The 71731-nt window shown below is 43.0% G+C and overlaps 4 protein-coding genes across 4 annotated transcripts in view; all 4 read right to left on the reverse strand.

Annotated features, from left to right (window-relative positions):
* Positions 1–22563: 22563 nt before the first annotated feature.
* On the reverse strand, positions 22564–24768 carry LOC120715312 (sterile alpha motif domain-containing protein 3-like). Its single transcript, XM_040002229.1, has 5 exons — positions 24639–24768; positions 24467–24554; positions 23409–23570; positions 23088–23297; positions 22564–22621 (listed from the first exon to the last, which is right to left on the reverse strand). Exons 1-5 carry the CDS (start codon positions 24680–24682, stop codon positions 22571–22573), a joined length of 555 nt encoding a protein of 184 aa, XP_039858163.1. The 5' UTR covers positions 24683–24768; the 3' UTR covers positions 22564–22570.
* Positions 24769–42541: 17773 nt separating this feature from the next.
* Positions 42542–57940, reverse strand: LOC120715313. Its single transcript, XM_040002230.1, has 4 exons — positions 56485–57940; positions 50408–52908; positions 46537–46678; positions 42542–45765 (listed from the first exon to the last, which is right to left on the reverse strand). Exons 1-4 carry the CDS (start codon positions 57562–57564, stop codon positions 44155–44157), a joined length of 5334 nt encoding a protein of 1777 aa, XP_039858164.1. The 5' UTR covers positions 57565–57940; the 3' UTR covers positions 42542–44154.
* A 3346-nt stretch (positions 57941–61286) lies between these two features.
* On the reverse strand, positions 61287–63443 carry LOC120715314. Its single transcript, XM_040002231.1, has 2 exons — positions 62732–63443; positions 61287–62072 (listed from the first exon to the last, which is right to left on the reverse strand). Exons 1-2 carry the CDS (start codon positions 62801–62803, stop codon positions 61287–61289), a joined length of 858 nt encoding a protein of 285 aa, XP_039858165.1. The 5' UTR covers positions 62804–63443.
* Positions 63444–70077: 6634 nt separating this feature from the next.
* Positions 70078–71731, reverse strand: part of LOC120715315 — a 4217-nt gene continuing 2563 nt past the window's right edge. The window contains exons 2-3 of the mRNA XM_040002232.1: positions 70324–71731; positions 70078–70270 (exon numbers count right to left, since the gene is read on the reverse strand). The exon at positions 70324–71731 is cut by the window's right edge and continues 1198 nt beyond it. Coding sequence (XP_039858166.1) covers positions 70078–70270; positions 70324–71731 — 1601 coding nt within the window. The remainder of the gene's footprint in view (positions 70271–70323) is intronic.

Consider the following 71731-nt stretch of genomic DNA (forward strand, 5'->3'; position numbering starts at 1 on the left):
ATATATAGAAATCTTATAAAGTTTGTATCTGTTTTGTGTGAAACTTGTATGAAAAGCATACAAGAGTGAAAACAGATATAAGATCCCTTGAAGAATTATATAATGAAACTTGTATGTTTTGGATACTTACTAAAACAATACATGAAAGTAATGAGAAAGTGGCCACTTTCGTGAGTAAATCATATAAGTTTTTACTATATCTTTTCCATATGGGGAGATACATGAGTACCTATGATACGGTGATACTTTTGGTAAACAACCATTTGACTAACATGTGTGTCTCACCTGCTCTTGATCCATCTCTGTTCTGTCCTCATTCTCCTCTCTCTCCCTCTCTGTTCCTCTCTCTCCCTCTTTGTGCTGACAATCATCAAATATACAGTTGAAACCAGATATTTACTAGGGGTGCAACGATATTCGTATCGATATTGAACCGTTCGATACAGTGCTTTCGGTTCGGTACGCATATGTATCGAACAATACAAAATTTATAATTTATTTCATCAACTTTCCTTCTGACGATGCTGTCTGTGTTGAGCGCTCAGTGAATCTGCGTTCGACTACTCCGCCTAGGCTACACTGTCGAGCGCAGATCCACTGAGCGCTCAACACAGACAGCATCGTCAGAAGGAAGAGCGCAGGGCAAGCTAGCGAGACAGAAGTTAAGCTCTCCTTGCAACATGGCAAATTGAACCTCCCCCACCCTCATTCAGATGTGGCGTTTGGAATTATTTTGGTTTTCATGTGATATATGACCCTGAAGGTAAGCGCCTCATGGACTAAAGTAAAACAGTATGTTGGATGTGCCACGCAATGCTCAATTACATGGGTGGGAACTAGTGTGTTAGCGCAGTTAGCTCGTTAACGTGTTGGCCGTCTAGCCCCATGCACGGGGCGATCAGGGGTAGCTCGTTAACGGAGATTTGCCGTGTTGTGGCGTTAACGTCATTTCAACGAGATTAACCTGAAAGCACTAGTGGGAACACAACGAATATGACTGCACATTTACATCATCCTAGTGCAAAAACAACAAGCATGCATGCTACAAACTTTATCCGAGTCATTTAGACAGCCGTTAGCACATGATTCTCCTTATGGGGACCTGATATGTTTAATATGCTGCTGAGAATATAGCCCAGAAGAAGCGTATAGTATAGCTTTTATTTTGGAAAGAGCCATTTCTCTGTAATAAACTCTCTTTATGCATGATGCATGATTCCTCAATCAGATACAGGGCTCGCAATATCGCTAGCCCGACGTCCAGGGGCTAGCGATTTTTCCAGTCGGGCTACCAAAATCTATCTCTGCCCTGCCCGTCGGGCTATTGTAGGAAGGAAAAATATATGTCAATGCTTTTGCATTCTTTCAGAAATGTAGCTGGGTAATTATGTCATTGGCATCGGTGAGCCACTGTCAATATGTGACATATTGAAATCGCGTTTGAATTTGCGCTTGTTTTTTGCTTTCACTTTGCAATCGCTCGGACAGCACTGATTGGTGAGTGATGATAATTTGCGCACCAATTCCTCTGACATCGTCTTATTAATCGTTAGCTCACTACACAAACATGACAAGTGAAATCTCCCGCAGCAAGCTTAAACATGTGAGAGGTTGATCGCGCAGAGAATCGCTGAGCGTTATGTGAGTGCGTGTGTAAAAGCAGCAGGATACAGTGGGGCAAAAAAGTATTTAGTCAGCCACCGATTGTGCAAGTTCCCCCACCTAAAATGATGACAGAGGTCAGTAATTTGCACCAGAGGTACACTTCAACTGTGAGAGACAGAATGTGAAAAAAAAATCCATGAATCCACATGGTAGGATTTGTAAAGAATTTATTCGTAAATCAGGGTGGAAAATAAGTATTTGGTCAATAACAAAAATACAACTCAATACTTTGTAACATAACCTTTGTTGGCAATAACAGAGGTCAAACGTTTACTATAGGTCTTTACCAGGTTTGCACACACAGTAGCTGGTATTTTGGCCCATTCCTCCATGCAGATCTTCTCGAGAGCAGTGATGTTTTGGGGCTGTCGCCGAGCAACACGGACTTTCAACTCCCGCCACAGATTTTCTATGGGGTTGAGGTCTGGAGACTGGCTAGGCCACTCCAGGACTTTCAAATGCTTCTTACGGAGCCACTCCTTTGTTGCCCGGGCGGTGTGTTTTGGATCATTGTCATGTTGGAAGACCCAGCCTCGTTTCATCTTCAAAGTTCTCACTGATGGAAGGAGGTTTTGGCTCAAAATCTCACGATACATGACCCCATTCATTCTGTCCTTAACACGGATCAGTCGTCCTGTCCCCTTGGCAGAAAAACAGCCCCATAGCATGATGTTTCCACCCCCATGCTTCACAGTAGGTATGGTGTTCTTGGGATGCAACTCAGTATTCTTCGTCCTCCAAACACGACGAGTTGAGTTTATACCAAAAAGTTCTACTTTGGTTTCATCTGACCACATGACATTCTCCCAATCCTCTGCTGTATCATCCATGTGCTCTCTGGCAAACTTCAGACGGGCCTGGACATGCACTGGCTTCAGCAGCGGAACACGTCTGGCACTGCGGGATTTGATTCCCTGCCGTTGTAGTGTGTTACTGATGGTGACCTTTGTTACTTTGGTCCCAGCTCTCTGCAGGTCATTCACCAGGTCCCCCCGTGTGGTTCTGGGATCTTTGCTCACCGTTCTCATGATCATTTTGACCCCACGGGATGAGATCTTGCGTGGAGCCCCAGATCGAGGGAGATTTGTATGTCTTCCATTTTCTGATGATTGCTCCCACAGTTGATTTTTTCACACCAAGCTGCTTGCCTATTGTAGATTCACTCTTCCCAGTCTGGTGCAGGTCTACAATACTTTTCCTGGTGTCCTTCGAAAGCTCTTTGGTCTTGGCCATGGCGGAGTTTGGAGTCTGACTGTTTGAGGCTGTGGACAGGTGTCTTTTATACAGATGATGAGTTCAAACAGGTGCCATTCATACAGGTAACGAGTGGGGGACAGAAAAGCTTCTTACAGAAGACGTTACAGGTCTGTGAGAGCCAGAGATTTTCCTTGTTTGAGGTGACCAAATACTTATTTTCCACCCTAATTTACGAATAAATTCTTTACAAATCCTACCATGTGAATTCATGGATTTTTTTTTCACATTCTGTCTCTCACAGTTGAAGTGTACCTCTGGTGCAAATTACTGACCTCTGTCATCATTTTAAGTGGGGGAACTTGCACAATCGGTGGCTGACTAAATACTTTTTTGCCCCACTGTATATATTTCAGTTCTGCTGAGCCAAATAAGACAGGTCAGGGTGAAGAAGTGACAGCCAAAGAAAAGCTTACCACAAAACGGAAAAGTTATGACAAATCAGACTATAAGGCAAAAAGAAAGTGCAGCTTTATGGTTTCATGGACAAAATAATTTCTGTGGCTGCAATATGATGAGCTATATAACCAGGGCTGCACATAAGTGGTCCGCAGGTGCGCATTCGCTGTCAAAATAAAAAACACGCACAAGGGTTAGGGTTAAATTTAAAAACTGTACTTTTGAGTTAAAATATATATTTATAATTTTAATAAATGACAAATTAAAAAGACATGAACATTTTTTTGTATCGAAAAAATATCGAACCGTGACACCAAAGTATCGAACCGAACCGAACCGTGAATTTTGTGTATCGTTGCACCCCTAATATTTACATACTCTTCAGATAAAAACACTTTTTTCATTGTAACATCAAATCAGACTAAATGGTAATTTTTTTTTAGATTGATAAATATAAAAAACATATTTGTTAACTTTAAGAGTAAAGAGAGAAACAGTCTGTATTTCTTAGTTGCAAATGGCACCAAATTGTATTCAAAATTGAGCCACACTTATGGAGCTCCACAATTCTTTTCCTGGTGTTTTGGTTGACATCTCTTGATTTTCCCATTTTAAAGAAACAGGCTCTGTGTTTTGCCTTATATGCATCCACAGGTGTGCCACCAATTTACTCACATGGACTTTACTAACCTATCAGAAGCTTCTTCAGCTCAGAATGGAATTGTCTGGAGTTTTCTTATTAATTAACAATAAACTTAGTGTACATGTACTCCTAAATTTGATGAAAGTGATGAAAAATAGACAGCTCTGTCTCTCTTTATTCTGACATTTAACTAATTCAAAAGATATTTCAATATTTATTTAACCAAAACAAAACAAGTTTACTCTAAATTGATGTTGTACAGTAAAAAAATGCTGTGTTTTCCATAAAGTGTATGTAAATATCTGGTTTCAACTGTGAATATACTGCTGTATATTGAAATTCCTCATTTTGCATAGAAATATACTGAACAACATACAAAGCATAATATATAAAATACTACCAGAGTTTTTTCTTTGAAAGAAGCCCCTTATGTCCATTCTTGTATATCAGTGCATTACTGAAACCGATTTATTTAGCCGTGCAGGGTAACAACTGAATATATGAAATAAACACACATGTAAGCTAAGACTCTCTAAAGAAACAGCATTGTTGTTGTTCGGCTTTTCATTTCGCCGTTTGTTGATTCACTCGAAGAGCAAGTAATGTAATATGGGTCAAGTGATCAGTTTGATATCAATCTTTCGTGATACACCGTCATATTTACATTATTTGTACAGTACGAATGATTTGCTGTGGTACCTGGTCGAACTTGAGTTCTCCTCTGTCTGCCTGGCTGAGTTTCTCTAACAGCGCACTTGCAGGCAGCAGCTGCCCCGCCCCGCTTAGTGTCTGAGCTCGGATCATACCAATATTAGGGGGGATTTACGCACAGTCATAAATTCCCACAGTGTGCACTATGTGCTTCGAATATTGTTTGTAGTTTTTGTTTTATACAGTGTCAGCCAGGCATCTAACTATGAAAAAATTACACTCCAAAAGACCCCGGGCTTCTGAAAAAACAACCCGGGCTTAAGCCCAGGAAGCCGCCCCCCCCCCCCCCCGCTCCGCCACTGGTTTGCACATCTTTAATATTCAGCTCTGCACAGGAGCTGAAGCAGGATGCAGCCTGTTGCTTTTACAATATAATACTTGTAATAAAAGTACAGTAACAGTAATTAGTGACTGAGTAGCCCGGGGCGTTTCTCTTGATTTCTTTAGTAAATGCATTCACCTGCACAGATTAGCTAAACGAACCCTGACATCTTAGCTAGCTAAGTCCTGAGACCTAGCTAAGGACGGTAGTTACGGAGTAGCTTGCAAACACATTTAACTTACCGAAACAGTGCAGCGGGGCCTCGGGTCCTTCTGTCGGGTAGTCCAGTTTACTGAAGAACACCTGAGGCGGTCAGGTTAAAACACTCGGTCGTGTTTTCGAAGCGTAAACGCTGGCCCTCCTCTCAGAGCCTAAGCTCTATCTGCTATTCTCGAACAGAGATACGCAAGTTTCTCCGTGACTGCAGCTGTCACTACAGTCATTGGTGGGACGTGACAACAGCGCCACCTGCAGGAAGATTTTCTCTCTGTCTGATAGCACGTGTTCTGAGACCTGACATTTTTTCGTGTGATTCTGAGACCTGACATTTTTTCAAGTGAGTCTGAGACCTGACATTTTTTCATGTGAGTCTGAGACCTGACATTTTTTCATGTGAGTCTGAGACCTGAAATTTTTTCATGTGAGACTGAGACCTGATAACTTTTTTCCTGAGACCTGACGATGTCCTAAAATGTACACCGTAGGTAAGTAAGTAATCAGTGCAGAACAACAAAAACTCATCATGAGTTCATTTTTATTCATTCATTACTTTAAATGTTAAATGTATTACTGTTGTTGGTTGATGTGGAGTTCATTAGAAAAATATTGTGACTCAAATTATCCTTTTGGCTTGTAAAACATTTTAAAATGGTGCAAAATTCTGTCACAACTGCTCAAAACAGTTATGGAAATACTTTTTCTTTCACAATTTTCTGTTGTTATTGCCTGAAACACATACTTGAAATGTTGAAAACTCATTTTGGCTCCATTTGAAAGAATGGGTAATAACATCAGCATTGTAGGCTTCTATATTTTTTGTGAGTTATTTATTTTTTAAGAGTTACAATTTAGAATTATCTTAATTAATTGGCAATCTGTACTCGGAAGTCATTGATTGGTGTTGCAGCAAACAAGACTGAAACAGAAATTTGCTGAATGGAGTGACACTGCATCAAAAAAATGCCTGTTCACATGAAATCTAACTTTGTGAGGCAGGCTTTCAATAATTCTGCACCTGAAAAACAAGAGAGTCACAAATACCACAGACAGTGGACATCAGTTCTTGGATAAGTCTACAATCAAAGGAAACTTACATTGATGGGTTTGGCACCTAGTAGCCTTGGGCGATATTGGAAAGCCTGTTCTGGCAATCCAACTACAGTTAGGGTAGGGTTTGGGGTTCCTGTTTATTTCTATTTAAATGATTCTTGATTGAGACAAGTTATGCAGTGTACAGCAAAAAGGTGCAAGGAAAAAATAAATTTCTCTGAATGACCCTCTGCCCAAAAACTGATAAGATGAAATAAGAAATCCCACATTTGGTCAATTGTTTTATTGTAATAATTGTAGTATGATTATTGCAGAAGTAGTACCAACAATAATAAAATTAACAATAATAAAAATATATATGGATATTATAATTGTTCATAAACAAAGCAACAGTGTGAAGAGGTAGGTTAGGTTAGATGTTGCTACTTTAAGTGACTCCTCAACAAAATGGTTTAGATGCTTCTTGACTTGACAGCACTTAGAAGAAATCCTAGAAAGTAGGAGTAACTTTTAAAAAAAAGATTATACTGTAGAGTTTTGGAGGGGAAAATGAAGCCAAGATAAAGTTGTCACATAGGAAAAGTGGTGTGCCAGTTCAGTGACAGGATATGGACCTGCTGACAACACACTGGGGATCAAAGAGTAGAAATGATAGAAAGTATGAGGTAGAGTTTGACAGCAGGAAGTGAGAGACGGTTAATGGTGACTGCCTTGTTGAGTCCTCCCACTCAATAGTGGAACCCCACTGAATACATCACACAGAAGGTGGGAAGAGTGAGGCAAGTGACTGACATTTTGTTTTCCTTCGCAGTAATCCCGTGGACTGCATTTATCTTTACTGCGTTGCAACATATCATTACTGACAAATGAAAGAGGTAATTCAATAAACCGTTCAAGACATGTTTCCTTGATTGCTGATACTGCTGCGATACTTGGACATATCTAACAATGCATATTATTGGCAATAATGAGGAGCAGCATTCAAATAAAGTTGGAGGGGTGTGTAAAACTGACGACAGATCAACTAACATGAGAACTGTTCCATCATATATCTTAATGCATTCTCAATCATCCAGGTAATTGGACGTAGCTAGCCCACTGAATGAACAATGGGCTGTGAGGTCAGTTCCTTGATCATCAATATGTCATGACAATTTGCATTTGCAGTGGTGCTACTTTCAGTCATTATGCAAATGTTCTGTTTATAAGATTGGAAACCTGCAGTCAGCTGAGACTGAAGACGTCACCTGGATGATGATGAAACGTTTCTCCCACTGAAAACATCCAAATGAACAGAATCAACCTTCCATCATATACTACATGTAATGTTGTAATGAACCTTCTTAGTGGGGGCAGCAAAATGCACAATGTAAAATGCCTAGTTGTAGATTTTTGGTCAAGTACTGACCAGTAATAATAATCTTACCCCTGACAGATAATGAGCAAAGGAAAGTTATTGCTTCTAGTCACAAAACCAAAAGTCTCCTCACAGTCAAAAACGTCATTATGCCCAAAATAATTACTTAGTGTCAGTGTCAGTTTTTACCAAACATATTTTCCCCAATAGTTACTTATTTGAATAAATAAACGTTTGATTTTATATATTTTAGTTGCAGTTTAGTCAACATTATTCTACAATTTTTAAAAAAAAATTTTTTTTGGAGTAGCAGGGTTCAAAATTTTTGAAAAAAAAATTCAACAATGAAAAATGTAAAACTAAAAACCTTTTAAAATGTGACTGAGCTTTCCTTCCATGCATCCTGGCCTGTTTGATGGAAGGATGCTCATTTTTCACCTTCTTAACCACTTAGAGTGACGAGTAGGCTAAAGCCAAACCCAGCTGTCTCTGGCTCCTCACTTTATGGATGGAAGTTGACCATGTAACAGCATATCTTAATGTCTTCTTCTGTGGATTGTTCGTAAGAGTTCTGGGATAGGAAAAGTATATTAGCCACAAGCTTCATGCTTGTAATTTCCAGCAGAATGATAACTCCCACTTGAGGAGCAGGAGATGACAGAAAGCAGCTCACAGGTACTTCAGTATTTAACACCAATGCTGGATTTGTCATTTCACTTACTGTGATACATCAGACAGGGAAGAGTGATAGCAGAGCAGGCTAATGGTGCGTTGGCTTGCTTTCTGCCTCTCCATCACTGTCAGCGGTTTTCTGAAGCATCATATTTTAATATAGCAAATAATTAAATTGTGAAACTTGTGAAACAGCCGGCACATTATAGACCACTTTCTGCAAGTCTGGTGCATCGTCGCTGCAGTCTCTCCATCCTTGCTTGAATGATTACATCTTTTTTTCACATTGGTGCAGATAATTACCTGCAGAGTGGTTGATGCACAGATAGTGTTAGTGTAGCTACTGACTGTGTGTGTGTGGATGTGAATATGCACTCTTGGCAGTGAGCATTTAAAAGTATGTATAGGTAGGTTCAGAGTATTTGCATGGGTGCTCAAATCCCTCTATTTTTGCCGAGGCTCAACAGAAAATGTCAGCAAGATATTAGAGTGCTGTGCCGACCTTTCATTCATCTTTCTTTACAACTGTGTGTGTGTGATCTATGCTCTCTTAAGAGAAAATTCCTGCTGCACACATGTACAGGCTAGACAAATGCAATTTTGTCATTAAAAGCAAAGTACACAGAGAGTACAGAGAGTTGGGCTTCTAAAAGCAGCACTGCTGAGAAATATTAGAGATTCACAGCATTTCAGCAAACACAATATGTCTTTACAGATAGCTCATTGTTTATACACAGTATATGAAATGTAACCATCACCGCGACAGCAAAGTAACAAAGTGTTTGATTGGTAAATGATTTCTGGTCCTAAAAGCATTTTAATTTTATTCAACACTTAAAGATGCTATTACTTACATTTGACAGAGATTACTGATGCAATACAACTAGATTTGGTAAAATATTGTAACCTTCTGCTTTTTGGGAAATAAGCATTTACATGATAGCAGCTGTTTGAATGAGTGCAAATATAACTTAGTAGTTAACATTTTTGCTTTGCTTAAATGTTTTAAATTGTTTTTATTATTTCTGGATCCTGGTTGCAGCAATCCCGAGACCCTCCTCGGCCAAATAAGATATAAATTGTACTGTAGTCTGTTTGGATCTATTGCTACCTGATCACAGCAGACAACTGCATAAGAAACTCAATCACTGTGGTGTAAAAGGCCCTCAGTCAGGTTCTGCACACCTCAGACCAGCTTTGGCCCTTCATGAGTATTATCTGATCTATCGGTTTATTAAAGTAAACATCAAAGAATTTGTGTCTGTCTTTTACCTCAATGTCAAAACCATGGATGTTCACTGGTGGGATGGGTAGTGGTTTTCTCTGGAAGTCAACAACCATCTCCTTCATCGCTCTGATGTTAATGCACAGGTGAATAGGTCCACACCACTGAAGAAGTTAGCAATGACCTTCCTATACTCCAGATCGTTCCCCTCGGTTACAAATCCAACAGTAGCTGCATCATTGGACAACTTCTGGAGGTGGCAAATAATGATGTGGTAGCTGAAGTCTGACGTTCAGAAGATGAACGTAGCGAGCACTGTCCCCTGAGGGGACTGCTGCTGCATTTGAAGGTGTTTACTCCCAGTCTAGCTTTTTTGTACTTCACTGGAAACTGGCCCAGTGCATTCTGAAGGCAGAGAAAGCTGGAGGTCCCCAAAGACTACACTGAGTTCCAGACACAGGCTGACGCTTGTCTGCCAAACAAACATAGTTGGCAGACAAGGAGCAGAAGACCACAGCTGTAATAGATGTGGCAATCCCAGCAGATAGGAACATCAGGGAGAAGCATGAGGACATATTATTTATAATAAAAGACAATCAAAGCCACAAATCATTCTGCCGGTCAAACAATCAAGAGAAATACCAGAAAGCTAAACACAGTTTTGACTCCAGGCAGAGCAGAAAACTCTGCTTCATTCTTTCACAAAGAAACTCGTGTTTTGCATACAAATTGCCTTTATACTGAAGTTATCCTGACTACTTTGTATAAAAAAAACATTGAAGTTTGTTTTTTGTGTTTTGAACAATAAAATTACATTTAGTGAAATAATGAACTCTGCATCTAGACAGGAACCCAGCTTCTTGTATTTGTCTACTACGTCTGCACTCTGATATTTTACAAGGTCAAGTTCTGCCAAACGGTTCTTTAAGAATGAGCAATGTGCTTGTTTGTATCACTGTTATCATTTTAGAAACTAAGCGTTTTACAGTTTTTGTACTCCTTAGAAAAAATACCAAACTGTGTTTTTCTTTTCATTGTTATCATAAGTCACTGTAATGCTGCCATTTGATCTCTTTTAATAACTCCTGTTTTTTTTAATGCATACATATTCGGGGGTTGCGACAGCTACCTTTCCTTTTTTTTTCTTTCATTGTTTAAACTGTGATTTACTGAATTCAGCTGAAGAAAATTTCAAAGGGATTCTGCTTTGGAGTCGGGGATGTAGTCTGAATCACAAAACTGAGCACATATAACATCAGGCATGGTGGCTTAAAAATATGCCAGAGCCCAGTTTTAAAGATCCATTTCAGAGAAACTAAAGTTTCGTTTGTACTTTTTGTGTTTGTGTTAGTTTCAATGGGAATACCAGACTGGGAAACAGATGCAGTTTGGGGGTTATGTTGTTTGGTTTGAATAAACTTTGTAATCTTAGCCATTAGAAACATTTCTTCTTTATCACATTCATTTGGACTGCACTACTATCACATGACAAAATAACCATATTTTGATTTGATCCAATCAAAGTAACGCAGTAGGACACTTACTCCACACAGCTATTCTACACCTAAGTCTCCTAAGCTCTCAATCACTTGCTGTAAGTTTTCGGTAAATGGTGAAATAAACCAACCTGTTGGGTATCAGTATAAATATTTAGTTCCCATGTTGTGTTTTCAACTTCTTTTCTTTTACATGTGGAAACTTTCTTCTTTAAGCTGAGAAGAAAATGCAGAGTTGTATTGAAATTAAACCACCATGAATCTTAACACACCGAACCCTCTACAAGTCAACAAGGGAGACGGACAGGAACCAAAAATAATCAAATCAATAAGTGAATTACTCGTTTGGCAGTGTCTGTCGTTATCCAGTCCACTGTTGTAAAGACACAATTTGATTCTCTTATTAGCATCACGATAATTTCCCCTGCCTGAACATAAACTGTGCCACACTTTGTATTTTATTTCCTGTATGTTATGTTACGTTTTTCTTCCTTCATACAATTTCTGATGAGCAACAGATTAATATGAGTTTCATATATCTGCACTATATTGCTAAAAGTATTCATTCACCCATCCAAATCATTGTTCTGATGCTCCAAGCACTTCCACGGGTCACTCTGAGGGAGCTCAGTGAATTCCTCCGTGGTACCAGGATGACACCTAAGTGCTGCTTAATATTCCACAGGTGACTGTTAATGGTAGTATAAGTGGAACTGATTGGGAATAACAGCAACTCGTGACGTGATAGGCCACCTAAAATCACAGAGCAGGGTCAGCTGATGCTGAGGTCATCAACTCTCAGCTTTCAGTTCTTTAGATCAGTTCAAGAACGGAGAGCTTCAGAGGGCGTCCATGGCCCAGCAGCTCCAAACCTTACATCACCTAGGCCACTGCAGTGGTCACCAATGGACTCAAGACAAGTAGAGATGTGTTCTCTGCAGTGACGAATTACACTTCTCCATCTGGCCTTCTGATAAACAAGTGTTGGTTTGACGGTTGCCAAGCGAACGTACATATCTGACTGCATTATACCAGGTGTAAAGTTTGGACTTAGACTACTGGATTTAGGCTTAGTTCCTCCCATCATAATTCCTCCCATGTATTCAAGCTGAATGCAATTTATCTAACCTGACAAATTAATTTAGTAGGAGTATTTTAGTTCTGAGAACGGTGCCAAAATATTAAAAGCCTTTACTAATTAAAACTTGCACTATGTTAACGGACATCTTTGCACCACTTGACCAGTGACGTCATTTAGAACCAAAGTTAAGGCAGAAACACTATTATTCATGAGCCTATATCTGTACTGGGATGCACTCAAAACCAAGTTTGTTAAATGAAGAAAGCTGTCAACACAAGTGACTCTAAGACTCTAGACAAATTTCCAAATTAAAGCTTAAGTTATTTATATTGCTTCTTTCTCCACTGTTATGATGAAGAACGACAGGAGCAGTTTTCCAAACTGTAGATATTAAAATTATACATAGATTGAAAATATGAGTTATTTGCTGTGAAATAACTGCATCTGGAATGGGAATGTCAGAGATGGGAATAAGGCGAGTGTTTGTACATACAGTGTGCATTTGCATAAATGTTTTAAGACAAGCTCTGGTTGATTTGTGGATTTGATGCATATGAGCTTGTGGCTGTTCATGCGTGATGTGAAAAGTAGGTGAGTCGCTATGAGTAAAGCAGACGTGGTTGATTTTCTTCTTGTGTGAGTGGGTGGCTGGAAGTCTGCCTATGTATATGTGCATTTTAATTTTTCATTTCTCTTGGGAGTAAGATGAGTAGACTTCACCTGCTGCTACAGAACAAAGGTTAAAGCGGTTCAAAATAACTTCCATTTGGGACCATATAACAGGAGGATAGTCTTAAAATAAGTAACCTTCAAACAACGTGTTTCAGACCTGAGATCTCCACCAAGGCAGAGTATAAGACCCCAGTATAAGAACATATAAAACACAAGAAGCTGGAAAATGAACAGCAGAGACTTTGTTTTCTAGAAATGTAATTTAACATATATACTGTCCAGTCTACCGGTCTTTGCTGAAAGGTGGGCTGTTTGCAGAGGTGTACCAGAGGTACTGGTGTCAGTAGATAAAGAGCCACCATGCACAGGAAGTCTGCTACAAATGTTATATTCCCAATATCAAACCACTCCCGAATCACAGATAAAAAGCACAAAAAAGACTTTTGCCTAATGTTGGAATGTTTGTTACACTTTGCATTTCATTTGAAAATCAATATCTGACAGTCTGGAGGAAGAGTGGAGAGGCGCAGAATCCAGATGTTTAAAGTACAGCCTGAGGTTTATGCCGTCTGGTGATTTGGGACACCATGTCTTCTGCTGGTGTGGGTGGTTGGTCCACTCTGCTCCATCAAGTCCAAAACCTGTGGAACCAGGAGATCGAGTGCACCGTCCATCTGGTGACAACCTTCATGGAGATGCTGATTTCCTTTAGTACCTGTTTACCAAAACTACTATTAATGACTCACTGGCCATGTTAATAGTGAGCTTGATTAACCAGCCTGAACCTCATGGATAATCTATAGAGTTTGGTGGGTATTTTTAGTGCCATAAATTAGATAGAAGCCCAAAATACAGAGAAGTTTGATGCAGATGGACTAAAACTGCTCCACAAAGAGGGAGAAAAGACAATTTTGCGACTAATATAAAAACAAAAGGCTTTTGGATCCACTAGGAACCCACTAAGGTAACGTAAGAATCCTGTGAACACATCAAACACTTTCCTGAATCTTTCAGTGCTACTGTTTTGACTTCTAAGCATGTGTTGCCCGTGGCATTGAGAAGCAACAGTCCACCTCTAAATGGCAGATATATTTCAGGACATGAAGCGTCTGTGCTTTCTCAGAGCTCGATCATCTTTTTTTCTTTGGCAGGTGGTAAACATAAACTGTGTAAAGAAAACACGTCAGACACCTGTAATCCACTCCTAAATGTATAATATGCAGAATATGCCCACTCACTTTGCCTCACTGCTATTCTGAAACTAAATTCAATGATACCTGTGTGTGTGTGTCTGCTGTTTTCATCAGCCATCTTCATCATTTCTCTCTCAATGCAATAAAACTGGAATGTAATCAAACACATTCACCATAATCTCTTTGAAATTCCAAGCAGAACACTTTCTTTCTTTCATTTTTTTTTTTTTAATCCTTCACCGTCACAAAGCACTTCTTGAGCTGTCGTCCTGTCACGGCCCGTTAAAGCGGCCTCACAGGGAAGCTGCAGATGCCTCCTTTAATTCTGACTTGTCATCAGTTATCAGATCAGATCTCCGCTCTGATGAAGATTCAGGGCTCACTCCACATCTTGGTTAAAGGGTTTCCTTTTATTTGCATCAAAATTCAAAAGCAAAAACATGGAGCTAAGCCCAATCAGGCCCAGCAGGGCTAATTGCCTCTAAGAAAAAAGCAGTGGCAGTCTTGTTATTACTAATTTTTAGTTATGTAAAGTAGCCGGCCCTATCAATGATTTAAATTGACGCAAGACTAATGAGAATATGAGTACAAATAATGACGGGAGATTTCAAGCACTGCCGAGCAACATGTCAGAATTATCAGCTCGCAGTCACGGAGTGTAACTACATAATGCAAGAGTTGTATTTTGCTACAGTCTGGGGGGCTTTCTTTGGTGTTTCCTCCACTTCTTCACTCCTCTCATAGTTGTAGTTACTGCTTCCTTCTTCAGGCACATTTGACATATTTAAAAAAAATGTTTGTAAAGTCATTTAAAGTAAATCTTTTCTTTTTCTTTTCAACTTTTTTCACTTTAGCACATAAAATATTTCTTGCATTTTCTAATAGTACAAAAACACTTTGAAGGATTGTTTACTTTTAATGATCTCTTTTAATTGTTATAGTCAGTGTTGTAGCTGATTTTCAGCATGATTTGGTGCACCAGCCTATTGTAGGGACAACACATATAATCTAACATGCATGTGTTTGGGTCTTGAGAGGTGGTTGGAGTACCCAGAGTGCAGCGAGAACATACAGAATACACAAAGAAAGGCCAACACTAACCAGGGAGCTTAATGCTGCGAGGCAACGGTGCTGCTTGTATGTGCAGCCTGAAAGAACACATTGCATCGCTTTTTGTTTTTTACCTCCAAATTTTGCACATCTACTCTAACGGGGAAAAAATAAATCTCTTTCAGAATCTCATTCAACTTGTGAACATCTTAAATTTCTTTAATATGCAACACTTGAATGTCGTCGTAACATTGTAACAGACGCTAAAACATCTCCACCCATCTTTGAGCTCTTTAAGATCAGGGATTCATCACCGGCTCACCCTAATGGGCCCAGACACTGATTACAAGTCCCGCCTTAAAGAGAAAGCAATAACCCGTCCGACTCAATTTCCTCGCTCACGCTGTCAACTGCAAAAGGGCTCGTGCTCTTATCCAGTGAATATTTTATTTAAATATCTGATGACATATTCTACATCTCAGAATTAAAACCTGCACTCTACAACTGCTTGAATCACTAGAAAAGTGTAAGTGATGATTAAGAAATGTGGTTAAAAATGGTGTTTAGAAGTGACATAAATTTGATTTACACTCAATGAATACATCAAAGAGAGGATGTAGAGTGAGGAGCAAAGCATGATTTTTTTTTTGAAAAGGGTATCAGTGCAGTTATATGAAAGGTCATAGCGGTAGGGTTATTAATGATAATGTATATTTGATTTTAATACAACAGGGCTGGACAAAGGACTGACAGGAGGGCAGGGAGAAGAGAATGGTCGGCTAATTCATGTGACAGCTATACTTGACTTGGAAATATGGGTTACAAACACTTCAACTGGGCTCCTCCTCTCATCACCATCCTACAGTGTCCTCAATACCTCGATAAAGAGTTGACTGTACTTAACAGAGACATTTAGGGCACTTTTTAGTTTCGGAGCTAAAATGAATCATATTTCATTTTAAATGTCGAGACAGACCGAGGCATGAAACAGCTGTCAGACTGAGCTGACATTTCAAGTGTGACACTTTCTCCCAGTGGGAAATGGACCATAAAGCTAACTATAGTCTGACTTAAATACTGTTACCTTAGATGGAAGACAGGATGACAGACAGATGAGCACATGTGAGTGCTTAGAATTAGGACGATAGAGGGATCTGTGCTAGACTTGGATTCTTTAGGTTGGTAATTTTCATTACATTTTTTAGTTTTTAAGTAAAATTTGATGGAACAAGTATTTTTAGGTTATATTTAAGTTTGTTTTTTTTCAGCTCTAACAATGATTTAGATCATTTCATTATGAATCATAATCTTATAAACAAAGTGCATAAACAATAATAGCTAATATATGTAAATAGTTTCATTACAGAAGAAGAACATTATAAAAAGTAAAAAGAAGAACGTTCGGTAACGTGGCATCAGTGTGCAAAATAACCGTGAAACAGATTGAACAGTTAATTGGTTAAATCTTCCAATCCAACTTTATTTATAGCACTTTAAAACAACAAAGTAGACCAGAGTGCTTTCCAATAATAAAACAGATAAAAGTTTAAAACCATACACGAAGCAGACAAAGAAATAAATATAAATTTAAATTAATACATAAATGAAAATGATAAAAATAAATCAGTATATATATTAAATATTAAAACATGAGTAAGATAGACAATAAAATATGCAATAAATAACATTAACTAAATAAAAAAGATTAAGAGCAACAGCTGACTACAAACTGACTACAAACAGACTCTGGTGCTACTCCTAAAAAGCCTTTGAAAAAAAGTGCGTTTTTAAAAGTGATTTAAACATTTCAAGTGTTGGGTCAGCCTAATACGCAGGGGCAGTTTATTCCATAATTTGGGGGCCACAACAGCAAAAGCTCGGTCCCCCCGGTGTTTCAGTCTCAACATGGGGACAGCAAGGAGCGACTGGTCAGTTGAGACCTTCGTGTAGTGTATCGGTGCAGAAGGTCTGACAGGTAAGAAGGAGCCATTTAAAACTTTAAAAGCAAATAATAAAATTTTGAAATGAATTCTAAATTCAGGCAACCAGTGTAAAGAGGCCAGAGCAGGGCTAACGTGCTCACGTTTGCGTGTCCCTGTCAGCAGGCGAGCAGCAGCATTCTGGACCATTTGCAAGCGTCTTAAAGTTGCTTGACATAAACATAAGAAACACATTTGAAATAATAAATGTAAAAGTTCATCATCGTGTCCAGGACTGCCTCCCACACCTTCAGCATTGCATCCAGGATCCACACTCCAGTCTCACTTCCTGCCTTCTTGCTCAGGTCTGAAACTTATTTAAATGCTGTGCTTTGAATTTCCTTCTTTATTTACTCAGATTACTTCTCCACACTCTGCAGTTCAATTCAGCTACGGCTCTCCTGCTGCTCAGAGCAGCCAGCAACTTGCCTCCACATGCTTAAAATCTCAGAGCCCCACAGTAATTATGCATCTTTTGCTACAATAACTTATATATTTATTTATATATTTATTTATATATATATATATATATATATATATATATATTCATTTTTATTAATTTATTTAATTTTTATTTAATTTTTACTGCATATTTTTTTAATTTCTATGGAAACAAAATTATGCCCTTGGCGGTTCAAGTGGTACAAGAAGTCTTTTTTTTTTTTTTACTTTGAATCACACAAAACTCAAAATTCTATATTTAATGAAAAAGCCAAATTTAAGAAAAGTCATGAAACATAATGTGATGGGTTTTAATTTAACAGAGTTACAGGGTTTGGGCCCCCTTGGAGGCTCTAGTTTATGGCAGTTCCACATCTTTCATATAGCAGCAAGCAGGGACTGCAGTGGTGGGATTATAAGGATCGTTGTCATTTAATTTAATTTAATTTAATTTAATTTAATTTAATTTAATTTAACTCACGGTCTCCGAAAAGATGACTAGAACATGTTCTTCAGGTGGCCAACTTAAACCAAGGTTTAATTAGCTTCTTTGAGAAAGTATATGACTAGGATAACCATTTAAATAATCTTTAAATGATGATATAATTTATTAATTTGAAAATCCCAACACCTGGCCTGCTTGATGAACCCCAAAACGTTTGAGACAGAAGCTGAACTTTTTGGAAGGTCTGTGTCCCGTTACATCTGGACGAAAGCCAACACAGCATTTTAGAAAAACAGCATTGGTAGTGGCAGAGGCAGTGTGATGGGTGATTTTCTGCTTCAGGAGCTTCATGGCTTAAATAATGGAACCGTGATTTTTTGCTCTCTGCTAGGGAATCCTGAAGGAGAATGTCCAGCCTGAAGCTCAATCACAAGGACCTTCTACAGCACTGTCAGCTCTCTTAGAATAACTGCCTGTCTCCTCTTTGCTATTGAGATGGTGTTGAAGGAGCTGGACTATAAGTGCAACCTCTGTAAGGTTCAGATATCACCTCATGCTACCAGCTGTGACTGACTCCAGCCAAACACAAAACTAGTGAAAAAAACAGTCAGCAAAGATGAAGAGGAAAAAGGCCTCAGTGGCCTCTGCCTATAAAACCGTTCCTGTTTTGGTGGATTGCACTTATATATTGGCCACTAACATGCAGGCTATTAAAAACTTTGGGAGTGGAAATTATATTACTTCATATTAGTTGACAAAAGTCTAAAAACAATGTAAGTACGGTGAGAATAGTTTCAAATTATTTTCATGTTGCATTAATGTGTGCATCTGTACATTACCAGTCAGCTAGTAAGCCTTTCCTGGGATCCATTGGTGGTGGCTCCATCCTTTGGTGCTCCCTCTTCACTGCATTAAATGACTGCATGAGTGAAGCAACTGAATATTACTCTCGTGATTCTTTCTCCCCTATTTTCAGGAGTGCAACACTTACAGGCTTAAATTTAAGAGCTTCAGACTAACTCCTAATAAAAAACCCAAATTTCAGATTCACCTGACTGAACTGGCCACTGACATCATGTTGTGTCTCTGGGTCTACACAGATATAAAAGCTGAAATCTTCAAATAAGTTCAATCTGTAAACACGTCACATATCGACATCAGATAATCTTCTCAGACGATCGACCCCAGCCAAACCTCAGATCACCATTTTCCTTCCAAATGTCAGGATATAAAATGGCCTGATAATCTTATGGTGTGTCCCCAGCCTGAGAATAGACGAGCTGGCCTGTGGGTCAGTAAGACTGTTCTGTTACAGAAAGGTTTAAAGAAGTCCTCCTGCTGTGAGGACGCCTCTGCTAAAATGTGAGGATTTGAGATGTAAAGAAAGACAAAATATCAGTAAATCAACTCAAAAACAAACTTTGTGGAAAAGTCAACAACCTATGTTACCCTATTTCCTGTTCATTTCATGGAATTGCAAAGCATTTCTGCACCAAAGCATTTTTGCAATGCATAGATTGAGAAATAATGATGAGACCAGGTTTGGCCTTTCACAGGAACAATTTGTCAAGAGATTCAAGTCAGCAGTACAAAAAATGTTTTTATGGTATACACTTAATATCACAGAGAAGAGATGAATATATATGATACATAAGATATCCCCACTTCTGATTTGAAGTTTTATTAATCTCATACAATGCTTTATATTCCCTTTTATCCAATGTAAATTCACAAGATAAGGAAGCACAGCAAGTCTCTGCATTAACCCGCCACAGGAAAGCAACATGCCAGCGCACTTCTAGTGCCTGGATAAATGGGGAGGGTTGCATCAGGGGGGGCATCCAGTGGAAAATCTTCAACAAATCAAACATGTGGCAAGGCAAAGAGTAAGTGATGGAAATTCAAAAAGGAAATAGGAGGAAATATACAGTGGGGCAAAAAAGTATTTAGTCAGCCACCGATTGTGCAAGTTCCCCCACTTAAAATGATGACAGAGGTCAGTAATTTGCACCAGAGGTACACTTCAACTGTGAGAGACAGAATGTGAAAAAAAAAATCCATGAATTCACATGGTAGGATTTGTAAAGAATTTATTCGTAAATTAGGGTGGAAAATAAGTATTTGGTCACCTCAAACAAGGAAAATCGCTGGCTCTCACAGACCTGTAACGTCTTCTGTAAGAAGCTTTTCTGTCCCCCACTCGTTACCTGTATGAATGGCACCTGTTTGAACTCATCATCTGTATAAAAGACACCTGTCCACAGCCTCAAACAGTCAGACTCCAAACTCCGCCATGGCCAAGACCAAAGAGCTTTCGAAGGACACCAGGAAAAGTATTGTAGACCTGCACCAGACTGGGAAGAGTGAATCTACAATAGGCAAGCAGCTTGGTGTGAAAAAATCAACTGCACTCAGAAAAATAAAGGTGCCAACTGGAACCAAAAGTGGTTCTTTAGACTGATGCCATAGAAGAACCTTTTTTGGTGCCACAAAGAACCTTTCAAACAATGGTTCTTTGAAGAACCATTTCTTTCAGTGGTTCATTGAAGAACCTTTAAAGGTGCCCCAAAGAACCATCAAGAAATGGTTCTTTGGGGCACCTTTAAAGGTTTTTCAAAGAACCTTTTTTGAAAATGGTTCTTTGAAGAACTATTTTTAAAAAGGTCTTTCAGATGGTTCTTTAAAGACCCATCTTAAAGAACCCTTTTCTGAGTGGTTCTTTAAAGAACCATTTTAAATCTTTCAAAATAAAATGCATCTTAAATTGAATTAACTAGAGTAGGGTAAAATAAATACAAGCACATAGACATATATTAATGGTTTATTGGCACTTTGTATTACAGAAAAAGACAAAAAGGCATTTTAATGCTAAGCACAACACCACTACTAATAATAGCATAAGTCATTTAAACAGTAATAATTAAATATCTTTACTATAAATACATATAAATATTATACTATAGATAAAACAACAATTTTTACATTAGAAATAGCAATACTTTCATAACAGACAATTAAACAACACATTTTCATCAGCATGTTTGCATTTTCAGTAAAACTATTTCAAGAACAATCTTTTTATTTAAATTATCGATGAACTGCAGCCTTAAGTTATGTAAGTTAAGTTTAATGTGGGAGTCATGGTCCTTTGTTAGTCCACATTGGGACAATTTCAGTCTCTCACCTGCACTATGCTGGCAATCTAGGAGATATTTAATGCGTTTGCCACTCTTTGCACAGCTACTGGTACAGGTGTAGTCAGAGTTCCCAAGTTGAGAACAAATGCCTCCAAAAAGCAAAATGTCTTTTTTAGTTCACTTGGATAGGCAACATTGTAGACATGGTACAGGGAGAAGACAATACCCATCGCCAATGAAATGTCCATTTCCCCACTGTCCAGAATCATTTTTTGTCCGTCCATCTGGACATTGACCTCAGTTGAATCACTCAAGGGCTTGCCGTCACTGCTGCTGAGTACGATTGTAGGTATCGGGCTGTGTGGATCCTGAAACAGAAATTAAATTCTTGAAATGAGGAGTATAGTTTAAATAAGTATAAACAACAGCTGTCCCAATGAAAGTATAAAACTCCTGTAAAATACTGGATTTGTTCAAGACCCCCCCCTCACCATACCAAAAAATATATAAATTTACCTTATTTATGACGAAGAGATGAGAAGCATTTTCTTTGAAAATAGATGGCAGAAGAAGAACAGCTGTGTTAACCATCTGACCTGAAAAATAAAGAGAAATATGTAAATATTTTCTGGCCAATTTTGTTAATACAAAGCAGTAAAGGCCATATGAGTGCCTTCATCAGGAGTTGAATGTCTTGCAGAACATAAGCATTAGTGCAGTAAATGTATACCTAATTAACTTTTCAGTGTAATTCAGTGTAAATGTTAAGCATTTATACAAAACCCCCAAAATGTTGTTCAGTTCTGTAAGTTGCTAGCTTTAAATAATTTGAGTCCTAAAGAACTTGCAGAGCAAGTCTAGCTGCCATTCAACATTTTTTGGGATAAACATTGTGTGAATGACTGAAAATCTTCATAGAGATACATATAGCATCGAGGGTATATCAGTTAAATCTTAAAGTACATCATTGCAGAGACGAGACAGGAGAAATGTCAGTCTGTGGATATTGTAAGGCAGTGGTCCCCAACCTTTTTTGCGCCACGGACCGGTTTATGCCTGACAATATTTTCCATGGACCGGCCTTTAAGGTGTCGCAGATAAATACAACAAAATAAAACTAGTACCGATACCGAAAAAAAGAAAATTTATTCATAACACACGTGAAAAGACCCAGGAAAACCGAGTAAATGATAAAAACGATAACAAAATAACGCTGAAAACCGATAAAAACCCTGAAAAACTATACATTTCACACCTGAGCCTCAACTCTCGCGGCCCGGTACCAAACGACTCACAGACCCGGTACCGGTCCGAGGCCTGGGGGTTGGGGACCGCTGTTGTAAGGGACACTGTGTTTACTAATGTGCTGTATGTGAAACCTTAAAAAGTGGTATCTGAGATAGGAGTTAAAAATGTTTTTGCTCATTATTGCCAAGTGCCCTCACCTTTTCTTTCAGTGTCTGTCTGGCTCTCATCAACAGATTTTAAGCAGAGGCTTTTAAGGTTGCTGTTTGGGGCTATTGACACAAGCTTCGCTGCCAACATACTGAATCCTCGGATTACTTTTTGTCCACATCAGTTTTAAGTAACATGGAAGCCTCTTCAAGAAGCTAAAATAAAGGATAAACATATACATATTAGCTTTGTACCATAATATATACCATTATATAGCAAACCAGAACAATCATTATTTCACACATAAATTATCATTAGAGAAGAAATTATAATTTTGCATTTGTTTACTTTAATTCTCAAGTACACATTGCTGTGCAAAAGGGATGTTTAGACTATTCTTCCCAAAAAACTATCATTGGCATCAGATTAGTCCAAAATTATCCTGTAGCATGAAAATAAAACCAAAGAGAAAGACATAGTCAATGTGGCAATTTCTGTTAGTGTTCTATTAGTGTACTTTTATTACTCATGAAATCTGCTGATTCAGTCACTTTGCCTGTCCTGTAGGTACGTGATTATTAGAAGTCTGTATAAATGTGCAGCACATCAGTACATATTCGTGTTTTGCTGTGCACTATTGTTATTGTTGTTTTTTGCTGCAGTTTTTGATAAAACACTCACCACAACAGGGATAGTGAGACATGGGAATTCTCGTAGAACCTCTTCAGTAGTATGCTGAAGAATGTAGTGTGTTCTGTACTTCTGTATTTTCCTGAGGTGCGTTCGAATGACATCCACATTTGGCCTAGTTTTTTGGCACTCTTGCTTAATCACTGATACATGTTGGTCGGTGCTCCTTTCATCCTCCCCATCGTCAAGAGGATTGATATCCTGGTTATTAAAAAGTTTAGCAAATATTGAGAGGAAAAACAAACAAACAATACTTTTAACTTTTATGTACAATTTAAAATGGCAAACAAACATTGAGCATATTTAACTTGCCTTGGTTTTTTTCAAAAGGATACAGGGCTGGATATCTGATGATCTTTTTCTTCCTGAATTTGGAACTGAGTATTTGTGTCTCATTTTTTCAATTTCCTCTACGTCTACTAGTGGTCTTCTTTCCTTTTTAAACTTGTTCCTGAGAGACTCATGCAGAGCATCGTACAAACGATAAAAATGTAACTAATTATTCATAAATAGGTGCAACTAGGTCCTCCCTTTATACAAGACATTTACCAGACAACTTTGAGTGACATAAAGCTGGTAGGTTTGCTGTAATCATGTCATAACCTAATTAGTTCCTATTTACAGATCTCTTCTTTAACTCTTAGGAGTTGATCGAACACATGATATAAAGGTTTGGAGCACTTTAGATTGGCTAAATACACTAGATAAAGTAGATAAAGTATTAATGGCATTATGTCCTACAAGCATACTCATCGTGATCTTTCAGTCTATATGTTAATACCTCTACCTTTTAATAATAATGTATACTTTATTGATCCCCACAGGGAAATTTCTCTCTTTGCATTTAACCCATTCACTCAGTGAAGCAGTGGGCAGCCACTAATCAGGCGCCCGGGGAGCAGTGTGTAGGGACGGTACCTTGCTCAACGGTACCTCAGGGTAGCCGTTCAGTTGATTCAAACCCCCGACCTTCCGATCATGGGATAACCACACTACCTACTGAGGCTATCCCTGCCCTATTTTCAAATTTAATTTTTTAAATACAAAAACTACACTATCCTGATACAAAGGCAAACAGAGCTAATATAATGCTGAATTTCACACCATTCACTTGAGAATTCACAGAGAAATGAAACATTAATTTAAAAGAGCAATTGATATTTTATTTATTGTTTGACCATACTGCACGAGATCTGCCTCAAAAATCACAATACTAATAATTGTATTGTAGTGGCCACAAGGGAACAGATAACCTCTGAATATGTAACAATGAAAATGTTAGCATGTTACACTCGTTAGCCAATAATTGGGCAATTCAAAGACAATTTGTTGGACAATTGTATCAATGTTTGCTTTTCAGGAATACTTACATATCCAGAGCCATAACTCTCCTTCAAAAAAGGAAAACTCAGAAGGACAGTCCTCAGAAGCTCTACATACTGCACATGAGAGGGATACCTGCAAATTTTGAATGATGAACTTAAATTCTGATGTACATACTGTATTTTAAATGAATCAAATCTTAATTATATATAGACTTACATTGTCTCATTACTCAAGTGGTCAAACAGTGCTTGAATAAGCATGTTTTTGAGTCTGTTCTTGGTGGGTGACTTTAGTGCTGCATCTTTATTGGTCAACGCAGTGAGCACAGCTGGAGGAAACTGCACTTTGCAGTAAACATAGGTTGGAGTGCTGACACAGTATGCTTTTCTTTGTGTTGCCTTCCACTGCAAGAAGAAGTAAGAAGTATGTTTAGAGTTTGTTACAAGACATGAATATGCGTGTCCTTGTGTCCTGCATCAGGAATATCCGCATATTTAAAACGTACAATAACAGCTGCTGAACTACAGAAACAGAATCATAACAGAGAGTAAGAGTGGCTGTGACATTTCAATTTGAAAGTAAATGGGTGTGTGATGCACATCAACGCTGGAGAAACAGAACAGGGCTTGCGCAACCCCTTGTCCCCCACCCTCCAACACCGTAAACCTAGGGGAGGGGAAACACTGGATAGTATGAATGTACAATTCAGTGAATCAACCAGTCAACTTAAGACTCACTCTTTCAGCTTCTCTACAGCAGACAAAAATTTCACTTGGTCTTTCACTTTGGAAAAAGACGCTCACTCATTCTTTCAGTCATCTGCAGAAGTGTCGATCCATCGATTTCATTGTCTGTGGCACAGAAAAAACAATAAGACACAATCAAAACAGAATGAGCATGTCGAAGATAGAGAATAAAAATATTATAAAACATTACTAAAAAGACAGCTATGAGTTCATTAGTGACTATAGATGATGACAGACCTGTGGAATAGCCAAAAAGTGGTTAAAATCATTTTTAACAGTGGTTGACAACTCCTAACTAAAAAGTCATGGTTTAGGGATGTATCTTACCTAACTTTGGTATGGACTGCCTTTAAAAGGTCGGTGGATAAGTGTAATGAAGTCTTGACCATCACCTCTGTATGCGTCCAAAGCATGAAAGTCTACCTCATCCCCAGGCTTGAATATCAGCATATCATCAGTCTCTCTGATGTGTATGATTGAAGGTGTCTTATAAACTCCAGTGTTGTGAAAAGTTTTCCAAAAGAAACCAGTTGGCCCTGATATACACAATCAGGACTATTTTCACAAACAGTGGAATTTGCTCTGCAATGCACAAGTTCCAAAATGAAGAAACCTCCAACTGCATATTTTACAGAGTTTAAAATGATGCATTTACTTGTCCAGAGTTTCTCATCCACAGTAACAGCTGTCTCCAAGTTTTGCAAACAAATCTGCAAGTTCACTGGAAGTTCTTGAAGTGATAAGTTATTAACTGCTGTTTGTGTATGATCGCTCCTGATGATCCGTTCAGGCTGCCACTCCCAGCATTGACGAAGCTGATTCCTCTTTGCCAAAGTCTGACAAATATTAATATAGTTATTGGTGATTCTTGCTACCGTCTTGAAATATTGATGTCTGGCTTCAAACCTCATGCACCAATGAGAGCGGAGTGACCCATAATCAAGGATGAGCCGAGGATAATGTAGCAGAAAATGCAGCTTGGGTGTAAACACACCAGGAAACAGATTGTTGAAATCTGTCAAAAAGTAAGTGATCAGTTCATGTAGATTACTAATCCAGTCAGTGCTGATGGTTGGAGCAAGAATAATCTCTCCTATTTCTCGAACCAAAAGATAAAGCTGCCAAAACTTGTTACCCTTTTCAATCCTGGAGCCTATGAGGAAAGGCAGAGTCCTAAATAATGTCCATTTCTCAACAGCAGTTCCAGAGATATTTCCATCCAGTGCTACCTTCTCAGGTATTAGAGCAGGTTTGGAGGTGCAGTCATTCTGTCCAAAACTAAAAGTCCTTATGCTGTCATTCACCTCTTGGATAGTAACGGTTTTGTCCTCGTGCAAGGCTTTTAAAACAGACTTCAAAACAAGAGGAATGACCCCCTCAAGAAAATCATGCATTACATCAGGTGGGAATGCATTTGTGGTATCAAAATATGACAGCTTGTTGAAGGCACATGGGCCAGTTACACCATACACTGACCTACAGTGGGGGTCATCTTCAACACATTGCAGATGGTATGCATGAACAGTCTTTGTCCTAAGAACACAATCTCCCTCACTAATGATCCTAGACAGGTCCTTGTAATGACACATACAAAACCTGCATATTCTACCATTACTGAATGAGCAGCTAAAACCTGCAAGTGTGTGAGAGGTTAGGTTGTCTGCAGATATTGTGGCCAGACCACCTTTGATGCAGTACTGTCTGTCTTCAAATTTTAATGGTAATCCACGTTCTTGCAAAACCTGTAGGTCACAAATTAATGGTTCTAATATTTTCTCAAATCCATATGTTTTCACCAATCTATGTTTGACAAGTATCAACAGATGAATATGTCTTAAAACAGATCTGTCTTTTGGTGGAATATTTCCCAAAGTAAAATAAAATGCAGACACTTTATGTAGACGTTTCTTTGATCCTAATGGATTAGCAACTTCAAATTCATCACTGTACAACTGAATTCTCAAATGTGGGTTGTCTGTGTTTAAAAAAATCACTTTCTTTGTAAATTTTCCCATCACTAAAATCTGTTAAGGTTTCAGGAGCACGGGATTCTGGCCTAAAAATTTGTCTTAAAATGTTAGGATCATCACATATTAATTCTAAGACTTTTAGAAGTGGAATATACTGAAAAGTGTCCTGTTTCCCAGTAAAAGGATCTATCCCCAGGATACATTCAACAGGTTCAATCAAGTTTAATTTCTCAACACAGTATCTGTCTAGTAGGGGTGCAACGATATTCGTATCGATATTGAACCGTTCAATACAGTGCTTTCGGTTCGGTACGCATATGTATCGAACAATACAACATTTGTAATTTATTTTATCAATTTTCCTTCTGACGATGCTGTCTGTGTTGAGCGCTCAGTGAATCTGTGTTCGACTACTCCGCCTAGGCTGCACTGTCGAGCGCAGATCCACTGAGCGCTCAACACAGACAGCATAGTCAGAAGGAAGAGCGCAGGGCAAGCTAGCGAGACAGAAGTTAAGCTCTACTTGCAACAGGCAAATTGAACCTCATTCAGATCTGGCGTTTGGAATTATTTTGTTTTTCATGTGACGTATGACCCTGAAGGTAAGCGAGTCATGGACTAAAGTAAAACAGTATGTTGGATGTGCCATGCAATGCTCAATTACATTGGTGTGAACTAGTGTGTTAGCGCAGTTAGCTCGTTAACGTGTTTGCCGTCTAGCCCCATGCACGGAGCGATCGGCGGTAGCTCGTTAACAGAGATTTGCCGTGTTGTGGCGTTAAGGTCATTTCAACGAGATTAACCTGAAAGCACTAGTGGGAACACAACGAATATGACTGCACATTTACGCCGACATCATCCTAGTGCAAAGACAAGTGGAAGCAGACAAAAAAAAGCAAGCATGCTACTAACTTTAGCCGAGTCATTTAGACAGCTGTTAGCACATGATTCTCCTTATGCTGCTGAGAATATAGCCCAGAAGAAGCGGATAGTATAGCTTTTATTTTGGAAAGAGCCATTTCTCTGTAATAAACTCTCTTTTCCAAAGATGAGTGATTCCTCAATCAGATACAGGGCTTGCAATATCGCTAGCCCGACGTCCCGGACCTAGCGATTTTTTCAGTCGGGCTACCAAAATCTCTCTTCCCTGCCCGTCGGGCTATTGTAGGAAAAATATATGTCAGTGCTTTTGCATTCTTTCAGAAATGTAGCTGGGTAATTATGTCATTGGCATCGGTGAGCCACTGTCAATATGTGACATATTGAAGTCGCGTTTGAATTTGCGCTTGTTTTTTTGCTTTCACTTTGCAATCGTGCGAACTGTGTATAGAGAGCGACAGCACTGATCTGTGAGTGATGATAATTTGTGCACCAATTCCTCTGACATTGTCTTATTAATCGTTAGCTTACTATGCAAACATGACAAGTGAAATCTCCTGCAGCAAGCTTAAACATGTGAGAGGTTGATCGCGCAGAGAATCGCTGAGCTTATGTGAGTGCCTGTGTAAAAGCAGCACGATATATATTTTAGTTCTGCTGAGCCAAATAAGACAGGTCAGAGTGAAGAAGTGACAGCCAAAGAAAAGCTTACCACAAAACGGAGAAGTTATGACAAATCAGACTATAAGGCAAAAAGAAAGTGCAGCTTTATGGTTTCATGGACAAAAGAATTTCTGTGGCTGCAATATGATGAGCTAAATAACCAGGGCTGCACATAAGTGGTCCGCAGGTGCGCATTCGCTGTCAAAATAAAAAACACGCACAAGGGTTGGGGTTAAATTTAAAAACTGTACTTTTGAGTTAAAATATATATTTATAATTTTAATAAATGACAAATTAAAAATGCATGAACATTTTTTTGTATCGAAAAAATATCGAACCGTGACACCAAAGTATCGAACTGAACCAAACCGTGAATTTTGTGTATCGTTGCACCCCTACTGTCTAGTTGATATGTGTTGCTGACTGCACTGAAGCAATGTTCTACCAAACTATTGTCATCAATATAATGAAAACTTGATATATCAAAATTAAGAGTCTGCAAACATTTAGTAAATATCTCCCTATAGTTTTCAATAAAATACTTGAAAAGTGACTCTACTTCACTAAGAACAAATGTTTGAACTTTTCTATTTACAATACTTTTCTCTTGAAGATTCAAGGAAAACAATGCCAGTTGTTTTCTCACAGTCTCTGTAAAGTTCTCTATAAGTTCACTCAGAGTTCGTTCAGATGATTGGGGAAATTCAACAGTTTCCTGGATGACAGGGTCACAGTCTGGGGCCGACTCTAATCCTTGTTTCTGATATTTATGTTTCTTCCTTATGTGATTTTTCAAGGATTTCACAGACAAAAACTTTCTGGGACAGTCTTCTAGTCCGCAGACAATGAAGAATCCACATTCACTTTCATTGTATATCTGTTGATGTTTCAGCAGTTTTTCATATGTTGGTTTTCTTGTGGAGCATCGTGGACACTGATATGGCACATCCATAGAAATGCTCACCTACAAAGACCTGTTGATAATCTGCCAATTCATTTTCCCCAAGCCAAAGAGATACTTCTCCAACAGTCCACTGCTGAGCCATGATCTATTAAAACAAAACAAAAGGCCATTACATTGTTTTATTCTGTGACATCAAAAACGTATTTATTTATTTTTTGTTCATTCATTTTCTAAGCCGCTTTATCATCATAAGGATCGGAGGGGTGCTGGAGCCTATCCCAGCTGTTTTTTTTAGGTGGGGTAGACCCTGGACAGGTTGCCAGTCCATGGCAGGGTCGTCATTCAGATATGTATGTTTGGATTGTGGGTGGAAACCCACACAGAAACAGGGAGAACATGCAAACTCCACACAAAAAGGCACCCGGTTGACCCCAGGAATTGAACAGAGTCTTTCTAGCTGTGAGGCAGCAGCGCTAACCACTATACCACCGTTTATTCTAACTTTTAAGCCATCTTCAGATAAATATTGATTATTTTATCCTTTGGATTATCTGGTCTTGTTAGTATAATGACCTCTTTTTTGCCTAATATATGATGTTGGATAAATGAAATGTACATAAAAAAAATTTAACTATACTAAAAACGGACATTATCTTGGTAACATCAAATGACTGGAGCATAATTTGTCAACTACTCTGAAAATAAGTTATACAGTAACAGTCAAAGACACAACTTCTCATGTGTCACATTTCTATTTATTCAAAACACTTGTGCATTGCTGTATTTTATACAGCTACTCCACAATTCAAAGTACAGGCTACTGAATTTCTGAGTTTCTAGACCAGACACAGAGCTCACACAACAGGCTTCAGGCGCCATTTTGGTGACTTTAACAATATTATCAATTTTAATATCTGTCTAGCTGACATTAGTTTATGTACGCAGCACGCAATAGAGCCACATATTTTAGAGGCCAAATTAATTGGGAGCACCTTCACTTAATTGTAACAGTGGTTTTGTTAGGAAAACAGTTCTATATACCAGATACTAAACTGCGTTAACGTCAAAGGCTAACGTATCTAACCATTACTGTTAGCACAACATTAACAGCAAGCTACAATGACGAGTAACAAAAACAAAACAATAAAAAGGTTTTATGAAAATGTTTTACCTTTTCCAACAGTCCAGGAATCCAAAATCATTTAAAGACCAGCAGGTACTGAAGACTTTTATCCACTGGCAACGTCCGAGAGAAAGTTTTTTCCCTTAGAAAGTTCAAGGCTCGCGCGATCCGTGTGCGCATGCGCGTCCCTACAGTTGCCCCCCCCCCCCCCTTTTGGTTGTACGACGTGTTCTAGCGTCTCTCTCTCTCTCCCTGTCTCTCTCTCTCTCCCTGTCATTTATTTGGCTTGACACAAATAATAATAAATTGCGCAGTGATAAACAAGTACTCAGATCACATGTGCAATTATTATTTATTTATATTATTTTATAATTTGACTTTACATACTGCTGGGTGGTTTGTAAAGTTCACAGTAACTAGTATTATCATTATGCTATATATATATATATATATATATGTGTGTGTATGTGTGTGTGTATATATATATATATATATATATATAGTACTGTAGAATAATAGATTCAGAATACATTCTATCTATATATCTATAGAAATATATATAGATATATATATAGATATATATCTATATATAGATGAGACGAGAGGGATCTGATATAGATGCGTATCTGAATCTGGTCTAATATCCCCCGGATGGATTGTTAATTTATAAATTCACCATATCATAAACGTCTTAATAATAAATTATATATTCTGTTACCACATTATTTTTGATCAGTGGGTTTGCAGGGTGGTAGCTGGGGGTCTTTAGGCTTTGGCCCCTACCCCTGCCACCAGAATATTTTTAAGCAAGTGTTTCTAACTTTAATTTGAATATTCAGTATCCCACCATCTGCAGCCCCTCCCCCCGCACACAAACAAAACACACAGTATAATTCACACCCTCATTAAAGTGAATATTATTTATTCAATTCAATTCAATTCAATTCAATTTTATTTATATAGCGCCAAATCACAACAAAAGTCGCCTCAAGGCGCTTCATAGATACAGAGAAAAACCCAACAATCATATGACCCCCTATGAGCAAGCACTTTGGCGACAGTGGGAAGGAAAAACTCCCTTTTAACAGGAAGAAACCTCCGGCAGAACCAGGCTCAGGGAGGGGCGGGGCCATCTGCTGTGATTGGTTGGGGTGAGAGAAGGAAGACAGGATAAAGACATGCTGTGGAAGAGAGACAGAGATTAATAACAGATATGATTCAATGCAGAGAGGTCTATTAATACATAGTGAGTGAGAAAGGTGACTGGAAAGGAAAAACTCAATGCATCATGGGAATCCCCCGGCAGCCTACGTCTATTGCAGCATAACTAAGGGAGGATTCAGGGTCACCTGGTCCAGCCCTAACTATATGCTTTAGCAAAAAGGAAAGTTTTAAGCCTAATCTTAAAAGTAGAGATAGTGTCTGTCTCCCGAATCCAAACTGGAAGCTGGTTCCACAGAAGAGGGGCCTGAAAACTGAAGGCTCTGCCTCCCATTCTACTTTTAAATACTCTAGGAACAACAAGTAGGCCTGCAGAGCGAGAGCGAAGCGCTCTAATAGGGTGATATGGTACTACAAGGTCATTAAGATAAGATGGGGCCTGATTATTTAAGACCTTGTATGTGAGGAGCAGGATTTTGAATTCAATTCTGGATTTAACAGGAAGCCAATGAAGGGAAGCCAAAACAGGAGAAATATGCTCTCTCTTTCTAGTCCCTGTCAGGACTCTTGCTGCAGCATTTTGGATTAGTTGAAGGCTTTTCAGTGAGTTTTTTGGACATCCTGATAATAATGAATTACAGTAGTCCAGCCTGGAAGTAATAAATGCATGAACTAGTTTTTCAGCGTCACTCTGAGACAGGATATTTCTAATTTTAGAGATGTTGCGCAAATGGAAGAAAGCAGTCTTACATATTTGTTTAATATGTGTGTTGAAGGTTTATGCCATTTTACACCAACAAACTCAGATTTCTAAGGATGAAGAACCTTTTGTTCTTTAAAGAACCATTTGTAATAGCTAAAGAACCATCTTCAAAATAAAAAGGTTCTTTGACGTATGATGGCTCTTTAAAGAACCATAGAGACATCAGAAGAACCATTTAAGAACCCTAATTTTTCTGAGTGTGGGATGACCCTTAACCTCAAACTCCACCCTCCCTCTCTCTCTCTCTCTCCCTCTCTCTCTTACCCCTTTCTCTCGCTCTCCCTCCCTCTCCCCCTCCCTCCCCCATCTGAGGCTCATCACAGTGGAAACCTCATGCCCAGGATGCTAAAATAATCCCTTTTTCAGGGCACCAAGTTGGGGACATGGTTCCTTGAGCCGGGAGCAGGGATGGCCTGTGCATTGGTGCTCGATTGCCTGCGGCAATCGAGCCCCCATCTTACCTTCTCCTACCCTAAAAACAGTGATTAAATTAATTTGGCTTTAAAATTCATTAAAAGTAATTTCATAGAGTGCAAATATGTTATTTTTGGCTAAAAAACAGTTAAAATGTCATGCAGATTAAAAAATAAAGACCAAATTCATTTTTACCAAACAAAAGTTAAAAAAGACGAATGGGATTTTACACAGCCGAGGGGAGAATATAAAAGGCGGAGCTCGCACAGGAGCTCATTTTCCACTCTGCACTCGATGAGAGCACATCTCTGCCAGTCAAACTGTTGCCAGCTAACCTAGCTTACAGTTTTCTGTGTGCTACACCTGAAGAAGACCGTGTACGGTCGAAACGTGTTTTTTTGTGTTTATTTTTAAATAAACTGTTTTTTTGGCACACCTTCCTTTGTTGTTTTTTGTTTTTCCGTGACTTTTTCCTTTCCACATTTTAGAAAGTGTTTTTTGTTCATATTAAAATTAAATATATTTTTTTGAAGCGCATTTTATTTTTTGAAAAAAAAAGAAAAACGAAAAAAGGACTGGACGCCATGGAAGACGGCTGGACGGTGGTGCGCTAGGCCGCCGGCGCCAACGTGACCGCCAAGTCTTCTGGGACGGGTACGGAGGGCCGCAGGGAGGGATGGACCGCGCACGCTCCTTTTCCTCTCGGAGAAGGGATTATCTTCCCCATCCTAACTCCAGATTGACACGAGCTGATCGGTGGAGTCATGGGGAAAATATTGGCTTGTGATCTACGTTACAGAAAGACAGAGAGAGGTCAGATGAAAGGTATTTTATTTACACACTAAACTAATCTGATATCCCATTTTCAGCAAATGAAATGAAACACAAAATGTATTTTTATTTCATTTTATTTATTTTTTTATTTTGGTGTGGCACTGTTTATTAACTTAAAATGTCCTGCTGTAATTGGACATTTTAAGTTAAGAAACGGTGCCAAACTGACTCAGTGTCAGACTCAGGTACTTCTAGCTTCACATTGTTTTCCAGGAGACAAGATTCTGTTTTGTCAAAGTCTTTTGTATCAGCTGTGAAGTTTGCTGTGTCTATTGTTTCGAGTTGTGTGTTTGAATTGCCCACAGATATGCAGTCTAGGGCTGCTTCAGCCTCCAGTCCTGGAGTTTCTAAGTTTTCATTATCACCGTGGTCATCCGCAGAGCTTTCATTTAGGATGCTGTCCTTTGCTCCTGTATCCTCTGTTTTCTCAGGGCAGTCTGTGCCCATGGACTGAAGACAGACCTCAGAGGTCTGCATGGAGGTTGGATCTCCATTCTCTGTGGGTTCCCTGGTTGATCTCACTAACATTTTACAAAACTTCAGCATGTCTGTTAACAAAGTGGAAAGCAGACGAAAGTCACAGTACTCTGGTTTGAATGGTACCAGAGATTCCCACTGTGGTACAATTGTACCAAAAAAGTGGTTGATGACTAACTCCCAAGTTTCCACTGAGGTGTAAGTGAGTGGAGTATTCATGTTAAAGTCTGTACTATTTAAACTCTGAATTGGAGAAGTGGGATTCATTTGATGTGTAGTTGGAGTTGTGCTAGACACGTGTGCTCTTTGTAAACTAAATGCGCTTAAATTACACTCGCTGCTCTGATGCATAAATGCTTTGTGAACTGAGCTTTACTGGAATTGTGGAGGGGTATTTAATACTTCGCATGTCAGAAGCCACGCCCACCCCGAAGAACGCTTTGATAGATCAAAGCAGGCAGCCAGTGTGACGTCACACGCAGTTCTTGGCCCGAAGAAAACTGTTTAAAGTTAAAAAATAATAATAATAATAAATTCTGTTTAAAGTAAGTATTAGCTCTCATGTGGCTCATTTATCAATAACAAAGAACCTTAAACGTTTTTTTAGGTTAACAGCGATAATATATCCATAAGCACCCCAAGGTGAAGAAATACAGACAGGCTTTGAATGCTACCTTGTTTTCATTGTCGCTAATAAAGTCTCGTACAAACGTCAGCTAACGACAGGAGCGAGAACAGCCTGGAAAGCCTTAAGATAGATAAAATAAATATAACTTTGATATGAACTAGTCTTTTTGTTGTTATTTCGTTATTGTATTTTGTGGCGTGGTGGCGGGGAAAAAACTCAACTAAGTATATCTGGTATACTTATCTGGTAGTATATCCTAAATGTATATGTCATCCAGGGAAGGACGGATGTTGTTTTGCTTTGCTGTATTTTAATGTGAAGTGTGCTTATTTATTTTTTTATATTGCATGTTTTGGTTATACCGTCAATGTGTCCTGGAGAGACTCCGCCCTTTTCCCCCGTTTTACTAATTTGACACTGTCATGTATTGATATGGCTATGTCTTAATGGGATGACCTTTGAACCGGAGGTTGTTGTCCGAAGGAAGCCCCGTTAAGTGGCTAGTTGTAAGATGGACAGTGTGCAATAAAGCAACATAAAGACCGTGCTTTATGTCCTGATTCAATTCAGAGTGCTCTGCCTAATTTAGTAATAAGGTGGGCACACAACAATGGCGACGAGGATGACACGGACCTGGATTTGTTTTTGTGAGAAGTAGACCCAGCGGCGGCACGGTGTTAGCGAAAAACTTGTGGGCTAACATGGAAAAGTCGGGTATTCAACCGTTCGCCTGCTACACTGATCCAGCTACGCTCGGACCGAGATGGACGCGCTGGTTAACATCCTTCGAGTTGTTTGCTGATGGGAAAGGTCTTATTTTGACGGATGATGCTACAGACGCGATCAGACAGCGGAGACGCGCTCTTCTACTGTACATGGCCAGACAGGACGTGCAGGACGTCTTCTCCACTCTACCACAGACGGGAGAGGCAAATGATTACACCGCTGCGGTGACTGCGCTCAACACTTATTTTGTTCCTCAAGTGAATGCAGCATATGCACGCCAAACTTTCCACAAATTGTCCCAAACACCAGGTGAGACTGTGCAACAATTTTGTACACGTTTGAGGCGAGCTGCAAAGGACTGTGACTTTCAAGGTGACAATGATAACCAGATACGGGACGCTATCCTGAGTAAATGCACTTCTGAATATGTACGGAGAAAGCTGCTTGAGGAGGGTCCAGGCTTAACTCTAACTCGCTCGTTGGAGATGGCTTCACACTGTGAACGCGTGGAGGAGCAGATGGTGGCGATGAGCGTCGCCGGGGAAAAGACAGGAGAGGACACGGTCAGCCGGATTTTTACAGCAAAGAAAGAGAAGAACAACAGACCAAAAGGAAAAATGAAAGATGATAATAAAACAGACAGACAGTGTTACAGGTGTGGTTATACTGACCACATGGGCAAAGATCCCAAATGCCCAGCACGAGGACAAACATGTCACAAGTGTAATGGTAAGGACCACTTTTCAAAAATGTGTCGTGCAAAAAGACAAAAGAAACAAAATGTGAATGCTGTTGAACAAGATGATTATGCATTTACTGTAAATGATGATAATGTACCTGAGAAACTTACCTTTTCTGTTGGGGGAATAGAGTTGAAAATGTTAGTTGACTCTGGAGTAGGGATGGGTATCGTTTAGGTTTTATCCGATACCGGTGCCAAACCGGTACTTTTGAAACGGTGCCGGTGCTTAAACAGTGCTCAAACCGGTGCTTAAAGAATGGAGAACACAAAATTGGTCCAAAAACCTCCCATGTTCAGCTGTTTTTTTGTAAAAAGATAACAATGTTAGCCTTTTCTGCAGCTAATTCAAATTCAAATTCAAATTTTATTTGTCACGTACACAGTCATACACAGTCCGATATGCAGTGAAATGCTTGGACAACTGCTCGTGACCTAAAGAAAACAAAAAAGGAAAAGGCTATGAATAAGATAGGAAATAAATATGAAAAATTAAAAAGGGAAATAAATATGAAAAATTAAAAAGGGTAAATTTTACTAGAAAGGAATAAAATATAAATTAAGGTTAAAAATGAAATAACTGTACAACACAAATTAGAACGAAGGGTAAATTTAACTGAGAAAGAATAAGATAAAATATATAAATTGAAGTTGAAAATAAAATAACTGTACAACAAAATACACAATACACAATATAGAACTATATAAGAATGTATGAAGAAATATAAATAAATATATACACAATAACAGCAGCTGTACAAATATTAACTGGAAATGAAGAATATAGTGTCCAGTGTTGTGCAATCCACATTATGTCTTCTGCAGTGCAAATATGCTTAAAGTGATTTAAGTGATGAAGTGAAAACAATGTCCAGAATGTCCAGTGTGTGTGTAAGAACTGTATGTGTGGGTCAGTATTGTGTGGTGGTGTGATTGAGAGACCGTATCGCCTGCGGGAAGAAGCTCCTCCTCAGTCTCTCTGTGTTGGTCTTCAGGGAGCGGAATCGCTTTCCTGACCTCAACAGAGAGAACAGTCTGTTGTTGGGATGGCTGAGGTCCTTCACGATCTTCCTGGCCTTGGTCCAGCACCGCCTGCTGTAGATTGAGTGCAGGTCAGGGAGCTCGGAGCAGATGGTGCGCTCAGCTGATCGCACAACCCTCTGTAGAGCTCATCTGTCCTGCATGGTGCTGTTCCCAAACCAGGTTAAGATGTTTCCCGTCAGGATGCTCTCTATGGTGCAGGAGTAAAAGTTCCTGAGCACCTTGGAGGGCAGTTGGAAGTCTCTCAAGCGTCTGAGGTGGTAGAGACGCTGACGGGCCTTTTTCACCACGGTGTTGATGTGACAGGACCATGACAGGTCCTGCGTGATGTGAACTCCGAGGTATTTGAAGCTGTCCACTCTCTCCACTGGGCACTCGTTGATGACGGGGGTCTGGTAGTTCCTCTCCTGCTTAGTGCTGAAGTCCACTATCAACTCCTTTGTCTTACTGACGTTTAGAAGGAGGTTGTTCCTCTGGCACCAGTTCTCCAGATTCCTAATCTCCTTCAGGTAGGCCGTCTCGTTGTTATCAGAGATCAGGCCCACCACGACGGTGTCGTCAGCAAACTTGATGATGGTGGTGGAGCTGGTAGTGGCCACACAGTCATATGTGTACAAAGAGTACAGCAGGGGGCTCAGAACACACCCCTGGGGGGCTCCAGTGCTGAGAGTGGTGGAGGCTGAGACATGTCCGCCCATCCTTACTGCCTGTGGTCTGCCAGTTAGGAAGTTGGAGATCCACTGACACATAGATGAGCTGAGTCCCAGATGCTCCAGCTTGGTGGTGAGTGTGGAGGGAATTATGGTGTTAAATGCAGAGCTGTAGTCTATGAAGAGCATTTTAACATAATTCCCCCTTCTAGTGTCCAAGTGAGTGAGTGATGTGTGGAGGAGATGAGAGATGGCATCGTCTGTGGAACGATTTGGACGATAAGCGAACTGTAGTGGGTCCAGTGTGTCTGGTAGTGAAGAAATGATGAAGTCTCTGACCAGGCGTTCAAAACACTTCATCACTACTGAGGTGAGGGCTACAGGGCGATAGTCATTGAGAGAAGCAGGGTGGGGTTTCTTCGGGACAGGAACAATGATGGACTCTTTGAAGCATGTGGGGATCACCGACTGAGATAAAGAGATGTTGAATATCTCAGTGAACACAGGAGCTAGCTGGTATGCGCAGTCTCTTAGGATACGACCTGGGATGCCGTCTGGTCCTGCTGCTTTCCTGGTGTTCACTCTTTTGAAGGCTCTCCTTACTTCATGCTCGGAGATGACGAGCACATTTCCGGTGCTGGCAGTATCTTCCTGTCTGCAGCCGTTAGCGCCGCTAACACTAGCATTGTTGGAGTCCTTAGCTGCAGCCTCGAAGCGAGCATAGAAAGTGTTCAGCTCGTCTGCCAGAGTCACGGCCGCGTTCGTCATACCGGTTGTTGGTACTTTATAGTCCGTTATTGTCCTTAGTCCCCGCCACAGGCTCCTAGAGTCACTCTGTTGGAGTTGTGACTCTAGTTTCCTCCCGTAGCGCTGCTTCGCCTCTTTCACCGCCCTCCGCACGTTATATGACGTGGCTTTGTACGGGTCCATGTCCCCCGTCGTGAGTCCCGTGTTGTAGGCAGCGGTGCGGGATCTCAGAGCGTCGCGGATGGTTTTATCCACCCACGGCTTCTGGTTGGGAAACGTTGTGATAGTCTTTGTCTCCACGGTATCATCCGCTAGTTTCCCGATGAATCCCACAACCGCTTCCGTAAACACGTTGACATCATCATCGGCGCTGTTTCTGAACATGCCCCAGTCTGCGTCATCGAGTGCGTCCTGTAACGCGGCCACCGATTGATCAGTCCAGCGCGCAACCTTCCTCTGAACCGGAACTTCCTGTTTCAGCCTTTGTTTGTATTTTGGCATGAGGAAGATGGCGGCGTGATCAGATTTGCCAAACGGGGGGCGGAAGCTCTTGGCTGGAAGCAGTGCTTAAACAATGGAAAAAACACAAACTTTGTCCAAAAACCTCTCATGTTTAACTGTTTTCCACTTTTTCTTTGGTCATTTTAGCCTTTTTGGCCAGGGTGAAGGGAGTATCTGCCATCAAACAAGAAGACAGCCGCATGTAGCTATGATGATGTTTGCTAGTTCACCTTACATGCATTAATGTAATAACGTGGTTAGCCTACACAACGTAAATTACACACGAACAACATTAAGCTACTCGTCCAGAGAAGAACGGCTGCTGCTGCCATCATCATCCGTCATCATTTCTGCTACACTGGCAGGGCTAGGGGCCAGGACTCTCCTCTTCGGGTTTTTGGGGGATGTTGCTCCGGGTCCGATAACAGGCAACCCACCCACAGTAGATGTGCACGGTGTGAGGTCTCGCAGCAAGCTATCAAATACGGCGCATTTCTCGGCTTTTAAAAAAAAACGCTATGCGTCGCCAGGTGTTTCATCGAATTTGAGGTGTTACCTCCTTTGACAGTATCACAGTATCAGCTTAAAGCACTTGTTGAAGGCTGCTGAGTTTGCATATTTTGCTGTGAAGTACAGCCATACTTTTGACCGCTTCGCCTTGGGCATTTATAATCTGTAGCTCTGCTCTAAAAGAATGTACGTACCTGGACCCGCCTACTATCCTCGGAAACGTAAAATGATTGGCTAGAATCTAAAGTGTATCACAGCTCAGGAAAAAAAAGCACCGAAATAAAGTACTGAAATGTGCGCTGCTTTTCGGTCTGGTTACTACCGTTTATGTCAGAACACCGGTACCCATCCCTACTCTGGAGCTACAAGTAATGTGATGGGAAAAAACATATGGGAAAAGCTAAAAGCTGAAAAGATAAAATGTCACTCATATGTACCCAAAGAGCAGAGGAATTTATATGCATATTCCTCAGCACAAGCACTCACGGTTAAAGGTGCATTCAGATGTGAAATCAAGATTGGTGACAGGACTGAAGAGGCTGAATTTATTGTGATTAGAGGTAATGGTGAACCACTCCTGGGGAAAAAGACTGCCATAAAGTTAGGAGTGTTGAAAATAGGTGAAAATGTGGCGGCTGTCACAGATTTAAAGCACACCCTTAAAGAAAAGTATCCAAAAGTGTTCAAAGGAGTAGGAAAGCTAAACACCAAACAGATCAGCCTGTACATTGATCCAAATGTGAAACCAGTAGCACAGCCACTGAGGCGCATACCTTATCATTTGAGGGATGCAGTGGAGAAAAAGATCAATGAACTAATTGACATGGACATTATAGAACGTGTAGAAGGACCTACACCTTGGGTAAATCCTGTAGTGGTACTCCCAAAGAAATGTGACAAAGATATCAGAATGTGCTTAGACATGAGAAAAGCAAATGAGGCAATAATCAGGGAAAGATACCCCATACCCACTGTGGATGAAATCTTGCAAGGACTAAACGGCTCTGCAATCTTCACCAAACTCGATCTCAAGTGAGGATACCATCAGCTAGAGCTTACCCCGGAGTCAAGAGAGATAACTACATTTGCAATGCACAACGGAGTATACCGGTACAAAAGGCTAATATTTGGAGTCTCATCAGCTAGTGAGCAATATCAGCATGAAATTGCCAATGCACTAGCTGGCATTGAAGGAGTTGAGAAAATTTCAGATGATGTAATCATACACGCGCCAGACCAGGAAACCAATGATAAGCGCCTGCATGCTGTGATGAAGAGACTCTCTGACTGTGGCCTGACACTAAACTCAGAGAAGTGTCAGTTCAACATGGACAGACTCGTGTTCATGGGAATACTGCTGACACAGAAAGGCATTGGCCCGACTGAAGAAAGAGTGAGAGCTGTGGTGGAAGCTCGAGAACCGAAGAATGCTACTGAGGTGAGAAGCTTTCTTGGACTGGTAGGCTTCAGTAGCAGGTTCATACCACAGTTTGCTACACTCTCTGAACCACTAAGACGTTTAACTCGAAAAGAAACTATGTTTACATTCGGGCCAGAACAAAAGCAAGCAATTGAAAGACTAAAGACTGAGTTAGCCAGAGCAGGTACCCTAGCCTATTTTGACAAAGAAGCCCCAACCAGAGTCATAGCAGATGCAGGCCCTGTAGGCTTGGGCGCAGTGCTAATACAAATACAGAACGGAGAAGAGGTACCAGTGTGCTACGTAAGTCGGAGTTTAACAGACTGTGAGCGAAGATATTCTCAAACAGGAAGAGAAGCCCTAGCACTGGTATGGGCATGTGAGAGACTACATACATATGTGTATGGCAGGAAGTTTGACCTCATCACGGACCACAAGCCATTAGAGGTCATATACAGCCAGAAATCTAAACCTTGTGCACGCATAGAAAGATGGGTTCTCAGACTGCAACCATATGACTTTAAAGTAGTGCACATTGCGGGAAAACAAAACATTGCGGATTCACTGTCAAGACTGCTGTCTGACACCACGTCAAAAGAGATACATAAGCATGAATCTGAAGAATATGTGAGATTTGTTGCAGTTAATGCTACTCCAAAAGCACTCACAACAAGAGAGGTTGAAGAAGCCTCTGCTACAGACTCAGAATTAACAGAAGTGCGAAGAGCTATTGAAAATGGACACTTTGAAAAATGCAAAACATATGCACCCATTGCAAATGAACTGTGTCATCGGCTACATAGTTTTGCGGGGAACTCGCATTGTATTGCCAGAAAACCTCAGAACTCAAGCACTGTCACTAGCTCATGAAGGACATTTAGGAATTGTTGGAACCAAACAGCAGCTCAGAACAAAAGTTTGGTGGCCAGGGATGGACAAAACTGCAGACAAGTTTTGTAAAGCTTGTCACGGATGTCAAATAGTAGCCAGACCAGATCCACCTGAACCACTGAGAAACACACTTTTACCGGATGGACCATGGCGAGATGTGGCGGCAGACTTACTGGGACCGCTACCTTCGAACCACTCAATACTTGTACTGATAGATTACTACAGTCGGTACTATGAGTATGATGTAATGTCATCTACAACTGCTGAAAAAGTCATTGACTCTATTGACTGTATATTTAGCAGACATGGGCTACCAGTAACCATCAAATCTGATAACGGCCCACAGTTCAAATCTGAGCTGTTCAGAGAATATTGTGAAACTAATGGAATCAAACATATAAGAACTACACCAAAATGGGCTCAAGCAAATGGAGAAGTGATACGTCAAAATGCATCATTGATGAAAAGAATCAGGATTGCACAAGCCGAAGGACTTGACTGGAAGCGAGAGCTAAGAAAATATGTAACAGTGTATCGCAGCATTGAACATCCAACCACGGGCAAAAGTCCAGCAGAACTCCTGTTCAACCGCAAAATGAGAGGAAAGTTACCGAACATCAGTGAGGCAAAAACAACGGAGTTGGACGTGCGTGACAGAGACGCTGAACAGAAGGGAAAATCAAAGATTTATGCTGATGAACGAAGGGGAGCTGAATATTCAAAAGTTGACTCGGGAGACACAGTGCTGGTTCAACAAGACAAAGTGGACAAGTTTGCAACACCACACAAAGTTGTAAGCAGAACTGGAAACCAAGTCATTATTGAATCACCAACAGGAGCTCGCTATCACCAGAATACCACACATGTGAAGAAATACGAGACAAATGAGACCAGAGAAAGACACTATGACACAATACCTGAAAGGGAGGAAGGTGAAACACCCACAAAGACTGACACCTTCACTCCAACACCACAAGAGGGCTCCCAGGGGCCAGAGAGACCAAGTAGATCAGAGGGCTAAAAAGATACCCGAGAGGTTTCGTGTGTTAACCATTCCTCGCCGTCAGTCCCCTGACCGTGGTCAGGAGACACGAGGGGAGATGCTTCCTCCAGGGCCGAAGTTTGTCCTCCTTCGGGGTTAACTCCCTTCACTTTTGTGGAGTAGTGAGGCAGACAGAAATCAGCCGAGGCACCGGAGAGTACTGAAGAGATGAGGCTTTAATAACAGTACTGCACACTTCGAAAAACACACTGCATAGCCTGTAGCCCGTTAGAACGCTGCTCCCGGTCGCCCTCTCTACCCATGACACACTCTCTCTCTCTCTCTCTCTTTTCCCTCTTTCGCTCCCCCGCGTTTCCTTCACGCGCATGCTCACATACACATCACATACACTCCTTACTGCACCCAGTCACACACAAGACAGCAATTCCCGCAACACTACCCCCACTCTGGATGGCAATTAAACAATAATTCCACTCCAGCATTGTAATGCATAAAACTGGTACACAATCCCATTTACCACTTGGAGCCCACAGGAGATAAAAGTGTTAGCCATTACCGCATATAAGGTGAGGTATAGTATCAACGAGTGCACTTCAGTGACAAAGAGGTTGGCTCAAGTAAGGTGTACATACATGTGCAAAATAAAGCATTTCAAGTGCTGTTAAGTAGAAAAGAAATTACACAATTGTAACTATTACATGGCGACCGGGAATAACCAACTTATCCTAGCATCTAGGAAGGCACAAATACAAATGGATAAGTGCATGTAGATAACCCCGTAGGTCCTTCAGATACTTTTTTTTTTTAATGTAAACACTGGAACAATGAAAAAAGTATAGCTCTTTTAAACCATTGTAGCTAACAGTATAGGAGGCTGAAACGATTTAAACTTGAACTGAATCTTCAGCCCTACTTGGAACTGTCCATGGTAGGTAAACCAAGCTAAGTGATCCACACTCCATACCGGTCTGGAGCTCTGCGCCAACGAGTTGGTCGCTGAAACTGCTGGCCCGGGTGGTCTGGCTCACCCACCACACCCCCACCATTCTCATGGTCTACATGGGAAGGGGACGATGGGACAACCACAACCAGAGCGGGATCAGCTGCAACTGAGACAGAAGGCTGAGAGGAGCTGGGGCCATTGCCAGTTGCAGTAGAGAACAGACTGTGCAGACCCAGATCACGGTCTGCTAGGTCATCTTCTAAAGGTGGTGGTGGGACCTCTGTAGGGGACCACTGATGAGCCTGATCAAGGACCCAGGTATTGTCCAGTGGCTCGTGGCAGCGATAATGCTTTAGCTGGTCATGGTGGACAACTTTCACTTTAGACCTTGGGTTCTTCTGGATCCGATAAACTAGGTCATCCAATTGCCCCAGGACAAAGAATGGTCCTTCATACGATGGGAGGAACTTTCTGACCTTGTTCTTGATGAGATACCACACAGGATCTCCAGTCTTATACTGTATGTGGCAACAGTTCTTGTCATATTGCCTTTTTGCGCGCTTGACTGACTCACCCAGGGCTTCCCTGGCGATGAGGTGGGCCAGCTCCAGCCGCTCACGCATTTGCTGCACGTACTCTGGAGCTGAGGGTTGGTTGCCTGGATCAGGAGGTAGACCTGCGACAAGGTCCACTGGCTCACTCAGTTCTCGGCCAAACATCATGAAGTTCGGGGTGAAACCTGTAGCACTGTGTTTGGTCGCCCTGTAGGCCATAACAGCGTACGGGATCATCAGGTCCCAGTCCCAATGGCAACGCTCTGCTGTGGAGGCCAGGATCTTCTGGAGAGTGGCATTGAAACGTTCAACCTGGCCATCTGACTGGGGTCGGAATGGCGTTGTATGAGTCTTATCTATGCCAAACAAACTGCACACCCCTTGGAACACATCAGATTCAAAATTGCGTCCCTGGTCACTGTGTAGTGCTTGAGGTATCCCGTAGCGGCACACCCACTCAGATGCAACGACCTCAGCAACGGTTGCAGCCCGTTCATCTGGGATAGGAAAGGCTTCAGTCCACTTTGTAAAGTAGTCTTGTATCACAAGCACATATCGGTTTCTGCGCTCTGTCTCATTCAGTGGTCCCATAGTGTCCAGCGCAACGCGCTCCATTGGGGCTCCTACCCGGACAGTTCCCATCAGAGCTTGCGGTGTCTTCTGGGGTCGGGCCCTGGATGCACAGCTGGTACAAGTACGGCACCAAAGAGCGACGTCTTCCCTCATGTGATACCAATATAATCGGGTTCGTAGTCTGGCCACAGTCCTCTCGACACCAAAATGTCCACCCACTGGCCCTTCGTGCATCTGGCCCATCACTTCTGGTTGTAGCTTGCGTGGCAGTACGATTTGGGGATAGAACTGGGTCTCGTCAAGGCAGTAGAAGCGACGGACCAGAACTCCATCTCTGAAGTAGAGCCGTTTCCATTGAGCCCAGTATGTCTTAGTGGCTGGGCTGCATGGTGAAATGATAGTCCATGGGGGGCGCTCACTGCTGGCTTCCATCCAGGCGCGTATGGGTGCAATGTCTGCATCAGCATCCTGGGCTTGGCTCAGCTCATTGTGAAGTTTGCGGACGACACTACAGTGGTGGGTCTTATCACCAATGGTGATGAGACGGCTTATAGGGAGGAGGTCAGCGCCCTGACCCACTGGTGTCAAGACAACCATCTCACCCTCAACGTCGCAAAGACAAAGGAGTTGATAGTGGACTTCCGGAGGTGCAGAGAAGTACACACCCCCATCACCATCAACGGCGCTAAAAATATATTTTTATATATTTTATTTATTGTTTACTCTATTTAATTTGTAAAATATGTGTACACACACACACACACACACGTAGAAAAATATTTAGTATACACATCCAGAAATGCATATACTATTATATATTGTACATATATTTATTAGTTTCAGATGTAGCCATTCTTGTATTTTGCTTGTTTACATTATTGTATTTTGCACAACTCTGTTGCTTGTGAAGCTCGCACACAAGAATTTCACTCACATGTGCTGTACCAATGTACCTGCACATGTGATGTGACAATAAAAGTGATTTGATTTGATTTGATTTGATTTGAGCTCCCCCATGGTCCAGCCATGAAACAGAGAAGCAGTATCAAGGGTTTTAGCCACATATACTTTCTCAGTCAGCTTTACAGTGTGTGTATTAGTGGACATGTTCTGGTGTGATATGTCTGTTCTAGTGTGAATTGTCTGTTCTGAAATGTCTGTGTTGATAGGAGTGTTTTGACATAAAATGTCTGACTTTGTAAGAGCAGTTTGGTCTAAAGTCTTTGTTTCTGGTGTGGTGGTGTTATGACTTACCCCCACTAGACACACCGCTGTAGTAGCCAGTTGTCCCTCCACCCTCACCGGACTCAGCAACAGGGAGCTGGTGTCAGAGTCCAACTCGCATTGAACTGCCTGATGACTGGTCCCCCCAAGATGCTTGGGGGGGTCCTGCACTCTGCATGGACAGGACTTTTTATTTATTTATTTATTTATTTAGGACAGTGCATGTTAATGAACATAAATGTAAAAAAAAAAAAAAATTACATGAATGTAAACATACCAGATTATAGCCAAGGGCTAATTTCCATCTGTTGTCCTTAAGCATAAAAATAGACATAATAATTCATAAAAATTCATCATTCATTCATAATAAAAATTCCATCACCAAACTTACACATACACACCATTCTGTTCCCAAATAAAACATTAAAACTATACAACTTATACATGATCACACACTTGATTTGTCCATAACCAGTTTTTAACCTTTGCCTTAAACAAATTGAATGTCGAGCATTCTCTAATGGGTTGAGGAAGACTGTTCCACAGATGGCCACCCTGGACAGAAAGGACGTTCTGCCCAAATGCTGTCCGTCTGTGGGGTATAAACAAGTCTCCTCGGATTGTAGCTCGAGTGGTCCTGTCTGAGCTTTCTTTATGCCTAATGAACTGCTTTAGTGGTGGTGGAGCAAGGGAGTGTAAGACTTTATATATTAAACTCACTCTTTTAAGTTTCACTAAGTTATTGAAGTTCAGTAATTTATGTTTTTTTAACACATGACAGTGGTGGTGGGAAGTCGGTTTTTTGTCAAGTAGTTTTAAACTTCTTTTATAAATGTTTTCAATAGTTTTAAGTGTTGTTGGACAAGCAAGTGACCAGGACGTCAAACAATAGTCCATATGAGAGATGATCATTGAGTAAAAATAAGTTTTTGCAACATTCATATTTAAATTATTGCGTATATGATTAAAATTTCGATTATTAAATTTAAGTACCTGGGACACTTTATTTATGTGACTCTTGAAGGATAATGTTGGGTCTAGAATGACCCCAAGATATTTAAATTCTGGAGCTAATTCAAGCTCTACTCCATCCAGGAATATGTTTGACTGCTTCAAGTTTAAGGGGCGTTTTGAAAAATACATACCGACAGTTTTTGAGGTGTTCAACATTAGGCATGAGTCCTCCAGCCAGCTATGCATTAATGCTAAAGCAGCTGTAAGATCTTTTGCCACCTGCTGGACACTATTTGCTTGCGTATATATAACTGCATCATCTGCATACATTTGAGTAAATATATTTGGACAGACTTCAGGTAAGTTATTGATAAAAAGAGAGAACAATAAGGGCCCAAGAACAGATCCTTGAGGAACCCCTGTATCACAGTCTAGATATGGAGATTTAACCCCATCCAACACCACACACTGTTTCCTGTGTGAGAGATATGAGGCAAACCACTGAAGAGCCTGACTGGAGATATTAAACCGAGTCAATCTGGATAACAATATCTGATGGTTTACAGAGTCGAAAGCCTTCCTCAGATCTAAAAATACAGCTCCAACACAGGGACTCTTGTCCAGCAAGCTCTTCAAGTTCTCCACTAACATACACAGGGCAGTATCTGTGGAGTGATGTGCCCGAAAGCCAAACTGCAATGGATGTAATGAGGGTTGGGTGTTTTCTAGGTGAGCAGTGAGGAGTTTAACCACCCACTTCTCAGCTATTTTAGATACGACCGGGAGTATGCTTATGGGGCGATAATTAGCCATGTCAGTCTTCACACCTGCTTTGAAAATTGGTGTAACTGCAGCAATTTTCCAATCTGTTGGAACAATGGAGTGTTTGAAAGACATATTCAAAACATGAGTTGTTGGACGTACAAGAAAATCCATATGTTCCTTTAGGAAGTTTGTGTTAATACCATATACATCAAGTGCTTTTGATTGTTTTAAACCTGTAATTAGTTTAGCAACTTCAGTGTCTGAAATATGAGTGATGGTGAACAAATTTTGACCAACATCATTCACATTATCAGAGCATATGACTGAGTCAAAGCTCTGACTGATCTCCTTAACAGATGAAATAAAGAAAGTGTTTAAGTTACTGGCAATAGATAGAGGCTCTCTAACAATAGAGTTATTTACATAAAGTTCAATTGTGTTTTTACTTTTGTTTGAATGACAGCCAAGTAATTTATTTAAGTGTTGCCAGATAATTTTACCATTACCTTTGGCTCTTTCAATTATATTTATAAAAAATTTTGCTTTGGCCTGTCTCAAACTTCTTGTTACTTTATTCCGCATTGAAGTAAATCTCTGTCTATCCAGAGTTAGACCTGTTTTCAGGAACTGCTTTAGTAATTGATCTCTTGTTTTCATTAAATTCTTGCACTCTTTGTTTAACCAGGGCAAATTAGATGTTGTCTTTATTTTTTGTCGAGCTCTAATGGAGTATGTTGATATAACATCCTTGACAATGTCAGTGAAGTGACTGCTGCAGAATTGTGGATCATCACTACACAATAAAGGCTCCCAGTTAACTGATGCTAATGCTTCTGCTACATTTTGTCGCTGACTTCTTGGTATGAATTCATAAAAGGATCTCCTATTAGATGAATTTTGAAAGTCATTCTTAACCCGTGATTTTATAAGTTTTCTAGAAAATAATATAAAATTGTGGTCTGAAATACCAGTGATAAAATTATAAGATTTAATAATTCGCTCGGGCTTATTACTGAAAACCAGATCTATTTTAGTTTTAGAGTGTCTTGTTATTCTTGTGGGTTGTTCAATGTGTTGAGTAAAGTTCAAAGTCTCCATTATGCCTTTGAGTGTTTTTCTGTCCTTTTCACAGTCCCAGTTGACATTAAAATCTCCCATTACAATTATTTCATTAGACTTATTATTTATAGCATGATATTTAAGTAATATCTGTAGTTGTTCATAAAAAATATTCTTTGCTGAAGGAGGGCGATATAAACAGATCAACGTAAATGACATTTCTGGGGAAAGAGTGATTTTAACAGAAATATGTTCTATTTCGACATCTATTGGTGAACTAAGTAAAGAGCAATCCAGGTGTTTTTTTACATACACAAGTATTCCTCCTCCTCTTGTTCCAATTCTATCCCTTCTGAATACTGTGTACTCTGGAAAGACAACCGCAGACTCAGGAGAAGAACTTGTGAGCCAAGATTCAGAGATACCCAAAATAGAAATATTGGAATTGCTTAGAATATGTTCCAGTTGCTCATGCTTTGGTAACATACTGCGAATGTTAATGTGTCCACATAGAAGCCCCTTTGGTTTATTTTTAGTGTCCCAGATTACTTTAGCCTGATTAAATGTCTTGCAGATCTTTGTTCCTCTGTAAATTTTAATAGCAGGATTTCTTGTCCTTTTGTTGACAATACTATGAGCATTTAATGATGAGAAACCCTTTACCGGAGACTGTAGTTTGGGTACAGCAGGTGGGGGCCCAGGCAGCTGAGATGGGGGCCCAGGCAGCCGAGGTGGAGACCCAGACAGCCTAGGTGGAGGTCCGAGCAGCTGAGGTGGAAGCCCAGGCAGCTGAAGTGTAGGCCCAGGCAGCTGAGGTGGAGGCCCAGCTAGCTGAGATGGAGGCCCAGGCAGCTGAGTTGGAGGCCCAGGCAGCTGAGTTGGAGGCCCAGGCAGCCGAGGTGGAGGCCCAGGCAGCTGAAATGCAGGCCCAGGCAGCTGAGTTGGAGGCCCAGGCAGCTGAGGCGTAAGCCCTGGCAGCCGAGGTGGAGGCCCGAGCAACTGAGGTGAAAGCCCAGCTAGCTGAAATGGAGGCCCAGGCAGCTGAAATGGAGGCCCAGGCAGCTGAAATGGAGGCCCAGGCAGCTGAAATGGACGCCCAGGCAGCTGAAATGGACGCCCAGACTGGTGACGGGGTCTTCTGGAGAGGCTATCAGCATTGGTGTGCACTCGACCTGGACGGTGGATGATCTCAAAGTTGTACTCGGCAAGCTTCTCAAGCCATCGAGCTAATTGTCCCTCTGGCTCTTTCATTTTTGTTAGCCACCGTAGACTGCTGTGGTCTGTGCGCACTTTGAAAGGCCGTCCAAGGAGGTACTGGTGAAAATGGGATGTGAAACCCACGACGGCTAGTAGTTCACGTCGTGTGGTGCAGTAGTTTTGTTCAGTTCTTGATAGCTTACGACTGCCATATGCCAGCACACGTTCCACGCCCTGTTGCATCTGTGACAGCACCGCGCCGATGCCAGTGTCGCTGGCATCAGTGTCTAGTGTCATTTCTCCATGGTCAAGTGGATAGCCAAGAACAGGGGCAGAGGTGAGTCGACACTTCAGCTTGTCGAAAGCTGCTTGGTGCTCAGCATGCCACTGAAAATGTGCATTCTTCTTGGTCAGGTTGTGCAGGGGTTCGGCTATAGAGGCAAAATCTTTCACAAACCGGCGGTAATATGAGGCCAGGCCGATGAAGCGTCTGACCTCCTGGATGGACGTAGGTGTGGGCCACATCTGAACTTTTTGAACTTTGCTGGGGTCGGTAGCCACACCATGCTCGGATACCACATGGCCAAGATAAGCAACTTCGCGGCGAAAGAGGCAGCATTTGGCAGGTTTCAGTTTCAAGTTAGCTTGTTGAAGTCTATAGAATACCTGGCCAAGCCGTTGCAGCATCCCCGACACGTCCTTAGCCAGCACGATGATGTCGTCCAAGTAGACCAGGCAGGTCTCCCACTGCATGCCAGCCAGGACGCGGTCCATCAGCCGCTGGAACGTTGCCGGGGCATTGCATAGTCCAAATGGCATGACGTTCCACTCAAAGAGGCCTGTCCTAGTGCAGAAAGCGGCGGCCCTGCGTGCTCTAGGCGTCAGCTCAACCTGCCAGTAGCCAGATGCGAGGTCTAATGTGCTGAACCATCTGGCAGTTGAGAGTGTGTCCAGCGTGTCCTGGATGCGGGGCAGCGGGTAGGCGTCTGTTATGGTGCGGTCCTTGAGAGCCCTGTAGTCAATGCAGAGACGGTATGTCCCATCTTTCTTACGCACCATAACGATGGGCGAGGCCCAGCTGCTGCAGCTGCGTTGGGCGAGACCGCTCTGTAGACTGTCGTAGATCTGCTGATCAGCATTTTGCTGCTTTTCCCCTGCCATTCTTCGCGGATTTTGTTTGACTGGGGCACCAGGACGGGTTATGATGTCATGCTGCACAAGGCTGGTTCGGCCCAGGTCAGCAGGCCCTGTAGAAAACACATGTCCATAAGTGCAAAGCAAGCGTTTCAGTTGGAGCTGTTCATAGTCATTGAGGTCTGTGGAGCTCTGGGCATAGAGCTCCTGCAGGTGCAGAGGAACCACAGGAGGGCTGGTCAGAGAGTCTGCAGCTGGGGAGACCATGGAGGGTTCCACGGCCTCAGCTGGCTGGAGGAGCCCGGCAATGGATCCCGCCTTAATTGTTACTGCTTTATTGCCAAGGTTAAAAAGGCGAAGTGGGACAGCTTTAGAAGGCTGTGCGTTGACTAGGACTCTGGCGATAAGTACTTTGTGCTTCTCAACAAAACCTTTGGTGGGACTAAGCATCATGTCACCTTGAGCTGCTGCACCAGGATGCACATTGCCTTTCACCATATACTCTTGCCCCGGTTCCACCACCATAGTTCTAGCTATTCTCACTGCGTGTGACTTTGTACTGGCTTCGGTTTGGTAGTAGAGCACCTCTTCACCGAAAAGGATGATGCGGCGTTTGCTGAAATCAAGACGTGCTTCAGCTTGAGTGAGGAAGGGATGCCCAAGCAGCACCTCATTTCCTGCTATATCTGCCACCAAGAAATCAACATCCACCTGTCGATTGTTGATATTGACAGGTATCTGGGCTTCACCTAGCGCCGGCACGTCCCCAGGTCCCACACCAAGCAAGGTCTCAACAACTGAGGGCTGTAGTGGTGGTCTCACGTCTGGGTGGATGGAGTTGTAGTAGGGCAGCGGCAGCACGCTCCTCCGGGCTCCACTGTCCAAAACAGCACATACCTCCACTTCGTAGAGACGCATGGGGATACTCATTTCTTGGCTTTGGGACTTAAGGTGGAGCACAGTGGGGTTTGGGCTGTCCCAAGGGCTACTGTTCAATGTTAAGGCCTTGGTGGTTTTGTGAGGGGAAGGGCACTGCTTTTGGACATGGCCCCAACCTTGACAGTTATGGCAGCGAACCCCACTCCTTTTAAAATTTCTGTGATTGTTCGGTGTTGTCGAGGGTGTGTGTGGGACAAAACGATTCGGTGAGGGGCTAGCTGCAGGTGCATGCTCAGCAACAGTCTCATCTTTGTCTTTTTCTCTGACGACAGCAGCTCGGGGCCGGCGTTCAGCTGCGTTACGGGCTCCTTGCTGCATGGCACTGGTTACATAAGATGCAGCCCTTTTAGTGGTTTCAATTCAATTCAATTCAATTTTATTTATATAGCGCCAAATCACAACAAAAGTCGCCTCAAGGCGCTTCATAGATACAGAGAAAAACCCAACAATCATATGACCCCCTATGAGCAAGCACTTTGGCGACAGTGGGAAGGAAAAACTCCCTTTTAACAGGAAGAAACCTCCGGCAGAACCAGGCTCAGGGAGGGGCGGCCATCTGCTGCGACCGGTTGGGGTGAGAGAAGGAAGACAGGATAAAGACATGCTGTGGAAGAGAGACAGAGGTTAATAACAGATATGATTCAATGCAGAGAGGTCTATTAATACATAGTGAGTGAGAAAGGTGACTGGAAAGGAAAAACTCAATGCATCATGGGACTCCCCCGGCAGCCTACGTCTATTGCAGCATAACTAAGGGAGGATTCAGGGTCACCTGGTCCAGCCCTAACTATATGCTTTAGCAAAAAGGAAAGTTTTAAGCCTAATCTTAAAAGTAGAGATAGTGTCTGTCTCCTGAATCCAAACTGGAAGCTGGTTCAACAGAAGAGGGGCCTGAAAACTGAAGGCTCTGCCTCCCATTCTACTTTTAAATACTCTAGGAACAACAAGTAGGCCTGCAGAGCGAGAGCGAAGCGCTCTAATAGGGTGATATGGTACTACAAGGTCATTAAGATAAGATGGGGCCTGATTATTTAAGACCTTGTATGTGAGGAGCAGGATTTTGAATTCAATTCTGGATTTAACAGGAAGCCAATGAAGGGAAGCCAAAACAGGAGAAATATGCTCTCTCTTTCTAGTCCCTGTCAGGACTCTTGCTGCAGCATTTTGGATTAGTTGAAGGCTTTTCAGCGAGTTTTTTGGACATCCTGATAATAATGAATTACAGTAGTCCAGCCTGGAAGTAATAAATGCATGAACTAGTTTTTCAGCGTCACTCTGAGACAGGATATTTCTAATTTTAGAGATGTTGCGCAAATGGAAGAAAGCAGTCTTACATATTTGTTTAATATGTGCGTTGAAGGACATGTCCTGGTCAAAAATGACTCCAAGGTTCCTCACCGCGTTACTGGAGGCCAAGGTAATGCCATCCAGAGTAAGAATCTGCTTAGATACCATATTTCTAAGATTTTCAGGGCCGAGTACAATAACCTCAGTTTGATCTGAATTAAGAAGCAGAAAGTTAGCGGCCATCCAGGTCTTTATGTCTTTAAGACATTCCTGCAGTTTAACTAATTGGTGTGTGTCATCTGGCTTCATGGACAGATAGAGCTGGGTGTCATCTGCATAGCAGTGAAAATGTATGCTATGTCTTCTAATGATACTGCCTAAGGGAAGCATGTATAATGTAAACAAAATTGGTCCTAGCACTGAACCCTGTGGAACTCCATAATTAACCTCAGTGTGTGAAGAGGACTCTCCATTTACATGCACAAACTGGAGTCTATTAGATAGATATGATACAAACCACTGCAGTGCAGTACCTGTAATACCTACAGCATGTTCTAATCGCTCTAATAGGATATTATGGTCGACAGTATCGAACGCTGCACTAAGGTCTAGCAGGACAAGCACAGAGATGAGTCCACTGTCAGAGGCCATAAGAAGATCATTTGTAACCTTCACTAAAGCTGTTTCTGTGCTGTGCTGAGCTCTGAAACCTACTGAAACTCTTCAAATAAACCATTCCTCTGCAGATGATCTGTTAGCTGTTTGACAACTACTCTTTCAAGGATTTTTGATATGAAAGGAAGGTTGGAGATTGGCCTATAATTAGCTAAGACTGCTGGGTCTAGAGATGGCTTTTTGAGTAAAGGTTTAACTACAGCCAGCTTGAAGGCCTGTGCTACATAGCCGATCATTAGAGATAGGTTGATCATATTTAAGATCGAAGAATTAATTAATGGCAGGACTTCTTTGAGCAGTTTTGTAGGAATGGGGTCTAAAAGACAGGTTGATGGTTTGGAGGAAGTAATTATTGAAGTTAACTCAGAAAGATCAATTGGAGAAAAAGAGTCTAACTTAACATCAATAGTACTAAGAGTAGCTGTAGATAATATTACATCTGTGGGATGATTATTGGTAATTTTTTCTCTAATGATAAAAATTTTATTTGTGAAGAAGTTCATGAAGTCATTACTAGTTAACGTTAAAGGGATGGTTGGCTCAAAAGAGCTCTGACTTTTTGTCAGCCTGGCTACAGTGCTGAAGAGAAACCTGGGGTTGTTCTTATTTACTTCAATCAGTGACGAATAGTAGGATGTTCTGGCTTTGCGGAGGGCTTTCTTATAAAGCAGCAAACTGTTTCTCCAGGCTAAATGATGATCCTCTAGATTTGTGACACGCCATTTCCTCTCCAGATTACGAGTCATCTGCTTTAGGGTACGTGTTTGAGAATTATACCACGGAGTCAGGTACTTCTGATTTGAGGCCTTAGTTTTTACAGGAGCTACAGTATCCAGAGTCGTACGTAGTGAGGAGGTGAAATGATTAACAAGATAATCGACCTCTGTTGGGGTAGCGTTCAGATAGCTGCTCTGCTCTGTGTTGGTACAGGGCATTGGAGATGATAACAGTGGGTGGATTATATTCTTAAACTTAGTTACAGCACTTTCAGAAAGACATCTACTTTGATAAAGTCTACTCTTCACCACTGTGTAATCAATTATTGTAAAAGTAAATGTTATCAGGAAATGATCAGACAGGAGAGGGTTTTCAGGAAACACTGTTAAATGTTCAGTTTCTATGCCATATGTTAAAACAAGATCTAGAGTGTGATTAAAGTGGTGGGTGGGTTCTTTTACATTTTGAGAGAAGCCAATTGAGTCTAATAACAGATTAAATGCCATGTTGAGGCTGTCATTTTTAGCATCTACATGGATGTTAAAATCACCCACAATAATTATTTTATCTGAGCTCAGAACTAAATTAGATATAAAGTCTGAGAAATCAGACAGAAACTCTGTGTAAGGCCCAGGTGGACGATAGATGATAACAAGTAAGACTGGTTTCTGAGTTTCACAGCTGGGGTGGACAATGTTAAGCATCAGGCTTTCAAATGAATTAAAAGTCTGTCTTGGTCTTTCATTAATTAATAGGCTGGTGTGAAAAATTGCTGCGACACCGCCCCCTCGGCCTGTGCTTCGAGATTTCTGGTAGTTAGAATGACTCGGGGGTGTTGATTCATTTAAACTAACATAATCATCCTGCTGCAACCAGGTTTCTGTAAGGCAGAGTAAATCAATTTGTTGATCAATTATTAAGTCATGTACTAACAGAGACTTGGAGGAGAGAGACCTAATATTTAATAATCCACATTTCACTGTTTTACTCTTTGGTTCAGATGTGGATACTGTATTGTTCTTTCTTTGTAATTGTTTATGTTTAAGTTGTTTGTTGCTGGTTTTTAGTTTGTTTTTTATCTTTTTGGAAGCTGACACAGTCTCTATGGAGATGGGTTTTTGGGGGGGTAGCAGGAGGAGAGAAGCTGCAGAGAGGCGTGTAAGACTGCAACTCTGCTTCCTGGTCCCAACTCTGGATAGTCATATTTTGGGGGGTTTAATAAATTTGTCCATATTTCTAGAAATGAGAAATTTCGTGTCGGTGGGCTATTTTGTATGCACAGGCAAGTGTGGCTGGGTGCCTCTCTAGCAAGTTCTGTACTATTTCTGCATCACCCAGCCCATTGGTGAAAACTTCAACAGCTATAGAGTCTTGTTCAATCTCTGCTCTATTACCATATGCAACAGCCACTTTCCCATAAATGTCATCTATGAAAACATGCAGGGCCTCACCAGGTTTACGCACTCGCTGCCTCAGTTCTACAGCAACAGCAGCTGCATGGTCAGAAGAAGGGCCATATGCAGTTTCCAGTTCGTCCACCAGGCGGCGGTAATCCCATTTGGATGAGCGGGGATTTCTGTGGATAATGGCCCCTGCTGCTCCAACTAGGCAGAATTTAAGCTGAGTTGTCATTGTTTTTTCTGACCAATAGTTGGCTTCAGCACAGCTCTCAAACCTGTGCAGAAATTCCTTCCACGGTGTGGTGCCGTCATATTGGCCCGGACTTAGGGTGGGGACTCTCTCTCTAGTGTCACCGTTCTCTTCACTGTCAGATGGGGGCTGACGGGGCACATAGCGGGTCTTGCCTGGTTTCGAGCGGGGTTTATGCTGTGCAGTGGTTTCCCCATAGCTTATGACTTCATTAAGGCTACTGGGAGGCATACATTGCATGGGTGTATTTAACATTGCGTTAAACTGAGCCGGTGTGCTGTGTACAAAACTGTCCATGTGAGCAGAGGAAAATGGGTTTGAGTCTGGATAGTGGATTTTCATTTGGGGAGTAGGAGCTGGATAATAGTTCATGCTGCTGCCCGTGTTTCTCTCACGGCCGTAGCTGCGGCATTCAGCATCAACGAAGGGATTCGTGCGGGAAAACTGCGGCTGGGCAGGACCATCGGGCGGCGCAAATACACCCTCTCCATTAGCATGCGTGTTAGCACAACTTTTGGCACACAGGAATGGGTTCATATATTCACATTTAGTCACAGCTCTGTCTCTGTTAGCTTCCCTAATGCTCGCGGCACCCTCGGAGACACTGGTCAGCGACATGAACGGGTTGGAGTAATTGGTCTCAAGTCCGTACTTTTCAGGAGAATGGCGAGCAGCGGCCATCGCGAGTTAGCTTAGCTGCGGGCTAATACACTTGTAATTACAGTCACTCGGCTTTATCGTTAGCTGCTTTAGCCTGTCGGGTTTTCTCTGTGCTCACCACTTCTTTAACAACATGAGAGGGTCCCTTCGTGGTCGCCAGTGTTAACCATTCCTCGCCGTCAGTCCCCTGACCGTGGTCGGGAGACACGAGGGGAGATGCTTCCTCCAGGGCCGAAGTTTGTCCTCCTTCGGGGTTAACTCCCTTCACTTTTGTGGAGTAGTGAGGCAGACAGAAATCAGCCGAGGCACCGGAGAGTACTGAAGAGATGAGGCTTTAATAACAGTACTGCACACTTCGAAAAACACACTGCATAGCCTGTAGCCCGTTAGAACGCTGCTCCCGGTCGCCCTCTCTACCCATGACACACTCTCTCTCTCTTTTCCCTCTTTCGCTCCCCCGTGTTTCCTTCACGCGCATGCTCACATACACATCACATACACTCCTTACTGCACCCAGTCACACACAAGACAGCAATTCCCGCAACACGTGATTTTGTGGTGAAATGAACTATAATATGTTAAGGTGAAGAGGTAACTTACATTTGGCAAGTTTCAAGTTCATATGTGTATTTCGACATGTATATATTGAAAAAACAAAGGTACATGTGTGGTGAGACTGTCACGGTCTGCGGAAGCAGACCGTGCGGAAATGTGTGTGGTGGACCCAGGAGCGAACAGAAGCGAGGATGCAGGAGTGGAGTTAAACAAAAGCGAGCCTTTTATTCTGGCTGATGAAAGGAACACAACAGAGTGAGGGCAGCATAAGAGTAATAGTTCAAACAGAAACCTAAACTGGACATAAACTAAGGAAAAGCTATGGCTGGAGATACGGAACACGGGGTGGTAACACAGACGACGCGACACAGACTACATGAAACACAGAGACTAAATACACAAGAGGGATGATCAGGGGAAGTGGCCACACATGGGAACACAGCTGACACAGATAAACATAACAAGACATGGCAGGAGTAAACAACACTGACGGGAGACTGTCAAAGTAAAACAGGAAGTACACAGGTGCAAACAGGAGGAGAGAGAGCGCGGGCATAGTGGGCTGGGGAAACATGGAATGAAACAAGGAGGGGAGATGAGGGCTCACAGATACATAGAGGGGCACACAGGGGATAAAAGTCACAAGGGGAAGTCAAATAAGGAACAACACAACAGGACAACTTAGGAAACATGGCCTAAATAAGGAACGAAATACAAAAATACAAGAAACTAAGAATACTGGGCCCACATGGCCCAGGACCATGACATCACCCCCCCCTTAAGGGCTGGCTCCAGACAGCCCAAACACAGGAAAACAAAAACCAAACAGAAAACGACCCAGGGCGGGCGGCGGGGGCCCAGGACGGAGGGCCCAGAACAGAAAACAAAAAGGAAAGCACAGCTCAGTTCAGGGGGCCGGCCGTGCACAAGGCAACGGCGACGACGTGGAAACAGTTCAGGGGGCCGGCCGTGCGCAAGGCAACGGCGGCGACGAAGGAGACGACGGCGCAGTTCAGGAGGCTGGCCGCGCGGAAGGCAGCAGCAGCGAAGGAGATGACGGCGCAGTTCAGGAGGCCGGCCGCGCGGAAGGCAGCAGCGGCGGCAGCGAAGGAGACGGAGCAGTTCAGGAGGCCGGCCGCGCGGAAGGCAGCGGCGGCTCTCCAGTGTTAGGCGTGCTGGCCATGGCCCGGTGGGCACAGGACCAGACAAGGCAGGACCAGACGAGGCAGGACCAGACGAGGACGAAGACGCTGAAGCTGGGCCAGATGAGGACGAAGACGCTGGGGCTGGGCCAGACGAGGACGAAGACGCTGGGGCTGGGCCAGACGAGGACGAAGACTCTGGGGCTGGGCCAGACGAGGACGAAGACTCTGGGGCTGGGCCAGACGAGGATGAGGCTGAAGCCGGAGTCGAAGCTGGTCCAGGCGACGGTGAAGCAGGAGCTGAGACTGAGGCCGGACCAGGCGAAGCACAGGCTGGAGCTGGACCAGGCGTGGCAGAGGCGGAGGCTGGACCAGGCGGCGACGTGGACGGAGACACGGAGGCCGCAGCTAGCGTGGATGAAGACACGGCCACTGCAAACGTGGACGAGGCTGCCGGTGGAGCAGCTGGTGGCTGAACGGGCCCCTCGGACCCTCCAGCGGAGACGGGTGGCTGAACGGGCCCCTCGGACCCTCCAGCGGAGATGGGTGGCTGAACGGGCCCCTCGGACCCTCCAGCTGACGAGACAGGAGGCTGGACGCGTTCACCTGACATCTTACAGTTAACAGTCCAGAAGCAAACAGGTGTCAGATGTCCTGAGGCAAAGACCAGCTCATTCACGTCAAGACTCATGTAGGCTGACATTACAGGCTCTAAAACAGAAAGTCCTGCTTCTATATTCCTCCCTTCAGTCTCGAGCAATGACAGAGCTTGACGGCCCAGATAAGCCGGGTCAGCCACAGGGAAAACAAGGACTACAACATTCCCCAGAAAAACACGACTTAAGCCTTCACGGATAAGCTCCTGGGCAAACATGAAATGTTCAGGAATGAATCTGGGCGATGAGAACTGACCAGCATGATGGCGGTAAGCGTTATATTGACTAGGAACCATGCGTGAGGTGGACTGTAACTCAAGGGTGTTATGTAGTGTGTATGGTGAAATGGGTACGGCTAATGCTGTGCTAGCATTCCTAGCTGAGACGGGTGATGTTACACAGTTCATGTTACCCTGATTTGACTCCATGTAGTCATCTTTAAGTACCAACGTGAGTTCATGATCAGCGTTCTCAGTTTTAAGTTCATTGGGAATAGGAGCAGCATGCAAAACAGGATTACACATCATCTCACACTCAGTACTCTTATACTTTACGTCATGACCCTCCTTTAAATAATCCTTATGTGCTAAGGAAGCACAGGGGCCTACTTTAAGTAGCTCGTTGGTGAGCGGAGCGGGCTCGGGAAGGGAGGCATTAGCCACAGGCAACTCAGTCTTTGATGGAACCCCAGGCACATTAAATGACACAGAAGAAAACACTTCCACCCCACTCCCCACACAAGCAACATCACGGCCTGTGGAACTCTCTGTCAATCCAAGTGTAGTGTCAGAGGTCCCTACACGATCACTAGGCCTGTCCAAGATCCTCTCTGAAACAAATTCACTTGGCTGTGGCTTGGTTAGCAGAGCATTACTCAGTCTGAAGTTAGCACTGGCTAATTCCGAAACAGTGGCTTTATTTTCACAAACAGAAACACACGAAACAGGGGATTCCCCGGTCAGCTTAGAGGCTGGACAGTCAAACACCTGTTCGGGTGGCGGTGACAAGAACACCGGCTGAAACTCCCCAGTGTTGGAATTCACAGTCTGAGTGGGTCTTACTCCCTGTTCGTGGAAGCCAGACGAACAGATCATACCATTCACAGTACCAGAGTCAGCCATTGCCACACTATGTGTCTCTGTTAACTTTGACCCGTGGCTCTGTAATTCTGAGTCTAGTTCATCTTCTACGGCTTCAATGGAGGCTGGTGATGACAGGTTGCATTCACTCACCTCCGGTCGTGGCGCAGCGCGACGGGCACGCGAACGCCGTTTCTTCCTGATCGCAGCGTCCGATGAACCAGGCAGGGGCGCCTCATGCGCGCCGGGGGGCGTCGCAGAGGCTGGGGAACTGGGCGCTGATGGAGCGGTAGGTGAGAGTTCTTGGAAGCTCAGGGGACCCCCGAGAGCCAGGCGAGTTCCCCGGAAGACCTTGTCATAGTCAGGAGCAAGCCACGGCTTCCGCCGGAGCTCTTCCTCCAGTCGAGCGCATGCCGCGCGCTGCCGCTCCCGAGGTCGAAATCCACTGCCTCCACAGCATCCTCGCGTCGCACCGTGGAGGGCGAGACATGCCGTAGCGACGAGCGACAGCGACGTGAACGCCGCTTCCTTTTTGAAGTGGTGGTGGGCGAAACGTGGATCTCTGTGGCGACCGGCTCCTCGTCTTCCGACCACATCCGCGCCAGATAGTAAGCGGGAGAAAAGTAGTCCGACCGAGGCGGCGAGGGCGGGCGGCCGGTCCGAGGCGGGGCGGCTGGCGGGAGCTCCTCCTCGGAGATAAGCCAGGGCTTCCAGCGTAGCTCGTCCTCCCGATACGCCCGCAACACCTGCTGCCGCTCCTCCTCACTGAAGTCAACAGCCTCGGGCATCTCCGTGCAGTCAGGCGGTGGCGAAGATGCGGAAGCCGATGAAGCGGGAGCCAACGGTGTGTCGGTGCTGAGCCTCACCGTTCCGACTCTGACTGCCGCTGGCTCATGAGGCAGCGGGGTAACATCGCAACAGCATGGCTCTGGCGAAGGCACACGCACACCGGGCCGCTGCGGCTGCGGATGGAGTTGGAGAGTGGTGACGAGAAAGTCAACGATCAGTGGGTGTAGTGCCTCCCATAACCAGGGAAATACAGACGCGCATACTCCCACTTGCCGGGCTAACTCCTCCCGTTCCTCCACTCCGGAACACTGCTGTCACGGTCCGTGGAGATAGACCGTGCGGGAATGTGTGTGTTGGACCCAGACGCGAACACAAGCGAAGATGCAGGAGTGGATTAAACAAAAGCGAGCCTTTTATTATGGCTGATAACAGAACAAACCAGAGCGAGGGCAGTATAAGGGTAATAGTTCAAACAGAAAACCTAAACTGGACATAAACTAAGAAAACGCTATGGCTGGAGATACGGAACACAGGGGGTGGTAACACAGACGACACGACACAGACTACATGAAACACAGAGACTAAATACACAAGAGGGATGATCAGGGGAAGTGGCCACACATGGGAACACAGCTGACACAGATAAACAAGACATGGCAGGAGTAAACAACACTGACGGGAGACTGTCAAAGTAAAACAGGAAGTACACAGAGGTGCAAACAGGAGGAGAGAGCACAGGGAGAACACAGACATAACAGGCAGGGGAAAAACATGGAATAAAACACGAAAGGGGACAAGGGCTCATGAATACATAGAGGGGCACACAGGGGGTGAGAGTCACAAAGGGAAGGCACACAGGGAACAACATAACAGGGCAACTCAGGAAACAGAACCTAAACAGGGAACTGAATACAAAAATACAAGAGAACTAAGAATACTGGGCCAACACGGCCCAGGACCATGACAACTGCAGCCATTTAGTACATAGTGACTCCACCGTCTGGATGATCTTCCTCTCGTGTGTCGCTGGGTCCGGCATGGTCGCGTCGTACTGTCCGCAGACCGTGCGGAAATGTGTGTGGTGGACCCAGGAGCGAACAGAAGCGAGGATGCAGGAGTGGAGTTAAACAAAAGCGAGCCTTTTATTCTGGCTGATGAAAGGAACACAACAGAGTGAGGGCAGCATAAGAGTAATAGTTCAAACAGAAACCTAAACTGGACATAAACTAAGGAAAAGCTATGGCTGGAGATACGGAACACGGGGTGGTAACACAGACGACGCGACACAGACTACATGAAACACAGAGACTAAATACACAAGAGGGATGATCAGGGGAAGTGGCCACACATGGGAACACAGCTGACACAGATAAACATAACAAGACATGGCAGGAGTAAACAACACTGACGGGAGACTGTCAAAGTAAAACAGGAAGTACACAGGTGCAAACAGGAGGAGAGAGAGCGCGGGCATAGTGGGCTGGGGAAACATGGAATGAAACAAGGAGGGGAGATGAGGGCTCACAGATACATAGAGGGGCACACAGGGGATAAAAGTCACAAGGGGAAGTCAAATAAGGAACAACACAACAGGACAACTTAGGAAACATGGCCTAAATAAGGAACGAAATACAAAAATACAAGAAACTAAGAATACTGGGCCCACATGGCCCAGGACCATGACAGAGACAGTTAGATTATATAATTGTTAGAAAGTAAGACAAGAAGAATGTTCAATGTTGAAAAAAAAAAGACATCAACGTTATTACAACTAAAGTTTGAGTCTAAGGAAAAGGGGGATGTCATGTATTGATATGGCTAAGTCTTAATGTGATGACCTTTGAACCAGAGGTTGTTGTCCGAAGGAAGCCCCGTTAAGTGGCTAGTTGTAAGATGGACAGTGTGCAATAAAGCAACATAAAGACCGTGCTTTATGTCCTGATTCAATTCAGAGTGCTCTGCCTAATTTAGTAATAAGGTGGGCACACAACAGACACACCTGAGAGGAAGGGGAGTGGTAATTTACAGAGAGTGCTCATTGACATATAAGACTGTGTGGAGCTTGGCGTTGGGGGGAGGAAGATACAGCAACCAACGACGCGGAGCGAGTGGTCCGACTGCTGCAGCAACAGGAGGCCAGATTAGAGGCGGCGGATGGGCCGGTGCCGATATATCGGTGGTTATGTCACACAGTGGAAAATTGTCTTTTTATATTTTGTTTTGGATCAGACTGTGTTGGTACATAGTGTCGATTTTATTTGCATGATTTTATTGTAATAGTGATATTGCATGTTTGTTTACTGATATTCCTATTGCATGATTTTATCCCCATATTTATAGTGTGTGTTTAGTGTTGATTGTCAATACTCTTTTTTTATTCCACTGTAGATTAAGCGGACAATTGTAGGCACCTGTGAGGTGGGGGCATTCCCCGAGGTGGCCTATCAGCCGCCAAACTGACTTAAGGGAGATAGTGAGCGCAAAGACGGGAGGAGAGACACACGAAAAGTGAAGAGCTGGAAACAAAACGTGTGCAAGCCAGCATATGTAAAGAAGGACCTCCGGCCTGACTGTGGGGCGCCACGAGACATTCGGCGATCGGCCAGCATAACCCGGCGATCCAGTCCCGACGGACAGAATAGCGACTGTGGGAGGCGACGCGTGAAATCCACAGCAGGGCAGGGGTACGCCTCTGCCTGCATCTGTGAGTATCGCTTTCCCACTGTTGGGCGCTAGGCGTAACTTTGCCGGGGGAGGGTAACAGCGGCTGCGCCGACAACATTGCTGGCCCGTGTCTGTTGTTTCAGGGCGGAGCTGCGAGGGAGGCCGTGCGCGGGTGTGGAGAGTGGCTGGACTGCACGGTCGTGCAGCGTCAGGTGGACATAGGAGCCTCCTCCCTGGTCTTCTGCTGGCGAGATTCCCCATCCCGGAAGAGGAGTTCCTCTCCTGTCTCTTTCAGCTCAGGAACATTTGCCCGCGTGTGGCTGGACTGTGGGAATATAGGACCCTGGGGGGGAAGTTTTTAGCATATGGAAAAACATTCATTTAGCTTTGTTTTTGTTTTTTTTAGTGTATAATTATTCCTGCCGGCAGGGCTTTTAGCGGGTTGTGATTATTATTTTTATTGTATAGCGGGGATTTTAGCTTGTATTTGGGGTTCTGACTGTGTTTTATCCTGAAAATAAATGGTGTGTTTGAAGCCAGCTAAGTTTCTGTGCTCTGAGCGCTGACCCACTCACTCCCCTTTCCGCTTGTATGTATACAGACGTGGTGGTGAAGATTTAGGTCCACCAGTTTAGCGGCTACAGTTACAAAGAAGCGGCGGGCAGAGTTAAGAGCTCTGCCCACCCAGGGTAAGTCTTTTGACTTGTCCACTTTTAATGAATGAAAGCTGCCTAAAAGAGTAGTGACTGCCGCTGCCTCCCTTTCTTTAGCGCACCAGGGTGCAGAACGCGGAGAGGAAGGCGAGGACGCCGCCGGGTTTCCCTTCTGCACCGCTTCACTGGATTTTTAATTCTTAGTGACTCTTATACCGTGGCGGACGCCACTGGACTTTAAATGTTGTGTTTTATTGATTTTTACTATGTTGTCCCCTGGCCAGGGTTGTTTTAATTCATTTTATATTTTTAACTATTTAAATATAATAAATTATATTTTAACTATACAGTTTTTATTCGTGTGCTTTCCCTTGGCGGCTCCACTGCTCTGTCCGTTTGGAGGAAGGTTTCCCTCCTTTAAAAAAACACTGTGGAAATAAAATCACCTTCGCTCCGTTACATATATTAAATTGCAAACCAGCTGACTGTTAGCAGAGCTAGTGAAATCTCTGAAAACATCTGAGCACTGACCAGACATTCGTGGCTAAAACTCTATTATTAAAACTACACCACCACCATTGCTGCCTGTGGTTTGAAATGCATTCTGGGATACCAAGTCGACACAAGCAATCGATTATCTAGGATTGACCTGTCTTACCTTACTTTGCACAGCAACCAATCAAATGTTAGAGAAGCTGCATGGCAGCGTTAACCCCGCCCCTTGAGTTTAATGGGTGAGGTTGACAGATAAAATTATTTCATGGTGAGACCTGAAGGAGTCAACTGTGCCAAAATGAATTAATTAAATACACCATTAAATAATTATTTAAATGTGGCAATTAATTAAAATGTGAAATAAATAATTAATTAAATGTGTCAATAATTAATTAATTACATGTGTTGTAAATATTTATGTAAATAATTATTTCTGATTTTAATTATTGCCACATTTAATTAATTATTTAATGGTGTATTTAATTAATTCATTATGGCAGTCCTGGCGTTCCATAGTATACAGGGTGTAGTTTGTTTTTATTTTTGTCCAAACCCAGGCTGTATGTAATTATGCTAATCACACAGAAATTTTAAAAACAAATGCCTCATTTTGCATAGCTTCCACCTCAAGTCACCAAAGCAGATCTGACAGACTGGGGCATGAACACAGGACATCTTAGGGTGTCCTCTGGTGTCTGGCACCAGGATCCTTTGGGTGGTTTGCATGGTGGGGACACTTTCTAGTGGAACCCATGGATGCTTAGCAGTTCATACAGTCGGTTGGAGCGCTTTATCCCGTAGAAGATGACATTACCATAGGAGGTGCAACAATCTTTAGGTGGATATTACTTTACGTCAAATATTAACCCACATGAACCAGTACCCAATGTTTTCCAGCACTAGATAATCAATGTTTATATATCAAAGTATATACTCTGAACTTTATTTATTACAAAAACAGGATCGACATTTGATTAAAAAATATATTCGTGTACACGACACTTGGGTAACCAAGGAAGTTAACTCTGAGATTTTTGAAAAAGAAAGATGAGGTTATAAACTGTTTGAGACAGGCCAATCTTTTCCTTCGGTACAGTTAAAACAGTGTAAAAGTATAAGCAGAGTGCAGATTAATACCAAAACACATTTTGATATTTCTTTATCGCCTTAAACCAAAATTACATGTCTGACACAGAATTCAACTTTTCTCATACAAACAGTAAAGAGGGGGGGATACTACACAAATATAGTAATTGAGAAAACAGCAAGTCTCATTCTTTTCATACATTCATTTTTTTCCTTTCTATACTTAAAGGTGAGAGTTTCTCTTTAAATAAAAAAAAATGCATTAAAGTGCCATGTCCCTGCCTCTCCTGTTAGGTTTGTTGCACCTGTTCAAGCCTTCAACCTTTTTTTTAAACATCTGTAGAGTAGGAGCTCCACCCTGCTCTGATGAACCAGGGCTGAAAGGGGAAAGCCTTGCAAACGTTAAACATCGTACTTGCATATTGGGTTAAAGGTTAAATTTACCATGTACAGAACATTTTGTTCCACACTTTGGTTTCATGCAAATGTTTTTGGCTTCAACCTGGTCCCAGCTGAGCAGACACGTGGTCTTGGGTCTTGGTTTTTGGGGGGGTAGCAGGAGGAGAGAAGCTGCAGAGAGGCGTGTAAGACTGCAACTCTGCTTCCTGGTCCCAACTCTGGATAGTCATATTTTGGGGGGTTTAATAAATTTGTCCATATTTCTAGAAATGAGAAATTTCGTGTCGGTGGGCTATTTTGTATGCACAGGCAAGTGTGGCTGGGTGCCTCTCTAGCAAGTTCTGTACTATTTCTGCATCACCCAGCCCATTGGTGAAAACTTCAACAGCTATAGAGTCTTGTTCAATCTCTGCTCTATTACCATATGCAACAGCCACTTTCCCATAAATGTCATCTATGAAAACATGCAGGGCCTCACCAGGTTTACGCACTCGCTGCCTCAGTTCTACAGCAACAGCAGCTGCATGGTCAGAAGAAGGGCCATATGCAGTTTCCAGTTCGTCCACCAGGCGGCGGTAATCCCATTTGGATGAGCGGGGATTTCTGTGGATAATGGCCCCTGCTGCTCCAACTAGGCAGAATTTAAGCTGAGTTGTCATTGTTTTTTCTGACCAATAGTTGGCTTCAGCACAGCTCTCAAACCTGTGCAGAAATTCCTTCCACGGTGTGGTGCCGTCATATTGGCCCGGACTTAGGGTGGGGACTCTCTCTCTAGTGTCACCGTTCTCTTCACTGTCAGATGGGGGCTGACGGGGCACATAGCGGGTCTTGCCTGGTTTCGAGCGGGGTTTATGCTGTGCAGTGGTTTCCCCATAGCTTATGACTTCATTAAGGCTACTGGGAGGCATACATTGCATGGGTGTATTTAACATTGCGTTAAACTGAGCCGGTGTGCTGTGTACAAAACTGTCCATGTGAGCAGAGGAAAATGGGTTTGAGTCTGGATAGTGGATTTTCATTTGGGGAGTAGGAGCTGGATAATAGTTCATGCTGCTGCCCGTGTTTCTCTCACGGCCGTAGCTGCGGCATTCAGCATCAACGAAGGGATTCGTGCGGGAAAACTGCGGCTGGGCAGGACCATCGGGCGGCGCAAATACACCCTCTCCATTAGCATGCGTGTTAGCACAACTTTTGGCACACAGGAATGGGTTCATATATTCACATTTAGTCACAGCTCTGTCTCTGTTAGCTTCCCTAATGCTCGCGGCACCCTCGGAGACACTGGTCAGCGACATGAACGGGTTGGAGTAATTGGTCTCAAGTCCGTACTTTTCAGGAGAATGGCGAGCAGCGGCCATCGCGAGTTAGCTTAGCTGCGGGCTAATACACTTGTAATTACAGTCACTCGGCTTTATCGTTAGCTGCTTTAGCCTGTCGGGTTTTCTCTGTGCTCACCACTTCTTTAACAATGTGAGAGGGTCCCTTCGTGGTCGCCAGTGTTAACCATTCCTCGCCGTCAGTCCCCTGACCGTGGTCGGGAGACACGAGGGGAGATGCTTCCTCCAGGGCCGAAGTTTGTCCTCCTTCGGGGTTAACTCCCTTCACTTTTGTGGAGTAGTGAGGCAGACAGAAATCAGCCGAGGCACCGGAGAGTACTGAAGAGATGAGGCTTTAATAACAGTACTGCACACTTCGAAAAACACACTGCATAGCCTGTAGCCCATTAGAACGCTGCTCCCGGTCGCCCTCTCTACCCATGACACACTCTCTCTCTCTTTTCCCTCTTTCGCTCCCCCGTGTTTCCTTCACGCGCATGCTCACATACACATCACATACACTCCTTACTGCACCCAGTCACACACAAGACAGCAATTCCCGCAACACGTGATTTTGTGGTGAAATGAACTATAATATGTTAAGGTGAAGAGGTAACTTACATTTGGCAAGTTTCAAGTTCATATGTGTATTTCGACATGTATATATTGAAAAAACAAAGGTACATGTGTGGTGAGACTGTCACGGTCTGCGGAAGCAGACCGTGCGGAAATGTGTGTGGTGGACCCAGGAGCGAACAGAAGCGAGGATGCAGGAGTGGAGTTAAACAAAAGCGAGCCTTTTATTCTGGCTGATGAAAGGAACACAACAGAGTGAGGGCAGCATAAGAGTAATAGTTCAAACAGAAACCTAAATTGGACATAAACTAAGGAAAAGCTATGGCTGGAGATACGGAACACGGGGTGGTAACACAGACGACGCGACACAGACTACATGAAACACAGAGACTAAATACACAAGAGGGATGATCAGGGGAAGTGGCCACACATGGGAACACAGCTGACACAGATAAACATAACAAGACATGGCAGGAGTAAACAACACTGACGGGAGACTGTCAAAGTAAAACAGGAAGTACACAGGTGCAAACAGGAGGAGAGAGAGCGCGGGCATAGTGGGCTGGGGAAACATGGAATGAAACAAGGAGGGGAGATGAGGGCTCACAGATACATAGAGGGGCACACAGGGGATAAAAGTCACAAGGGGAAGTCAAATAAGGAACAACACAACAGGACAACTTAGGAAACATGGCCTAAATAAGGAACGAAATACAAAAATACAAGAAACTAAGAATACTGGGCCCACATGGCCCAGGACCATGACATCACCCCCCCCTTAAGGGCTGGCTCCAGACAGCCCAAACACAGGAAAACAAAAACCAAACAGAAAACGACCCAGGGCGGGCGGCGGGGGCCCAGGACGGAGGGCCCAGAACAGAAAACAAAAAGGAAAGCACAGCTCAGTTCAGGGGGCCGGCCGTGCACAAGGCAACGGCGACGACGTGGAAACAGTTCAGGGGGGCCGGCCGTGCGCAAGGCAACGGCGGCGACGAAGGAGACGACGGCGCAGTTCAGGAGGCTGGCCGCGCGGAAGGCAGCAGCAGCGAAGGAGATGACGGCGCAGTTCAGGAGGCCGGCCGCGCGGAAGGCAGCAGCGGCGGCAGTGAAGGAGACGGAGCAGTTCAGGAGGCCGGCCGCGCGGAAGGCAGCGGCGGCTCTCCAGTGTTAGGCGTGCTGGCCATGGCCCGGTGGGCACAGGACCAGACAAGGCAGGACCAGACGAGGCAGGACCAGACGAGGACGAAGACGCTGAAGCTGGGCCAGATGAGGACGAAGACGCTGAGGCTGGGCCAGACGAGGACGAAGACGCTGGGGCTGGGCCAGACGAGGACGAAGACTCTGGGGCTGGGCCAGACGAGGACGAAGACTCTGGGGCTGGGCCAGACGAGGATGAGGCTGAAGCCGGAGTCGAAGCTGGTCCAGGCGATGGTGAAGCAGGAGCTGAGACTGAGGCCGGACCAGGCGAAGCACAGGCTGGAGCTGGACCAGGCGTGGCAGAGGCGGAGGCTGGACCAGGCGGCGACGTGGACGGAGACACGGAGGCCGCAGCTAGCGTGGATGAAGACACGGCCACTGCAAACGTGGACGAGGCTGCCGGTGGAGCAGCTGGTGGCTGAACGGGCCCCTCGGACCCTCCAGCGGAGACGGGTGGCTGAACGGGCCCCTCGGACCCTCCAGCGGAGACGGGTGGCTGAACGGGCCTCTCGGACCCTCCAGCTGACGAGACAGGAGGCTGGACGCGTTCACCTGACATCTTACAGTTAACAGTCCAGAAGCAAACAGGTGTCAGATGTCCTGAGGCAAAGACCAGCTCATTCACGTCAAGACTCATGTAGGCTGACATTACAGGCTCTAAAACAGAAAGTCCTGCTTCTATATTCCTCCCTTCAGTCTCGAGCAATGACAGAGCTTGACGGCCCAGATAAGCCGGGTCAGCCACAGGGAAAACAAGGACTACAACATTCCCCAGAAAAACACGACTTAAGCCTTCACGGATAAGCTCCTGGGCAAACATGAAATGTTCAGGAATGAATCTGGGCGATGAGAACTGACCAGCATGATGGCGGTAAGCGTTATATTGACTAGGAACCATGCGTGAGGTGGACTGTAACTCAAGGGTGTTATGTAGTGTGTATGGTGAAATGGGTACGGCTAATGCTGTGCTAGCATTCCTAGCTGAGACGGGTGATGTTACACAGTTCATGTTACCCTGATTTGACTCCATGTAGTCATCTTTAAGTACCAACGTGAGTTCATGATCAGCGTTCTCAGTTTTAAGTTCATTGGGAATAGGAGCAGCATGCAAAACAGGATTACACATCATCTCACACTCAGTACTCTTATACTTTACGTCATGACCCTCCTTTAAATAATCCTTATGTGCTAAGGAAGCACAGGGGCCTACTTTAAGTAGCTCGTTGGTGAGCGGAGCGGGCTCGGGAAGGGAGGCATTAGCCACAGGCAACTCAGTCTTTGATGGAACCCCAGGCACATTAAATGACACAGAAGAAAACACTTCCACCCCACTCCCCACACAAGCAACATCACGGCCTGTGGAACTCTCTGTCAATCCAAGTGTAGTGTCAGAGGTCCCTACACGATCACTAGGCCTGTCCAAGATCCTCTCTGAAACAAATTCACTTGGCTGTGGCTTGGTTAGCAGAGCATTACTCAGTCTGAAGTTAGCACTGGCTAATTCCGAAACAGTGGCTTTATTTTCACAAACAGAAACACACGAAACAGGGGATTCCCCGGTCAGCTTAGAGGCTGGACAGT

This window comes from Simochromis diagramma, unplaced genomic scaffold, assembly GCF_900408965.1.
Source record: "Simochromis diagramma unplaced genomic scaffold, fSimDia1.1 OVJJ01000431.1, whole genome shotgun sequence".
Taxonomy (NCBI): domain Eukaryota; kingdom Metazoa; phylum Chordata; class Actinopteri; order Cichliformes; family Cichlidae; genus Simochromis; species Simochromis diagramma.

What these genes read in the sequence shown, in the direction of transcription:
- LOC120715312 (XM_040002229.1), bottom strand. Translation starts at nt 24,682, where the DNA reads ATGCTTATTCAAGCACTGTTTGACCACTTGAGTAATGAGACAAT. An exon ending in CACTTGAGTAATGAGACAAT is followed by an intron (nt 24,555 to 24,638) that starts GTAAGTCTATAT and finishes CAAAATTTGCAG; the next exon opens with GTATCCCTCTCATGTGCAGT. An exon ending in GTCTCACTATCCCTGTTGTG is followed by an intron (nt 22,622 to 23,087) that starts GTGAGTGTTTTA and finishes CCTTTATTTTAG; the next exon opens with CTTCTTGAAGAGGCTTCCAT.
- LOC120715313 (XM_040002230.1), bottom strand. Translation starts at nt 57,564, where the DNA reads ATGGCCGCTGCTCGCCATTCTCCTGAAAAGTACGGACTTGAGACCAAT. An exon ending in AAATAGCCCACCGACACGAA is followed by an intron (nt 52,909 to 56,484) that starts ATTTCTCATTTC and finishes AATTGAATTGAA; the next exon opens with ACCACTAAAAGGGCTGCATC. An exon ending in CAGCGGTGTGTCTAGTGGGG is followed by an intron (nt 45,766 to 46,536) that starts GTAAGTCATAAC and finishes CTTCACAATGAG; the next exon opens with CTGAGCCAAGCCCAGGATGC.
- LOC120715314 (XM_040002231.1), bottom strand. Translation starts at nt 62,803, where the DNA reads ATGCCGGACCCAGCGACACACGAGAGGAAGATCATCCAGACGGTGGAG. An exon ending in TATGTACTAAATGGCTGCAG is followed by an intron (nt 62,073 to 62,731) that starts TTGTCATGGTCC and finishes CCGTGACAGCAG; the next exon opens with TGTTCCGGAGTGGAGGAACG.